Below are 72,089 nucleotides of genomic sequence, written 5' to 3' on the forward strand. Positions count from 1 at the left end.
GCCTTTACTTTGAAATTATTGCTTTATGAGTTAACTCTTATGCAAGACTCATTGATGCTTGTCTTGAAAGTACTATTCATGAAAAGTCTTTGCTATATGATTGAGTTGTTTAATCATTGTTTTTATCATTGCTTTGAATCGCTGCATTCATCTCATATACTTTGCAATAGTATGATTAAGATCATGTTGGTAGCATGTCATTTCAGAAATTATCTTTGTTATCGTTTACCTACTCGGGACGAGTAGGAACTAAGCTTGGGGATGCTGATACGTCTCCAACGTATCGATAATTTCTTATGTTCCATGCTTGTTTTATGACATTACCTACATGTTTTCTTCACACTTTATGTCATATTTATGCGTTTTCCAGAACTAACCTATTGACGAGATGCCGAAGTGCCAGTTCCTGTTTTCTGCTGTTTTTGGTTTCAGAAATCCTAGTAAGGAAATATTCTCAGAAGTGGACGAAATCAACGCCCAGAATCTTAAAATCCCACGAAGCTTCCAGAACACCCGAGAGCCGCCAGAGGGGAGCCCTGGGGGCCCCATACACCAGGCTAGCGCGGCCAGGGGGTGGGCCGCCCCCCTGTGGTGTCACCGCCTCGTCGACCTTCCGACTCCGCCTCTTCGCCTATTTAAGGGTCCCTGACCTAAATTTTCGATACGAAAAAGCCACGGTACGAGAAACTTTCCAGAGCCGCCGCCATCGCGAAGCCAAGATCTGGGGGACAGGAGTCTCTGTTCCGGCACGCCGCCGGGACGGGGAAGTGCCCCCGGAAGGCTTCTCCATCGACACCGCTACCAGCTCCACCGCCATCTTCATCACCGCTGCTGTCTCCCATGAGGAGGGAGTAGTTCTCCATCGAGGCTAAGGGCTGTACCGGTAGCTATGTGGTTAATCTCTCTCTCTATGTACTTCAATACAATGATCTCATGAGCTGCCTTACATGATTGAGATCCATATGATGATGCTTGTAATCTAGATGTCATTATGCTAGTCAAGTGAATTTTACTTATGTGATCTCCGGAGACTCCTTGTCCCACGTGTGTAAAGGTGACAGTGTGTGCACCGTGTGGGTCTCTTAGGCTATATTTCACAGAATACTTATTCACTGTTATGAATGGCATAGTGAAGTGCTTATTTATATCCCTTTATGATTGCAATGTGCTTTGTATCACTATTAATCTATGTGCTACTCTAGTGATGTTATTAAAGTACTCTATTCCTCCTGCACGGTGTAATGGTGACAGTGTGTGCATCGTGTAGTACTTGGCGTAGGTTATGATTGTAATCTCTTGTAGATTATGAAGTTAATTATTGCTATGATAGTATTGATGTGATCTATGCCTCCTTCATAGTGTGATGGTGACAGTGTGCATGCTATGTTAGTACTTGGTGTAGTTGTGTTGATCTATCATGCACTCTAAGGTTATTTAAATATGAATATCGAATATTGTGGAGCTTGTTAACTCCGGCATTGAGGGTTCGTATAATCCTACACAATTAGTGGTGTTCATCATCCAGCAAGAGAGTGTAGAGTATAGCATTTATCTATTCTGTTATGTGATCAATGTTGAGAGTGTCCACTAGTGAAAGTATAATCCCTAGGCCTTGTTTCCAAATACTGCAATCATCGCCTGTTTACTGTTCTACTGCATCTGTACTGCCTGCAATATTCCCACCATCAACCACACGCCGGTCGTAGCATCAAGCTATTTTCTGGTGCCGTTATTACTGCTCATATATATTCATACCACCTGTATTTCACTATCTCTTCGCCGAACTAGTGCACCTATACATCTGACAAGTGTATTAGGTGTGTTGGGGACACAAGAGACTTCTTGCTTTGTGGTTGCAGGGTTGCATGAGAGGGATACCTTTGACCTCTTCCTCCCTGAGTTCGATAAACCTTGGGTGATCCACTTAAGGGAAAACTTGCTGCTGTTCTACAAACCTCTGCTCTTGGAGGCCCAACACTGTCTACAGGAAAAGGTGTGTGCGTAGACATCACTCCTTCACAATCTAAACAAGCAAGCAAACCAAAAATAAACAAACATTCAATATGAACAATCATAGACATGTATGCATGCATGATATGCACCAATTACTTTCAGAAGATAAGTAGTGTGTAAGTGTTGTATTAGGTGTTCTCTGATATGTGCAATGTTATTAAAGTATTATGGACATTTAATTTGATATCTACTTTACATATACAATCCTATTAATTAGCTACCGCAAGATTTATGTTTAGTAAAAATATAAATTTGACCTCCCTGGATAGGCTACAGTAACACAAGAATAGGGCAATTGGAATTATTCGAAAATGATTTATAGAATTTGAATTATCCTCGAATTTCTAATTTGAATAGATTTTACTATAGCAAGTTTGTGCACGTATCAAAGTTGTACAACTCATATACCAAGTTGAAGTACATGATCCGAGGATTCCAGAAAGTACAAAATCATAAAATTTGGGCCTGTAGATTATTTAATACAAATTTTATAGTGTAAAAGAGTTAATTTCACTATTTGAATTATGACGCAAAATGTAACACAAAACCTATGCCGTATTACTCCAAAATTGTGTACTACAGATTGTAATCTTTCCGAAAATATAAAATTTGTAAAATTTGGCCCAGTGGTTGATTTTATATTGAATTTACAAGTTGTGCAACAAATCTGGCATTTAAATTCAAATTTAAACGTGTTTGACTGCTTTGACTGAGGAGGGGCTGACTGGGCAGGCCACGTGGCGTGACCTGATTGGTCAGTACCGGTTAGGCCGGATTAGCCTTATGGAACATTGGATCCAATCCGATGGTCTAAAACTAAAATGCAAAAAGAAAAGAATAAAAGAAAAGGAAAAAGGGGAAGAGCTCACCTTGCCGGCCGGCGGTGATGGCGCGGCGGCGGCTCAGACGGTGAGCGCGCGGCGGCTACGGCGGTATGGCGTCGATGAAGGCGACCACACGAGGCGGCGCGCCGAGGTGAGGCGGATGGTGGCGGTGGCGCTGCGAACGGCCGCTCGGTGGCCGTGGCGTGCGGCCGAGCTCGGTCGGGGGTCGGGCGGTGGAAGCGCGGCGACTACGGCGGGTTCGGGCGACGGAGAAGGAGCGGACGGGGTCGGCCGCGTCGAGGCCGACGCGCGGGCGGGGGTGGCGTGGCCGGGGAGGTCGCGGGCGGCCGGGGCGGAGGCCGAAGGGCGCGGCGGTCGGGCTAGCTCCGGTGAGCAATTGCCGCAGCCTGGCGGCGCGATCTGGGCGGCGGCTTGGGGGAAAAGGAGGCGGGGGTGGCGGCGGTATTTATGGAGGCTAGGGCACGGACGTCGAGACCTCGGACGGCGGAGATTGCTCCGCGCCGATCTCGGGCAAGCGACGGTGGTGGCAGTGTCTGGGTCGGACACGATCGGGGGTAGAAGAAGACGTTGACGAGTGGGCCCCGCTGACGGGCGGGCCCCAGCTGTCTGTGAGAGAAGGAAGAAAAAAAAAGGGGAAGGCGGTGCGGTACGGGCCACCTTTGGCAGGCCGACTGGGCCGATGCGGTCGGGCTGGCCCAACTCGGCCAGTCCGATCCGTGTCTCTCTTTTTTTTTGTTCTTTTTCATTTTCCTTTTTCTTTTACTGTTTTCTTCATAACTTTTGAATCCTAATTCCAAAATGACTCAAACCAGTTTCTAAAATTTTGTAAAATTCAGGGCTTTGACTTAGACAAAATAGTACATGATTTTTGCCAAAATGGCATGATAGGAAAATTAAGAGTTTTACACTAGGATTTTAAGGCTATAGTTGTTTCATATTGTGCTTATTATTTTATGAGATCAAACTAATGCAAAGATGCCATGAATGCATGCAAGTTTTTAATTTTTGAAAAACCTGGGATGTTACATTAACAAACTTTGTTGCAGGTGCGATTTGGAGGAGGACGATATTCATCTCTTATTTACCTGCCATTTCGCAAGACTATGATTTTTGCCAAAATGGCATGATAGGAAAATTAAGAGTTTTACACTAGGATTTTAAGGCTATAGTTGTTTCATATTGTGCTTATTATTTTATGAGATCAAACTAATGCAAAGATGCCATGAATGCATGCAAGTTTTTAATTTTTGAAAAACCTGGGATGTTACATTAACAAACTTTGTTGCAGGTGCGATTTGGAGGAGGACGATATTCATCTCTTATTTACCTGCCATTTCGCAAGACTAACTTGGTTTATCTCTTCCTGATTTATTCGATTTGACCAACTCATACAAAACAATAACTCTTTGACTCATATTATAATGAATTTTATGAATATGAATCATCCTTATGCTACCCTTCAAAACATTCTCATCTTTATGTGGTGCTTATGGAAGTCTAGAAATGATTGCCTCTTTGATAAAAAAAAAGGAGAACCATATAAAATAAATATGAATGCACAAGCTATTATGAATAATTTGGAACTTCTTGTTGCTTCTGATCCTCGCTTGCAGGTGCATCCAAAGTCTCAGTCATTGAGGTGCCAATGTCTATTTAGATGCTTCTTGGAAATGCAAAAACATCTCTGGAGGCCTAAGAGCAACAAGAATGTGTGTATTTATGCAGTACATGGAGAACGGCTAGAACTTCAATGTCATGGTACATGCTTCAGCGCCACACACAACTTATGTTCTCCAAGCCGAAGCGGATGCAATGCTCCTCGCAACAAAGCTAGCTGAATTACTTAACATAAACAGACCAACTCTACTAATGGACAACCAGATCCTTGCGAAAGCGATGACGAGTAGGAAACTAGATAACCCTCAACTACATTGGAATGCAAGGATGACTTTTGCAGAGATCCCCAACTCCATTTTCAAGACAAATTCGTAGGTGTTCCACATCAAAAGAGATTTAAATGGTGTCGCCCACAACTTTGCTCATCAGGTTCTTAGAAAATTCCTAGATGAACATATATTTAGATGTGTTTGTTCAGCTCATTCTTCGCCCTCCTGTTATGAAATCTCTATTCTAATTTTTTTATCCAGGCAGGACTATGTAATACAAGTTATACTCTGCACTTGAGTTGAGTATAAATTTGCTATGTAATACAAGTTGTACTTTGCACTTGAGTTGAGTATAAGTTTGCTATGTAATACAAGTTGTACTCTGCACTTGAGTTGAGTATAAGTTTGGCACCCTCGGTGCCTTAAAAAAACAGCTCATATAAGCCGGCATAAGTCTCCCCCTCAACCCCTTTGGTGCTCTCTCCACGGGAGTAGCCGGACAATGACCGGCGTCGAACTTAGGGTTGTGCATAGTTGTAGTAGATCTATGGTGTTTTGGTTGTTTGCTGGTGTTCGGAGTTATGTTGGGAGGTACTTCTAAATCTTTTGGCTAGGATCTAGAGCTGGCCGGTGGTTTCCTTCTTCGATGCGATGCTTCGATGGTCGGAGCCGGATGCGACAAGGAGGCGGGCTGCTGGATACTCCGTGAATAAAGGGCCCTTATCATATCATACATATAGGGCATCAAAAGGTTTGGAAATCCCCCTCTATGCTCGTTTTGATGTATGGCCAAGAACCAAACATACTAAGTCACTGATAAGCTTTGACTTAATGTTCTGCTCTCACCCAGATACGACCCTATAAATCATACTGGAGTATGTTTGTTTTAGCCCATGATTTTCAAACCAAATATGTGGCCGGCTAAATTTTTGTTTGCCATTTTAGTACTCCTTCCAATTCAAATTAGTTGACTTAATTTTCTATAGATATGGATGTATCTAGTTAACAAATAGATATATCTGTATTTGGACAAAGTAAAATTAACCAGTTTGGATAAGAGAAACTACTACGTAAGTTGGAAAAGTGAGCTTAATAATTGGTCAAAACGGCATTTGTCGAAATGTCATATTGGCATTGCAAATATTTGGAGTAGGTAAATTTTGGCAACGATCAAAACAAAGGACGATGCTACAGAGTGCCCTAGCACCGGATAGTCTTCCACGGTGCCCCCTTGTCTGAACGCAACATTACCAAAAAAGGAAAGTGGTCCCAAGAGCCGAAAGCAACAGTTACCAAAAACAGAAAATGTGACCATATTCTTCACACGCATCCATCTACTTGACATTCGCGATTTTTGCAGGAGCGTGAACCCCATCAGTACACGGACAAAAAAACCTGGCTCTATCCTCGTTTTTCTCATCTACCGTTCAGAAAAGTATTGGCTTGTAAAAAAATTGTACTAGTATAGCTACATAAAGTTACATCTCAGAAAAAATCTAGTATTCATGATTCAAAGTGAGGATGTAAAAAATAGTAGCGGGGATGTAGAAAGAAGAAGAAAATACATCCAGATCTATGAAAACCTACTATTGTTCTTGGGAAACCTTGGTCCATTCAGTATTTTAAATGTAGAAAAATAATAAAAATTACATCCAGATACATAAAATTCCACCTAAAGTTGAGAAAAAACACATGGATACTTGCATCAATCTGGATGTAAAAACTGGTAGGAAGTACATCTAGTTACAGAAACTTCACCCAGAAGTGGAGAAAATTGCTATACTTACATCCAATGTAAATATTACAGAGAAATTGAGGAAAAGAAGTAGATAAGTACAGCCGGATACAAAAATTACAGCCAGCTTATTACACCATCTGAATCCTCAAGAGAGCACACAGCAAAGAAATAGACTGTTCAGGTGCGGCAACAAGCAGCACTGGGCTGGAGCGGAGAGCAAAATAGAGCAGATGCTACATGCTGTTGCCTCGACCAGAGCAAAACAGAGCATCAAACGAATGCAGAGCACATATGCCTTGGGTCGGATACGAGCAACTGCTACTACTAATACTGGACCAACACCACAGTGACCAAACAATTGGATGTAAAATCAAAGGCGCGTCTAGCAAACACGCTGGGGAAAACCAAGCGAGATCGAATCTCTTACCAGCAAGGCGTTGCCTCGAAGCTACCAGTGCGGCCACCCAGGTCGGGCGACTCGATGGGCGAGGACGGGCCGCAAAAACTCCTCTGATGCCGGCCGTCCGCCTTGCCGGCGTCGAATCGCGGGGCGCCGCCGCCGAAGAACCCCTCTCATCACATCCACCCTCCTTGGATGCATCGATCCCCCAGTCCGTGCCGTAGAGAGTCCGCCTCCACTGTTACCACCAACCAGGACAATCTCTGAGGGCCTTCCGACTGGCACGTTCGCCGCCGACGAGGAGAATCGCAGGAGGAGATCGGGGGAGGGGATAAGCTCGATCCGGAGGAGAGAGGAAAGGGGAATGGGGAGATGACGAACCAAACGAAAAATTCGTGAATTATGGGGGAGCTTTCCGCTGTCGTTCTTTTGGACGGTAGCGCCGCTTGGTCCAGTCCGCTTGATCGTGATCGGACGCACGAGAAAGATGGGCACTGTGTAAGGCTAAATGGTGCCGTGGCATGAATTAGATTATACGCAAAACAAAGTCTAGGTTGTTCAGCCCATGCTAAACTGAGGCTGAAGGCTTCCAGCCGTCCACCGACCACGCAGCCGACGGTTCACACCACGGGCACACACCACACACCCAGCCAGTCGACCGACGACATGACCCGCCGCCGGCCCCGCCCCCGCCGCGCTGCGCCACCGGCGGCGCTGGAAGTCGACGACCTCCTCCGGAAGATTTTCCTACTCCTTCCCCCTCAGCCATCTACCTTGCCCCGCATCTCCGCCGTCTGCAAGCAGTGGCGCAGCGTCGTCACCGACCCCCGGTTCCTCCGCGGCTTCCGCGACCACCACAGGATACCTCCGGTCCTCGGCCTCGTCATGGGGTACACCGGGCACCCCTTCTTCAGGTCCAATCTCAGCTCTCCAGATCTCATCCCGCATGAGTGCTTCTTCCCTCCAGACATCCTCAATCACTACTATATGGAGTTGATGGGCTGCCGCCATGGGCGCGTCCTCTTTTTTGACCGGAGGCTGCTTAAGATCATGGTGTGGGACCCAGCCACCGGAGACCGCCGTTGTGTGGCCGTCCCACCAAGGTTCGACGACAAGGAGATTGTCGTCTTCAACGCCGCGGTGCTTTGCGCTGCCAGCGACGAAGGTCACGTCCATGGGGATTGCCACTCGAGCCCCTTTCAGGTCATCTTGATAGGCATCCACTTAGAAGAAAATCGAGCATTTCCCCCGATCTACTCATCCGAGACCAGAACATGGGGGGATGCCATCTCAACAGTAGGAATTCAATATACCAATACGTATGATATGAGTGGTATGACTAGTCCGGCTACCCTTGTTGGGAATTCTCTTTATTGGCTGTTTGATTGGTATAAGGATGGCATGCTTATATTTGATTTGGACAGACAGAGCCTAGTTTGTATTGAGATGCCGGATTTGTTGCACTATAGTTGCTCGAGCATCTTTCAGGTCATGCCGGCAGATGACAGCACTAGCATTATTCGCCTTGCTATTCTGCACTACCAAGAATTCGAAATGTGGGAGAGGAAGGTGGGTTGTGATGGTGTTGCTGGATGGGTGTTGCAGGAGACCTTTCAAATGAACACAATCCTCGGTCTAGAGCGTATGGGGGGAAGGAACAATCTGATATTGGGATATGATGAAGATGATCATGTGATTTATGTAAGCACAGACATAGGTGTCTACATGATTCAACTCGAAACAATGCAGTTCAAGAGTCTTGGTAAAGATAATTTCACGACCACCCACTATTATCCTTACAGAAGTTTCTATACTGCAGGTATTTTGCTGTCTTTACATTCTATGGAAGTAAAAAGAATCCAAGTATTTTCAGTTTTTGGTCGCTGGAGTACCTTTGTTGTGCTAATACAATGTTGCTTAACAGCTTAACTGTATTTGCCATTGTCTAATATCTTTGTTAGATTGATGAACATAGGGTTTTGTTACGTCTTAAACTATACGTGAACTACTGTCAAGTCAGAGAAACCAACCACTTTTGACTAATTTGTTTTATGATTTAGATATAACACTATTAAGAAATTTGAGAGTACTGTGAGATGCAGATTGATTAAAGATTATTGCTTTCTGTATGTATGCATGCCATGCATTATGCTACTAGTGTATTTTTTCATGTAGCTATGGTACATTCCTCTTGAGCATGAGCTACATGGCAATTGGAAATTGGGCTAGTGTGTTCTGGAAGGGGTCGTAACCAGCCAGAGGTGTCGGTGGCACCAAGAAAATTAGGACCATCTGAGTTAAAAGTATTGGAGTCCAAATTTGAAAACTACTGGTTTTCAGCCATAGGTGTCGCCGCGTCGGTGGTACCAAGAAAATCTGGACCACCCGAGGAAAAATATTGGGGTTAAAATTTGAAATGAGAGTGGCCTTTCAGAGCAGGTGCTTGGTGAGCACCCGTATCCACACCGTGTATGCTGCATCAAGATCCGTGCAAGTTCTTTTTGTTCCCCTTTCAAACAACTTCTCATTTTTGTTTCTCTCACACCACATATTGTTTGAACTCAAAAATTTGCAGATCACTAAAACATAACAATTGGAATGTGGGAAAAATATTTTGGATTTTTTATGGCATTATCTATATATGTATTTCAAGAATTTATTTTGAATTTTAAATAATTTAAAATTTAAATTTGCACAAAAAAATTCCGAACTATTTTTCCTCCATTCTATTTGTTATTTTTGAGTGAGCTGCAAAAAATCAAATCAAAATATTACACAATTTGGAAGATACAAAAAAAAGACAAAGTTGAAAAATGTGGAGGTGCGCAGAGCGCACCTGCTCCATTCAACTTTTCCCATTTGAAATCTAACTATTTCCATTATTTTTTGGTATTCTGCGTATTCATGTACTCAGTGAAAATGTACATTTCCTATAGTTTCACTAGTAGATGACAACATTGGGTTCACATCCCATGACTGGTGGCCATCACAGTGACACCCATGTATCATCTGTGTACAAAGCTCATATATCACCTACTCACTATTACTCAAGAGCTCCTGTTGTAGTCTCCTTAGTTTACCATCTCGTCTATTGTTTTTCTATTTTCCCAATCTGACCTTACTTCTCGGTGATAGTGAGTGACTTGGCAGTATGCGAGCGGAGGATCAGTGGCATCTGTGCACCGGTGGCAAAGGATGATACCTGCATGGCTGCTGCTTCAAGAGGAGTGGGAGCAGTAGGAGGTAACAACCGAGTTGCCTCGAGTGGAACCATATTGGAAGGAGGTAAGATACATGTATCTTGATTTTTGGTCTGTAACTTGTTACACATTGGAGTTTTTTTTTTTTTTTGAGTGAATACACATTAGTAGCTGGATTGAGGGTTCACGTTAGCAAATCCCTATTTAAAAATAATTTCACCTCCCCTGCTAGTCAGTGATTTGTTATTGCCTCATTCCTGTCAAAGTCTTACAGCCAAAACATTGTTTGTGAGCATGGCTTGCTGGTATTGGGGCTGATGTGACTATTGTCTGTGTATTTCATTCTTCTTGTCACACTGCAGGGAAGTTCGGCAAGTCAAAGCACATAGTTCAAGGAATGGACGCAGACCTTGTTCCGAGCCGGGTACTAACACAAACTCGAATTGACGTGTTGTTCAAGAAGGAGATGGAAACCAGATCAAAACTTGACAAGGCTTGGGCCAAATGGTTTCGTGCCAATGGTATTCCTGGAAGCAAAGCAGACTGCCCACATTTCCGCAGTGCCATGAAGCTAACACGGCAGCTAGGTAACTGCACACATGTTCCTACAGGTGATGGAATAGATGACGCAGATCTGGATGCCAACGAGGAAGAACTTCCATAACTACATGGAAAGGTTAACTACTTGCCATGGGCTGATAACTCCCGCTTTTGTAAGTCCGGCGTATTTAGTCAAGTGTTGCCTCATGAACCGTAGTTCTTCTGAACCTTGTTTGCCTATAAACTTTGATGTAGTGCTTTTGAGTTGGTGATGTGACATTTTCTAATTTCGTCAAGTTTGATGTACTGAACTATCTTATCACTAAGTACAAGCAGGTATTGTTCATACCATTTTTTATGTTGATGTTCTTGCGGACGATGAACCTCCGGTTAACCTGTTGGTGATTGCGTTGTTTTCTCTTGGTTATTCAAATCAAATCAAAGCATCACACGGAAGGAGTGGCACCAACTTCTGATTGAAAGAAAAGTAAATGCAGGTTGAAAGGGAAACACAGACATGACACTGCTACAAGCCTACAACACCAAGCTAGAAACACTGAAACGCAGCTAGCCATTGAACGACACAGTGTCGTGTCCGGAATAACTATCCACGAATTTTTTAAATGTTTAGGGATTTATAGAAATGTTAGGAAATTTGAAAATGTTCAGAAGTTTTGAAAATATTCACTATTTTTTTAAAAAACGTTTGGTTTTTAAAAGTCATTGAATTACATTATTTTTTTTAAATTATGGGAATTTAGTAAAATAATCGTGAATATTCACATATTTAAAAATTCTATTATTATGTTCATGAATTTGAAAAATTTAGCAAAAGAAAGAAGAATTTTTTCTTAAAACTAGAAACAGCAAAAAAGGAAAAGAATGTTCGGAGCTTCCCCAAACGGGTGAAAGCATATAGTTGGGCCAGCCCATTAGCGCTCACGAGGGTACCAAACTACCAATCGGCTCGATTAACCATATGCAGCCATGGACGTCCAAGTGATCAAGGGTATTCCCCTATGTACCAGGCGGCAAGAAGATTTCTAGGCATGGCAGTTTGAAAAAAATAGGATTGTTTACTATCCGTTCAGCGTACAGAAATCTGGTTCGAGTTCGTCGGACTAGAAGTGATTGGCTTGAGAACCGTGGGGCGGCCTCGAGCAATGCAAAGGAAGGGAAGGATTGGTCGAAATTATGGAAGACCGCGGTCCCGTCAAAGGTTCGGATTTTTCTGTGGAGGCTGGCGCACTGCTCGCTTCCAACCGGCGACGTTTGTCACCACCGGCGCATGGCGCCGTCGGCGGCCTGCTCGGTCTGCGGACAAGAGGACTCATGGCGTCACTCCCTGGTGGAGTGTGCTATGTCGCGACGTGTGTGGGCGCTATCAAACCCAACAATCGTGGAACATATATGCATCTCGACGGAGCCTGCTGCTCGGCAGTTGCTGTTCTTGATGATGCGGACGATGGAGCATGATGATTTTATTCGGTTGGTTGTTACCCTTTGGGCTATTTAGCACGCAAGAAGAAAGGAAATTCATGAGGACATTTTTCAAAGTCCGCGGGCGACGCATCAGTTCGTCGAAAGTTTCTTGCGTGATCTATCCTTGACGGAGAAGCCGAGAGCTACGGTTGCAGCGAAGGTGCACCATCCGGTGGCACCAAGATGGATCCCTCCTCCGCTGAACATGAGCAAGGTGAATACAGATGGCGCTGTTGCAAAGACATCAAATAGAGGAGCTGTGGCGGCCGTCTGCCGCTCCCATGCAGGTGTCTACCTCGGTGCCTCGTCCGTGGTTTTTGAGGGGATTACACACCCTGGCTGCCTTGAAGCTATGGCTTGCCGCGAGGCATTGGCGCTTACGGCGGACCTGGGCGTGAAAGGGGTCATGGTGGCATCGGACTGCATGGAAGTGATTCAAGGCCTGAAGAGCAACTAGCAGAGTGCCCGTGCGTTGCTACGGAAACATAAGACATAGAGATAGATTTGACTCATGTTATTTTTGTTTTTATTCTTTCCACTACATCTCTAGCCTGACCTTCTCACCATTTTAGCAATATTTTGAGAAATGTAACTATCTACACTTACATTATGTAAGTAAAAACGGTTTTGTTGATCCCGAATCTAAATCGATTCTAAGAAGTGAAGAATCATGTACAAGAATACTGAATGCAAAGAAGAAAAAATATATGGATTTTAAGTTTTAATAAAAAAAACCACAATATAGTGTAAGCAAATTCAGTTTGCTAAAATAAAGTAGATTAGTTTGTTAAGAATAGTCTATCACTATTCCTTGTTCATTTTCCTTCTCTAAGTGCCCATTTGAATATCCCTTATTTTTCTTTTCTACACACTATTGTGATTTTCTTAATACTCCAATCCAACAACGTTGTCACTAAACCCCACTTGAAGATATGTCACTCGATGCTGAGCTTCCATATTAATAGAACATTGTATTTCCATAGCTTAGACTTTGGATTGCTACCGGATAACATGATAGACAAATGAAAACAACAGAGGGGCCTTCATTCAGCTGCCTTTTCCAAGAAAACTAATCCTTCTTCCCCAATTGTAGTCCAAGCTAACCTTAATTACTTGCGGATTCCTCTCGTATCCCAATTCTTCCCCAGCATCTATCCAACGATACTACCTGCCAAGTATAAAATACAACAAACAAAGATATGTTTATTGCAGATGATATCATTTGTGTGCAAACATGAAGGAATATTTCACATTAACCCATGCATCAATCTTCAATTTTGAAGAAAGCCTACCATATGATATCTTGAAAACTAAAAATACACAAAGAAAAACAACATGGCAGATGAACATACAAATTCCCGACCATTCCTCCCTTTATGTGTTGTTTCTTTTCTCAAAATTTTAATGGTCTTGTACATGATGGATTGCAGTTTAAGAGCATCTCCAGTCTCGTCTCCAAAATGGCCCCCAAATTACGCCGAATCGAGCGTTTGAGAGACGTTGTTGCTTGGTGCCGCGTTTGGGGCGCGTCTCTGCCCAGTTGCGCCCCCATTTCAGAGTGTATCGGGCCTCTTGTTGCACCTTCGGATTAATTTCTGAAAAATAATCATTGAGGTGGAGTGGATTACCTAGGAGACTTTTTCCACTAAAATGAGTGAGGTTTTTATTTTATATAGAGTCAGACTAATGAAAGTGGATAATCCAAATGATAAATTACAAGTGCAAATAAGGCTTAAAAAATACGTAGGAGTTTAGGAATATACCTACATGGAATGAGAGCACATTCTACCAATCAACTATGGATGCTCTTAAGATACATTGCTACGAAGACGGGCACAGTTTGTGAGCCTGCAGTAGCCCGCATCGCGCCGCGCCCCGCGCCCGCCGCCCAGCGCTGGGCGCCTGCACGGCCGCGCTCTCCGCCCCACGCCTGCACGGCCGCGTGCCCGCCGCCCCGCGACTGCAGATGTTAGCGGGCGACGAGGAGGGGTGCCGCGCGCAGGCGGGAACGTCGCCGGCGGCGAACCCTCTGTATCCGGTGGCGGGATCTCGTTTCTTCTGCCTGCAGGAGGAAGACGATGACCCCGTTGAGGACGCTCGGGCGACGGCGGAGGAGGCGGCTTGGTCTACCCTAGGCCTTGAGCCGGAGGTTCGGCAGATCGGGCGGTCGCCGGCGTTGACCCAGGAGGAGGTGGAGGCGGATTTTTGGTCTAAGATAGGCTACCCGACCAGGGAGTCCAGAGCTTGGTCGCGTGCGACGGCGTCGAAGGTTAGTTCATCGTTTTGCAGGTCGACGGAACGGGCTAGGTCCTTGTCGCCTTCAACACGGATGAAGACCAAAGGGACGACGTCAAGGGCTGCGTCTTCTTCGTCTGTGGGTTTGAGGATTGCCCGCATGCCGCGGATCAAACCATGGCGAGGTCCGCTACCTCGCCGTCGTGTGACGCCGGCGCCCTTGTTCGGGGATTTCCTCTCTGCGGCCTCACCGCGGCGGCCGGCGGGGAAGGAGCTGCTGCGTCCTTCGTTAGGGAGAGCACCTCCGCTCTGCCGTGTGTTGCCATCGCGGCGATGTGGGGTGGCGGTGTCGGGTTCGGAGACGGCTGCGCGATCATCGGAGGAGGAGGCGTCGATCAAGCCGCGATTCACGTCGCGTTTCGAATCAGCCTCGTTGGCGCCCGCAGCTTTCCTTGCTGGGCCGCGGGCTGAGTGGGCTGGGCTTCGATGGGCTGTCAGGGAGGCGCAGCGTAGAGGATACGAGGGGCACATGCAATCACGTACCGTGATCGATGCCCCTTGTCCCTCACATCGCGCCGCCGCCAGACGTTCCCAGTCGTACGCCGCAGCTGCCCCGTCGTCATCGTCGCCTTCGTTCGCAATGCTGCCGTCGTCTTCCGCTGCTCCCACTTCGTCATCGTCATCGTCGCTCAGCTCCTCTTCGCGCCCCGCAGCCGCCGCCTCGTCATCGCCGACTTCGTGCTCATCGTCGCCGTGCTCCGTCTGGGCGTCGCCGTCCGCGTACTCTGGGCAGCGGCGATCGTTCGCCGAGGTTGTCGCTGGTTCCCCCTCGGCTGTGGAGATGGCCGGGGCTGCGAGGCCTCCGGTGCCTCCCGGGGCGACGGCGGCAATGGCTGCGCCCGCGTCTACGCCCGCGTCCTCGGCAGCTGGGGCGGTTCCCCCTGGGGCAGCGTCGGCCGTCGTTCCCAGTCCCTACATGGGACCCCCTGGCTTCCAGGGGTGGCCAGCGGGTGTGCCCATGCCGCAACCCGCCCCTGCGCCGAGACAGCCTGCCCCGTACATGGGTCCTTCTGCGGGATATCGTCCGCCTTTTCGTCCGCCGGTGCCTCAGCCGCCGGTGCAATTTACGCCGCCTCAGCAGTACCAGCACTTTCAAGGTCCGTATCAGTATTCTGTTCCTAACCAACAGAGTATGCTTCAGCCTCCCATGCAGCAGCCAGTACTCCAGCAGCCACTGCCGCAGCCTGGTCAGGTGAAAAAGAGGCGGAAGAAGAAGCCTGCTGTGGCTCAGGGGCAGCCGGCGCCTCCGGCAGGACAGCAGCCGCCACCCTTGGTGCAGACTGTACCACCCCTTGGACAGTTGGTGTCAGCTCCGATGGTGTTTTCTGATACTCCTCAGGTCCCTGTGCAGCCTATGGTTACTGCTCCTGAGGTCGTTGCACCAGTGGTGAAGCAAAAAAAGGCGGGAAAATGTTGGAAATGTGATGTTAATACTCATGCTACTAAAGCTTGTAAGGCTATTCATTATTGTCTTATTTGTGATTCAGGGGCACATCCTACTATTCGGTGTCTGATGTTTAGAGTCTGATGGCCCGCATATGTCCAGGGAACCCAGCGTGGAGATGGGAGGCGGTGCCCCATGGGGCTAATGCTTTTCTTATTGGTATTCCTACAGCTGATGACTTGTCTCGGATTGATGGTATGCAGATGAGTGTACCCAAGGTTAATGCTCAGGTTCCAGTTTCTTCTTGGGTACATCAGGCTGTTCAGCCTCTTTTCGTTATGCAGCCGGTTTGGGTGCACGTCAGTGGAGTACCGGATTCTGTTCGACATTTCTTAGGTATCTGGGCTGTGGGTTCTCTTTTTGGCACCACTCTTGATGTTGATTTGTTCTCTCTTCGGAGTCAGGGGATTATTCGTGTTCTTGTGGCTATGCGTGACCCTTCGGTTCTGGAGAAGAATAATGGTTGCCTGGAGGTGGTTGCTCTTTTACAGCTTAGTGGTTATCGTTTTCGGTTCACTCGTGAGGCGGAGGGGTTCCAGCCAGACCCTCGGTTTCGACCTTTTTTCTGGAAGGAGGGAGGGGATGATGATGGTTCACATGGTTCAGAGGAGGACAGGCCTGATGAGGCACCTGCCGAGGCGGCACCTGAGGCTGCTCGTATGGATGTTGATGGACATCCCCCGACGCAGTCTGGCACGTCGGCGGTGCAGTCTACGCAGGTGGCGTTGACTCCTTTCAACCACTCGCCGATGACGGATAGAGGGCAGCAGATTGTGGCGCGTGCCAGAGTCGAGGCGCCACACTTGGTCGCCTCACCCCCTGTAGCTCCACGGGAGCCCTCACCCTCCAGAGTTCGGATTTTTATGCAGGGTCGTACTCGTCCGGTCTCCGTTCCACCGCGGGGGCAACAGCCACCGACTCCGTCTCCTTCTTCGACTCAGATGGGTTCAGTGGTGTCGCCGACTTCGATGGTGCAGCGGGCCGCTGTGTCCTCGCTGCATGCGCAGCCGACTCCGCTCACCCACTTGGCTGCGCCGCAGCCAGCCTCGGCGCTGCTGCTGCAGCCGGTTGGTGGCTCCTCGCCGCGCGCGCCAGGGGCGGCCATGGAGAGGCTAGCCTCGCTGCCCCTCCAGGCGGTGACGCAGCCGGCCACGGCGTCGCCATTGCCGCCTGCTGGGGACCCTGCGCCACCGGTGCAGCAGGCCACCTCGACGGCGTCTTCGCCGGGATAGGCGGTCTCGGAGGGCGCCGCACAGGGGGACCGGCTGGAGGTGATGCCCGAGCTTGCTTCGCCTCTGCCACGTCCGAGTGACGCAGTGGTGGAGGAGATGCGGGTTTGTGAGCACCGGACTCCGAGGACTCCGCCCCCTATGACGGGCATGTCTTCCGAGCTTGCGGCTCCACCGGCTTCTTCGTCGCCACCGTCTGCGTCGCCATCTATCGCCTCGCCGCCGGCCAAGGCGGGAGAGATACAGGGGGCTTCTTCACCCGCTACCCCCGTATTGGCTCCTACTTCACCAGATGGTTCTCCGCCGCGCTCGCCCACTCCATCGTCAGCCTCCTTGCAGCAACCTTCACCCACGGTCCCTCCTCCAGTCGTTCAGCCGACGGTGAGGAGAAGTGGGAGGTTTGCTATATCGGAGGATGGGGCAGGGGCGACGGATGAGGATGTCATGCAGAGAGCCATGCGACGCAAGGCGGAGATGAACCTTGACACGACAGGTATTAAACAACCGCCTAAGTCTTTTGTTTCTTTTTCAGATACTCGTATTTCTTCTAATTTGAGTAGCCTAGGAGTTTCCTTGGGTACTCGCCCTGATGAGATTTCTGTTTCGGCTAATGTGTTGAGACAAACGGAGCTTGACCGTCTAACGGTTGCTCCGAATGTCTCCACTGGGCCTGAAACGACAGTTATAGACGATGATGATGATGACATCCTAGATGGTCAAATTCTCTCGGCTATAATTGGCAACATTTCAGAAGTTGATTTAGAACACGCGGAGCTTAGTTCTGATCTACAAGCAGCCGAACGCGGTTCTCGATCATCGGCTGGAAAGAAATCTCGCAGGTATGGTAAGAATTCTAAATCTAAAATAGTTTCTCGATGAATGGCATGTTCCGGAATAGCAGAGGTCTTCGTGACTTGGCTAAGCATTCCCACATTGCTGATGGTTGTAGAGATTATAATTTAGATTTTCTTGCTATTTCGGAGACGGGTAGGCGGAATTTCTCTCAAAGTTTGTCAGGAGGGATTAACTTTCAGTGGTTTTCTCGCCCGCCCCGTGGTAGGTCTGGGGGCATTTTACTCGGCGTCCGTATAGACACCATGACCGTTTTGTCTAGTTCTGATGGAGAGTATCATATTAAACTCGACATTCAGAATAAAGCAGACGGTTTCATATGGAGTCTGGTCGCTGTGTATGGTGCCGCCCAGGAAGTTTTTAAGGCTGACTTTTTACGTGAGTTGGTAAATGATACGTCTCCAACGTATTGATAATTTCTTGTGTTCCATGCCACATTATTGATGTTATCTACATGTTTTATGCACACTTTATGTCATATTCGTGCATTTTCTGGAACTACCCTATTAACAAGATGCCGAAGTGCCGATTCTTTGTTTCTGCTGTTTTTGGTTTCAGAAATCCTAGTAACGAAATATTCTCGGAATTGGACGAAATCAACGCCCAGGGTCCTATTTTGCCACGAAGCTTCCAGAAGACCGAAGAGGAGACGAAGTGGGGCCACGAGGCAGCCAAACCCTAGGGCGGCGCGGCCCCTGCCCTGGCCGCGCGGCCCTATGGTGTGGGCCCCTCGTGCCGCCTCCTGACCTGCCCTTCCGCCTACTTAAAGCCTCCGTCGCGAAACCCCCAGTACCGAGAGCCACGATACGGAAAACCTTACTGAGACGCCGCCGCCGCCAATCCCATCTCGGGGGATTCAGGAGATCGCCTCCGGCACCCTGCCGGAGAGGGGAATCATCTCCCGGAGGACTCTACGCCGCCATGGTCGCCTCCGGAGTGATGTGTGAGTAGTCTACCCCTGGACTATGGGTCCATAGCAGTAGCTAGATGGTTGTCTTCTCCCCATTGTGCTTAATTGTCGAATCTTGTGAGCTGCCTAACATGATCAAGATCATCTATCTGTAATTCTATATGTTGCGTTTGTTGGGATCCGATGAATAGAGAATACTTGTTATGTTGATTATCAAAGTTATGTCTATGTGTTGTTTATGATCTTGCATGCTCTCCGTTACTAGTAGATGCTGCGGCCAAGTAGATGCTTGTAACTCCAAGAGGGAGTATTTATGCTCGATAGTGGGTTCATGTCTCCGTGAATGCAGGGAAGTGACAAATCTCTAAGATTATGGATGTGCTTGTTGCCACTAGGGATAAAACATTGGTGCTATGTTCAAGGATGTAGTTACAGATTACATTACGCTCAATACTTAATGCAATTGTATTTTGTTAACAATTTAATACTGCAGGCGGTTCGGATGATAACCTGACGGTGGACTTTTTAGTAATAGATGCATCTTTGGATAGCGGTCTATGTACTTTGTCGTAATGCCCAATTAAATCTCACTATACTCATCATAATATATATGTGCATGGTCATGCCCTCTTTATTTGTCAATTGCCCAACTGTAATTTGTTCACCCAACATGCTGTTTATCTTATGGGAGAGACACCTCTAGTGAACTATGGACCCCGGTCCAATTCTCTATCTTGAAATACAATCTCTTGCAATCTTTGTTCTCTTGTTTTTGTGCAAACAATCATCATCCACACTATACATCTAATCCTTTGTTACAGCAAGCCGGTGAGATTGACAACCTCGCTGTTTCGTTGGGGCAAAGTATTTTGGTTGTGTTGTGCAGGTTCCACGTTGGCGCCGGAATCTCTGGTGTTGCGCCGCACTACATCCCGCCGCCATCAACCTTCAACGTGCTTCTTGGCTCCTACTGGTTCGATAAACCTTGGTTTCATACTGAGGGAAAACTTGCCGCTGTACGCATCACACCTTCCTCTTGGGGTTCCCAACGGACGCGTGCTGTACGCGTATCAAGCTCTTTTTCTGGCGCCGTTGCCGGGGAGATCAAGACACGCTGCAAGGGGAGTCTCCACTTCCCAATCTCTTTACTTTGTTTTTGTCTTGCTTAGTTTTATTTACTACTTTGTTTGCTGCACTAAATCAAAATACAAAAAAATTAGTTGCTAGTTTTACTTTATTTGCTATCTTGTTTGCTATATCAAAAACACAAAAAAATTAGTTACTTGCATTTACTTTATCTAGTTTGCTTTATTTACTACTGCTAAAATGAGTAATCCTGAAGTTGAAGTTCGTACGTTTAAGCAACGGGGGGGGGGGGGGGGAGAATGTTTAAGAGATGCTTGGTATAGAATTAGTGATGCCCATAATAGGTGCACCAAGAAACACTCCACCACTATCTTACTCAGGAATTTTTATGTTGGTATCTCTAGCTGGAATAGGTATGTTCTTGATAGTCTCGCGAAAGGTAACTTCCTAAGTACTCCTGCATTAGAAGCTAGCTGCATTATTGAGAGTCTATTTGGAATACCCCCTATTGATGAAGTTAAAACTGAAATCTCTCTTGAAGATGTTATAAAAAAATTGGAAACCTTAGAGAATTTTTTTCCAAGTATTGAAGCTAAATTGGAAATGTTACTTGATAAAACTGATGAACTTGATAAATCCTTAGGAGGAATTGATGAAAGAATTAGTGTCCTAGGAACTTGTGTTGTCCATGACGATCAAAGCAATAGGATTGACGAACTTGAAAAAGCTATGGGAACCTTGGGTTCAACATTTTCTTCTCTTAAATATAAGGAGAAAGCTTATGTGGGTAAGGAGCAAAAGTTTATGTATGTCTCTAAATTGCCTAAACCAAAGAAATATTATTATAGGCCTAAAATTGACAAAGCCCTTAGTGCCACTACGGATGGGGGAGCTCATAATAACGATGCACCACCCTCCGATAATACTTGATACACACTTTCTGCGCCTAGCTGAAAGGCGTTAAAGAAAAGCGCTTATGGGAGACAACCCATGGTTTTTACTACAGTACTTTGTTTTTATTTTGTGTCTTGGAAGTTGTTTACTACTGTAGCAACCTCTCCTTATCTTAGTTTAATGTTTTGTTGTGCCAAGTAAAGTCGTTGATAGTAAAGTTCATACTAGATTTGGATTACTGCGCAGAAACAGATTTCTTTGCTGTCACGAATCTGGGCTGTTTTCTCTGTAGGTAACTCAGAAAATTATGCCAATTTACGTGAGTAATCCTCAGATATGTACGCAACTTTCATTCAATTTGAGCATTTTCATTTGAGCAAGTCTGGTGCCTCGATAAAATTCGTCAATACGAACTGTTCTGTTTTGACAAATTCTGCCTTTTATTTCGCATTGCCTCTTTTGCTATGTTGGATGAATTTCTTTGATCCATGAATGTCCAGTAGCTTTATGCAATGTCCAGAAATGTTAAGAATGATTATGTCACCTCTGAACATATTAATTTTTATTGTCCACTAACCCTCTAATGAGTTGTTCTAAGTTTGGTGTGGAGGAAGTTTTCAAGGATCAAGAGAGGAGTATGATGCAACATGATCAAGGAGAGTGAAAGCTCTAAGCTTGGGGATGCCCCGGTGGTTCACCCCTGCATATTCTAAGAAGACTCAAGCGTCTAAGCTTGGGGATGCCCAAGGCATCCCCTTCTTCATCGACAACATTATCAGGTTCCTCCCCTGAAACTATATTTTTATTCCATCACATCTTATGTGCTTTTCTTGGAGCATCGGTTTGTTTTTGTTTTTTGTTTTGTTTGAATAAAATGGATCCTAGCATTCATTGTATGGGAGAGAGACACGCTCCGCTGTAGCATATGGACAAGTATGTCCTTAGGCTCTACTCATAGTATTCATGGCGAAGTTTCTTCTTCGTTAAATTGTCATATGGTTGGAATTGGAAAATGATACATGTAGTAATTGCTATAAATGTCTTGGGTAATGTGATACTTGGCAATTGTTGTGCTCATGTTTAAGCTCTTGCATCATATACTTTGCACCCATTAATGAAGAAATACATAGAGCATGCTAAAATTTGGTTTGCATATTTGGTCTCTCTAAGGTCTAGATAATTTCTAGTATTGAGTTTGAACAACAAGGAAGACGGTGTAGAGTCTTATAATGTTTTCAATATGTCTTTTATGTGAGTTTTGCTGCGCCGTTTATCCTTGTGTTTGTTTCAAATAGCCTTGCTAGCCTAAACCTTGTATCGAGAGGGAATACTTCTCATGCATCCAAAATCCTTGAGCCAACCACTATGCCATTTGTGTCCACCATATCTACCTACTACATGGTATTTCTCCGCCATTCCAAAGTAAATTGCTTGAGTGCTACCTTTAAAATTCCATCATTCACCTTTGCAATATATAGCTCATGGGACAAATAGCTTAAAAACTATTGTGGTATTGAATATGTACTTATGCACTTTATCTCTTATTAAGTTGCTTGTTGTGCGATAACCATGTTCACTGGGGACGCCATCAACTACTCTTTGTTGAATATCATGTGAGTTGCTATGCATGTTCGTCTTGTCTGAAGTAAGAGAGATCTACCACCTTATGGTTAAGCATGCATATTGTTAGAGAAGAACATTGGGCCGCTAACTAAAGCCATGATCCATGGTGGAAGTTTCAGTTTTGGACAATATCCTCAATCTCATATGAGAAAATTATTAATTGTTGCCACATGCTTATGCATAAAAGAGGAGTCCATTATCTATTGTCTATGTTGTCCCGGTATGGATGTCTAAGTTGAGAATAATCAATAGCGAGAAATCCAATGCGAGCTTTCTCCTTAGACCTTTGTACAGGCGGCATAGAGGTACCTCTTTGTGACACTTGGTTAAAACATGTGCATTGCGATGATCCGGTAGTCCAAGCTAATTAGGACAAGGTGCGGGCACTATTAGTATACTATGCATGAGGCTTGCAACTTGTAAGATATAATTTACATGATACATATGCTTTATTACTACCATTGACAAAATTGTTTCATGTTTTCAAAATCAAAGCTCTAGCACAAATATAGCAATCGATGCTTTTCCTCTATGGAGGACCATTCTTTTACTTTCATTGTTGAGTCAGTTCACCTATTTCTCTCCACCTCAAGAAGCAAACACTTGTGAACTGTGCATTGATTCCTACATACTTGCATATTGCACTTATTATATTACTCTATGTTGACAATATCCATGAGATATACATGTTACAAGTTGAAAGCAACCGCTGAAACTTAATCTTCCTTTGTGTTGCTTCAATGCTTTTACTATGAATTATTGCTTTATGAGTTAACTCTTATGCAAGACTTATTGATGCTTGTCTTGAAGTACTATTCATGAAAAGTCTTTGCTTTATGATTCACTTGTTTACTCATGTCATATACATTGCTTTGATCGCTGCATTCACTACATATGCTTTACAAATAGTATGATCAAGGTTATGATGGCATGTCACTCCAGAAATTATCTTTGTTATCGTTTTACCTGCTCGGGACGAGCAGAACTAAGCTTGGGGATGCTGATACGTCTCCGACGTATCGATAATTTCTAGTGTTCCATGCCACATTATTGATGTTATCTACATGTTTTATGCACACTTTATGTCATATTCGTGCATTTTCGGGAACTAACCTATTAACAAGATGCCGAAGTGCCGATTCTTGTTTTGCTGTTTTGGTTTCAGAAATCCTAGTAACGAAATATTCTCGGAATTGGACGAAATCAACGCCCAGGGTCCTATTTTGCCACGAAGCTTCCAGAAGACCGAAGAGGAGACGAAGTGGGGCCACGAGGCAGCCAAACCCTAGGGCGGCGCGGTCCCTGCCCTGGCCGCGCGGCCCTATGGTGTGGGCCCCTCGTGCCGCCTCCTGACCTGCCCTTCCGCCTACTTAAAGCCTCCGTCGCGAAACCCCCGTCACGAGAGCCACGATACGGAAAACCTTGCGAGACGCCGCCGCCGCCAATCCCATCTCGGGGGATTCAGAGATCGCCTCCGGCACCTGCCGGAGTGGGGAATCATCTCCCGGAGGACTCTACGCCGCCATGGTCGCCTCCGGAGTGATGTGTGAGTAGTCTACCCCTGGACTATGGGTCCATAGCAGTAGCTAGATGGTTGTCTTCTCCCCATTGTGCTTAATTGTCGGATCTTGTGAGCTGCCTAACATGATCAAGATCATCTATCTGTAATTCTATATTTTGCATTTGTTGGGATCCGATGAATAGAGAATACTTGTTATGTTGATTATCAAAGTTATGTCTATGTGTTGTTTATAATCTTGCATGCTCTCCGTTACTAGTAGATGCTCTGGCCAAGTAGATGATTGTAACTCCAAGAGGGAGTATTTATGCTCGATAGTGGGTTCATGTCTCCGTGAATCTGGGGAAGTGACAGAAATCTCTAAGATTATGGATGTCTTTGTTGCCACTAGGGATAAAACATTGGTGCTATGTTCAAGGATGTAGTTACTGATTACATTACGCGCAATACTTAATGCAATTGTCTGTTGTTAGCAACTTAATATCGGAGGGGTTCGGATGATAACTTTGAAGGTGGACTTTTTAGGCATAGATGCATGCTGGATAGCGGTCTATGTACTTTGTCGTAATGCCCAATTAAATCTCACTATACTCATCATAATATGTATGTGCATGGTCATGCCCTCTTTATTTGTCAATTGCCCAACTGTAATTTGTTCACCCAACATGCTGTTTATCTTATGGGAGAGACACCTCTAGTGAACTGTGGACCCCGGTCCAATTCTCTATCTTGAAATACAATCTCGTAATCTTGTTCTCTTGTTTTCTGCAAACAATCATCATCCACACTATACATCTAATCCTTTGTTACAGCAAGCCGGTGAGATTGACAACCTCGCTGTTTCGTTGGGGCAAAGTACTTTGGTTGTGTTGTGCAGGTTCCACGTTGGCGCCGGAATCTCTGGTGTTGCGCCGCACTACATCCCGCCGCCATCAACCTTCAACGTGCTTCTTGGCTCCTACTGGTTCGATAAACCTTGGTTTCATACTGAGGGAAAACTTGCCGCTGTATGCATCACACCTTCCTCTTGGGGTTCCCAACGGACGCGTGCTGTACGCGTATCAGTAAACCTTACAAAGGATAATCCTTATCCGTTTTTTATCGGAGGTGATTTTAATTTGTTGAGGTTCCCTCATGAGAAAAGTAAAGGCCGTTTTGATGGTCATTGGCCTTTCTTGTTCAACGCTGTCATCGATAGCCTGGATTTAAGAGAGGTCTTTATGACTGGTCGGCAGTTTACTTGGGCAAACAGCTTGCCGGAGCCCACATACGAGAAACTAGATCGCGTGTTGATGGATACCGAATGGGAAAGTAATACCCTATGGTGTCAGTCCGTGCACTAGAACGTATTGAAAAACTGTCTGACCACGCTCCCATCCTTCTAACCACTGGAAATTCCAGACCCGTTTGTAAACGGCCGTTCAAATTTGAACTTGGCTGGATATATCGAGAGGGATTTCATGATATGGTTAAAAGGGTTTGGGAAAGACCGGTCGGGGGAAGTACACCTATCTTGAGATGGAATAATAAAATGCGGTCTATGCGCAAACATCTCTCTGGTTGGGCTGCCCATACGGCTGGTATTCTTAAAAAAAGAAAAGACTCGCTTATCAAATGTGATTGATGAGCTTGAGGCTGTTGCGGAGATTAGACCACTGTCTACACATGAGATTGAACTTAAAAATCAATACAATGAACAGATGGCCGGTCTTCTCCGCGAAGAGGAACTCAAATGGTATCAACGATCCAAGGCTCAATTCATCTTGGAAGGAGACTCAAATACGAGGTATTTCCATGGCTTAGCCAATGGGAGACACCGGAAAAAACGTATTCACTCTCTTATTCAAGATGAAGGGTTGATTGAAGGCCATGAGCAACTCAAGTCTTACATTACTAACTATTATAAGGGTCTGTTTGGTCCTCCGGAGGAAAGTAATTTTACTCTTAACGAGGACCTAACGGATGATATACCCCAAGTTTCTTTGGAAGAAAACGACTTGCTAACCGCACCTTATACTGAGGAAGAGGTTAAGAAGGCTGTTTTCCAAATGGAATGCAGCAAAGCACCGGGTCCAGATGGTTTTCCAGCAGAGTTTTATCAAACCTTCTGGGATACTATTAAATCGGACCTTCTAGTTTTGTTCAGTGATTTACACATTGGACAACTAGAATTATTTCGTCTAAATTTTGGTGAAGTTATCTTGTTACCGAAAATTAATGAGGCAGAAAGGATCCAACAATATAGACCCATTTGCCTACTAAATGTAAGTTTCAAGATTTTCACTGAAGTGGCCACCATTAGACTTAATACGGTTGCGGATCATGTGGTTTTACCATCGCAAACAGCCTTTATGCAAGGACGGAATATCCTTGATGGAGTGGCGGTTTTGCATGAGACGGTACATGAGATGCATTCTAAGAAATTAAATGGGGTTATTTTAAAGCTTGATTTTGAGAAGGCGTATGATAAAGTTAAATGGTCTTTCCTTCAACATACACTCAGGATGAAAGGCTTTTCACCTGAGTGGCGAGCTCTAATTAATGATTTTGTGTATGGTGGTAGTGTGGCTATACGGGTCAATGATGACACCGGACACTATTTCCAAACGCGAAAAGGGTTACGCCAAGGGGATCCGTTATCTCCGATGTTGTTTAACATCGTAGCGGATATGTTGGCGATACTCATAGAGCGGGCCAAGTCTGATGGTCAAATTGAAGGGGTGATTCCACATCTAGTTGATGGTGGCTTATCTATCCTTCAATACGCCGATGACACAATTCTTTTTATGGATCATGATCTTGAAAAAGCACGAAATCTGAAATTAATTTTAGCAGCTTTTGAGCAATTATCGGGATTGAAAATTAACTTCCACAAAAGTGAATTGTTCTGCTTGGGTGATGCCCAAGACGATGAAGCTCTGTATACATAGTTATTTGGTTGCGGGCAAGGCCAATTTCCGATTCGCTATTTGGGTATTCCGATTCACTATCGGAGACTTACAACTGCGGAATGGAAATTAGTGGAAGAAAGATTACAAAAACGCCTCAGTAGTTGGAAAGGTAAACTGTTGTCCCTGGGTGGAAGATTGGTACTCATTAATTCAGTACTAACTAATATGGTACTGTATATGTTATCATTCTTCATCTTACCCAAAGGAATTCTGCACAAACTCGATTATTATCGATCCAGATTCTTTTGGCAAGGGGACAACGAGAAAAAGAAATATCGACTGGTTAAATGGAGTATAGTTTGTAGTCCCAAAGATCAAGGAGGGCTTGGAGTTCATGACCTGGAGGTCAAGAACTTAGCGCTACTGGGTAAATGGCTTTTTAAGCTACTTACTGTGGATGGGATTTGGCAAACTATACTTCGGAGAAAGTACATCGGCTCGAAGACATTATCTCAAGTGGTTTGGAAACCTGGGGATTCACACTTCTGAGCTGGTCTTATGGCGACAAAAAATATCTTTTTTCGACATGGGACTTTCTCCATTAAGAATGGTGCACAGATACGGTTCTGGGAAGATGCTTGGCTCGACAATGCACCCCTATGTGAACAGTATCCCTCTTTGTATAGAATTGCGCGTCGCCAGGGTGATACCATTGCAACTGTAATGGCTATCTCACCCCCGAATGTGACGTTCAGACGGGTTTTACTAGGACAAAGGCTCGTGGCATGGAACAACCTAATTCTGCGGCTTGGAGATATTCAATTATCGCCGGAGCCAGATGAATTTCGATGGAACCTCCACGTAGATGGTTCCTTTTCTGTAAAATCTTTCTACAATGCGATGCTGCTCTCTGATTTACCAGTTGATAATAATAAGAAAATTTGGAAGATGAAGATACCATTAAAAATTAAAATTTTTGGATGGTATCTTCGTCGTGGGGTTATTCTCACCAAAGATAATCTTGTTAAGCGGAATTGGCACGGAAGTACACGATGTGTCTTTTGTCATCATGACGAAACCATCAATCATTTATTCTTCCAGTGCCAGTTTGCGAGATCTATATGGTCAGTCATCCAAGTAGCGTCTACCTTGTATCCCCCGACTAGTGTCGCTAATGTCTTTGGCAATTGGCTGCATGGTATCAACTCAAGGTTTAAAATGCTTCTTAGGATGTGGGCGCTAGCAGTTATCTGGGCGCTCTGGCTATGTAGAAATGACAAGATGTTTAATGACAAAAATTGCTCTTTGTTGCAGGTTATCTACAGATGCACAGGTATTCTCCGTTCGTGGTTACCTCTTCAGCGGGAGGAGAACCGAGACCTGTTTACGGAGGTCTGTACACGGTTGGAGGATACGGCGAGGGATACTTTTTCCCTACATGGGTGGCAGCATAGTCTACGGATAGAAGCTCCACCTAGCTCTTAGGCGTTATATGATTCATCGTTCCGATATGTATTTCGCCTCTTTTGTTTTATGTAACTTTGGACACTTGAGACAACAAACGGCTGTGTGCATCCTGGTTATGCAGAGGCTGGATGTAATTGCTTCTTGAAGTAATAAAGCATCCTTTATCGAAAAAAAAAGATACATTGCTACAGGAACAAAATGCAATGCATATTTTCGCACAGATCTAGGATCCTGATTGTAAGTTAACATAATTATTTACTTCTAATTTGACTAAAATGGATTTGCACTGTCCATATATCTGAAGATTTGCACAAAGTGACAATCATAGATATCATTACAGGTTAACTCGTGTACTTTTAATAATCATCAATAGATAAAATATGAATATCATGAATTTAGTGCAAAGGAGATATATCATTGATATTAATATGCAGTTGACTCGTCCAAATTACTTACTATACCAGATCATGAATACATGAATTGCATGCTACACATGGACCATCACCTTCACTTCTAAATGAACAATTGCATCCTCTGTAGCCCTCAAACCAGTAACCAAATCTGTCACATCAAGATCATAGGAGTATCATGGATGATGGACAAGAGGACCTCGGTCCGCGCGAGGGGCAGTAAACTAAAGAATGTTCACTCTGCAATAAACCAATCGATATGAATTAGAAGAGTTAAGAGATATGCAAATAAGAACTATTTCAAAATTCTGGTTCTGCAATGAACAATCACATGTAGATGGCTGACATAAAATTAATCTCAGAAGAGGCTTTCTACACATTTCTCTTATCTGAGGCAACTCACAACTCCACATAGTTGATGATGTGCATGTAACAGATCAGGTCTACTACAAAAGCTCCAAACTAAGAAATGAGGATCCAAAAACTGGTTACGCTTAGATGCAGAATTACATTGTATTTTACTCCTGGGAGTGCCACTACACCGTGTCCCTATTGCCGTACCACTATACAAAGGTTCCTGAAGTTGTCATTCAGAGTAATTTCGTCCTTGGTATCAAATATGTTTGACCTATGATTTGAACATGAAGATGTCGAATCAGTAACACTTTATGCAGAGGTAAACAAGCATGTGCAAGAACCATATATGAAGGTAAGAAATTATCTCATCCCTATTAGGCATGTACACTCCGGGGCGCTTAGTTAGGCGCTTAGGAAATTAAAAATAAAGGGTGCTAAATCTGATTATTAGCTCAGCGATGCATCTCTTTACAACGGTAGGTGCTAATTGAGGCAGTAAAGAGCGATTGTTTTATGCATGGATTTTCCTGCGGCTGGTTTGAATCGTTCTGTGCGGATAAAGAAAAGGAGCGCCCAGCGAATGGTTAAGCAATGGCACAATCATTATTCGCAGGATGATAGGATTATGACCCTAGCGTATGTGCTATGCGTCTCCATTTCAGATTACTCGCATTCTTTATGTAATAGGGCTGAGATAATTTCTTGAAATAGTAATTCAGAAGACAAAGTCCTCACCGTCTCATGTAGCGAGCATTCAACATCAGTGATTACAACAAAAATACCAAATAGTGCATTGAAAGGCCAAATACGATTCAGATCTCGGCCCAACAAAAATTCTCAACTGAATTAGAACTTTTAGAATAAACCAACTTACGTAATTCTAGCTGATACAAATTATTCCTAGCACAAAGTGGCATTAAGATGCAGGTATGAAGCAACAAAAAAAAATCAATATGGTCATTTCCTTGTGGAATTACATGCTGCTGATACTACCATTGGATTGCAGCTCCATCGCTGCATCTGTTAGTGAGTATCAGACCGGCCAAGATCGGGGATGGATCTCCATAAGGAGGAGGTCGTCCACTTGGGGGTGCTCGTGCTGGAGCTTTTGCTGGAGAATGACCGAACTTTGAGGAGGCCGATCCTCGAGATGGAGGTCATCCGGATGTGAGGAGGCGCTCCGCTCAGTGGTCAGGAGTTCGGCTTCGCGGGCATCCAGGGAGACGACTGAGCGAGGGTCGCTAGGGCGGGGACACGAGAAGGGCGGCGGCTGCAGTCCTCGTGCTAGGGTTTAATGTGAGGAGGTCACGATGGAAGCTTGGGGTTGGGGATGATGGTGAGGATTGTGGTTTCTATTTCCCAATAAGTGAGGGATCCAAATGCAAAAAAGGGCGAGCGAGGATGGACGAAGCGAACGACGGACCATGTATGGTTGATTGATGACTGAACCGTTTCCTCTTTTTTAAGTAGGAGAGATAACCTGGGGCTCTTTAGTCATGTGCTTAAGGAGATCAAGACGACGGCTGGACAGCGGGAGGAATTTAGCTTCCGCCATGAGAGCCGACGGTCAAATGGCGAAGCTCATAGTCTGGCGCGCTCGGCAACGTCGCTGGCGGCGGGTCGCCATGTTTGGCTGGGGGTGATACCTCAATTCCTTTAATTTCCTGTAAACATTCTGGGTGGGAATGAATAACGAGTGTCAGGTTTCTAAAAAAAATGCCATATTAGCTTTTCCAAAATAATGAGAAAAGAAAAATTCTGTAAAATTGCGACAAAGCATCATGCACCCAACATATATGGCTAGGGCCAGGACAAGAGAAATTTTCCCTTCCTTCATGATGCATACGGTCCAGTGCACCTAAAAAACCAGCAGAGGCTCCGGTTCCGGTTTTTTCCGGTTGAACCGCCGGTCTGGTTCAGTTTTTTAAACTATGGTACCAATCGGCTTGATTAACCATGTGCAGCCATATTGGCTTTTCCAAAATAATGAGAAAAGAAAAATTCTGTAAAATTGCGACAAAGCATCATGCACCCAACATATATGGCTAGGGCCAGGACAAGAGAATTTTTCCCTTCCTTCATTATGGGAGTATAGTCGCAGATGATGTATCTTCGATAATTCTTTTTTTTTCTGGTGGGAGGGGGGTAACATGTTTAAATATTCTGGAAAAAAAATGACAAAACACATGTGTGCTACATATGCAAGGTCAAAAATTTACAGCTTCAAAGCCGACGTACACTTAGAGAACCAAAAAAGATAAATTTGGATGTGAATAGTGTGAAATTCTATTCAACCAGATTTGTCACTATTTATAGTCGAATTTGTCTTTTTTGTTTCTCCAAGTGTAGATCAAATTTTGAGTTGATTTTTTTTGAAGTTGTAAACACAACCCATAGAAATGTTATATATTATTTTCAATTTTTTTGCATTTTAAATATATTTTTTCTGTGAATTGATCCTATGATCCTACCTAATAGAGAGATCTTATACAAGTCTCTCCCCGTATTGTCATGGATACAAATACCATCAGGGGTAGGAGCCAAACTATCTTTGATGATTCCTATCTTTTGGTGATGGGACTCCCACGCAGGCTTCTTCTTAGTTCAGTAAGCTTTAGTGTTGATCAGATGGAGAAAAGAAGAAGAAAAATCTCCATTGAAAAACTAAAGCCCCAACAACAGAGAAATGACTCGTACCTTGTAATGAACCATCACCTGCATGGTCGGGTACCACGAAAGCCGTCTGCCATGCTAGATCCTTGTCCAAATCCAAAAGCCGCTTGTGCATGACTACGTGACGCCCTCTCCAAAATCACATTCAATGATTAACCGGGTAACTGCAAACCTAAAATAGCAAATATAGATCAGTCCACAAAAGGGCCACCGAGCGCATGCTCACGGCACCATTGCATCGAAAAGGGTCGTGTGCGTGAGGCTTGTACCAGCCGAGCAGGCGGTTGAAGTGCCTTCACTATATTTAATATTATATTGCAGTTGGGGATGGTGTGTCACTTTGACATCAAATATTAGAGCAATCTCAACAGTCGATTACCTATCAAATCGTCTTCAAAACGTCCATCAAACTCACGTATGAAGGAATCGGAATTTATTCCCTACCAACTAGATCTCTACTACTTAAAAAGACTAAAGTGGTTCCTTATTCTGCCATCTAATACGTTTGGTCGTCATCGTCGCTCCATCCGCGAACGGACGCATATATGGGCCAAGCCCAGCAAAGAAACACTGGACGTCGACTCACGGTATGTTCCTCGTCCCTCACCTCAATCGAACATAATCTAAACCTAGGGTTCCTCGTCCCCGCTACAGAACCGCCGCAGGCCCGTAGGTTGATCTCCCGTGGCGCCGCCTCCCTCCTCCTCAGGTTGCATCGTCATCCTGCCCGCGCGGCCTTCACCGCCGCCCCCGCCGTCTGCATCACGCCCTTCGTGCATCGCCCCCGCCTTTGAAGAGAGGAGCACCTACGGCCAAATCGTCCGTCCCCAACCACAACCTAAATCGTGTGCCGCCCTTCCGGCGAGATTCTTCCTCGTCCGGCCGTCCTCGCACCCACCCTGCCGGCCGGCCGCCACAATCGGCCAGGCTCGCGGCCTCGACCTGCACGGGATCTCATCCGAGCGTCGCCCGACATGGCTACTCCGGACAATAATCCTCACGCTCCCGTTGGCCAGGCCTACCGCCTCATGGCGGGTCCTCAGGCAATCCTATCTCACCCGCCCACCCAGCTAATGCGTTGGAGCTTGCGCATTGCTGCTTCAAAAATGTTGGTAGTTCGCTATTGACATTAGGCCAGCGCTCGAGGGGCCACTACCACCAAGGACATCTTCACGCTCGCTCCCCAAACGCTCAAAGAGCTGTTCTATGTGATGGAGCTTAATCCCACGGTGATGTGCAATCATTTTGATCATGCATTTTTAATTGAAATAGATATATCTTATTTTCCATGGTCCTTTCTCGTGACTCAGTCTGTTAGTTGTTTCATGTATATACAATCTTCAGATGCAGGGTGCTTGTTCTTGCATCATAATGTGGTTCTTGATTTGTTACGTGAATATGAAAACGACTTGAGAGTAATTCTAATTAGTATGGTACGTGTAGAATCACAGGCTGTTGCTGACATTGACATTGAAACTGAATTTGTTCTTCTGCTACTGGAGTTTGTACCTAATCAACATTGGAGGTGATGTTCTTTCTTCCCAGTTTCGTATAGAGTTTTTATTTTGCTAGCCTTCATTTTATGTAGTATGTTAACACGTACAAGTAGTTTCTGAACTATTGTTCGATATATGTTTAATTGGTTAGCTCAAAAGGTAGGGTACATGTAATAACTAATGCAACATACCTAATGGAGCTTTATGTTTTTAATATTTCCCATAACAGCATGAAAATGAAAAATATAGGAGTTTTTGTTGCAAGGATTATAGACTTTTGTATTCTACTATATTGGCTACTAAGATGATTTCCTTCAAGACGATTCATACAAAGAAAATGGAAGTTTCAAATATATTATGGTTATAAAACCAGCCTATATATTACTTCCGCACTGACGCCACACTGACGCCGGTAGAGCAGCTCATGCATATGTAATCATAGCTACAAAATTACAGCAGCGAATATGTAGCTCAGTTTTGCGAAGTGCTACTTTGTAAGGATGCATTTGGAAAGAGGCCTGATAAGATAAGATAAATTGGGAAAGTGTTTAGTGAAGAGAGAATCAGGGTCATGTCATGTGGATCTGAAGAGCTAAACTGTAATAGCAAGTGCTAGACTTTAAGCCCGCATCTGCAAATTATCTAGCATTTCACATTAGTCGTATGGCAATTAAATCTAAAAATATCATTCTTCCTGAAATATTATTGCTCACTCAAAAAATTATATTCAATAACCAGATCTAATATAGTTGTAGTTTGTTTTGACATTTGATGCAACAAATATCATATTGATTCCTTAGATCTCCACCCCAAGGTTTGGGCTCATAGATTGTTCTTTACTACTATTAATATGTGATACTGAAAATGAATACCATTGGTTGTTTGTTGTTGACGTCAAGGCCTTTAATATGAACAGAGGTACATATATCTAGGTTTCTAAAGAACCAAATACATTGTTATTGTTAATAGCCTTTGCTATATGTTTTTCATCGCAGAGTCTTGTAGCTCTATTTCAAAGAGCTATGGATGTACCCGTTCTGGTGTTGAACCTGATATTGATGTGTGATCAACGGGAAGGTGAGAAGAATAGCTGCTTTCCTTTTTGATGATGATGTATTTCTTATTTAGTTTCAAAGCTCCAATACAAGCTACTTTTTGGCATCTAAATTCTCATCTACAAACATATTTCCTGTAGATGAGGGTGCAGCTGAATCACGTGTGGCTCCGACAGAGCGCGGGAGTCGTATCCACTGGGGCGCAAGCCGAGGGAACGAACCAGAGCGGCGCGCTTGACCTGGGTCTCTTCTCCTCCACAACGACAAGGTGGACCAGATGAGCAGCCGGTCATAAGTCGCATGGTGGTGCTAGACTGGCCCTTGTGCTCCTTCTCAGCTGGGAACGGACAAAACGGTCTCCCCTGCTCTCCCACTGGTATATTGATGCTAGCAAGCGCAACGATTTGATGATATGCAACGACACATATTGCTTGATCGATGCGATCCTTTTTATGGTATGTATGTAGCACACTTGTCCCTTCTATTTGTAGATGTGAGTATTCATTTGAGTGCAAAGGAATCCTTTCTGCTGCAACCATCTCTCTGTTTGTTTAACATCAGCATCTTTGATGCGTATGTGTATATCTTGGCTAATTGATGTTTTGTCATGTCCATCTCATGCTTGAAGATATTTTTTGAGAATTAATTTGTTTTCTATAAACAACTGTAAGAGCTATTTTTTCGCTGAAATTTGTTACATAGATCATGGACGATGAAAAACTTTATGGTGGCGACTAGCGGAAAACTTGAATGGCAACACAACCGGGAAGGAGAGCGTCTGCCAAGGCTGCTTCCATATATGTAGCCAGACTTGCCGCTTCTTTAGAATTTGTTCTCTCTTCCTGATAGTTTAATTATCTGATCATAGGTGTGCAATTTGTGCTCTTTCAGAATTTCAGCTTCACGGTGTGTGGGCATGCTCAATTCTGCGGAGCACATCACTACAACCTGGAGAGTTCCAATCACGGTTTACATTTCATGCTCTTACAGTCACGCGGTTCAGTAGATGCTTCTCCAAGTAGTAAGGTATGCAAGCCGGTTACTTGTTCCATCAACGTGATATATGCAAGGAGAATGGGTGATTCTTCCGCTAAAAAAACAAGGATGGATGATTAACTGATTGTGCATCAACATGATATTAAAATGTGTAATGAAAGTTATATTAATATATGTGTAGAAACAGGGATCTCGCCAGGATAATACTGCATCTGCAGTTCAGGGATCCCAGTGGGTGTCACCGGGATAATACTGCATCTCCCTGAATTTATGGAAGTTTCCTTTTCTTTTGCTTTTAAATTATAAAGTGCACTTCATTGCGCAGGATGGAACTGAGCACGCAGTACTACCATTTAGATCTACACAAATGTGATAAGGTTTTCCGGAGTTTAATTTTCTAAGGCTATAGTTGATGCTAAACCCTTCTAGAATAAGATGGACAAAGTTCAGACCACTCATGAAAAGTATATTCATATTAACATTAAGATTTATGCAGGTCTGATATGCTTTATAACTTCGGTTTTATTTATAGCTGATGTTGTCTTCCTGAAAATAAGATGGAAGAAGTGAGCGTTCACTGCTGTTTATTTCATACTACTATCTGTTGTGTCCATGTTCTGCTATTTTTCATGATATACCTTGCAAAGGTTATTTCTGTACGAAATCAGACCCATGTTTTCTCTTCAAATTTATTTATTTCCACCGCATTTCCACTCAATTTTTTATGTTTCCGCTGCATTTAGTATGGTCAACCTACAAACTATTCACTCCTCCAGCGCATCCTCTGAGAAAAAAAGAAGTGTTTAGAATATATTTACTGGTACATGATGACAAAAGAAGTGCTAGGGTTTTATTCTTATGATTCTTTGGAGGGCTTGCCATATTCCTTGTGCTGTTGTTCATAGCAATACAAATTTGTATACTGTACATTACTTGGATAGATACCTGTAGAACCTTATGCTAAATTGCAGGAAACATGACAATCCTAAAGTGTTGCCTGATCTCTGCACCTCCAGTGCCTCCTCGGGATCTTTGGTGACCGGAGTCCACGTCTCTAGGAATAACAAGATACCAGGGGTGTGCCTCTGGTGGCGGTCCTCTCGCCAGCGTCGGGGAGGCAGGGGAGGGATTGGAACTCGTTGCAACAGCAAGGAAGGGGAGAAACTGGCGATAACGGCGGGAGGCAATGGAGGATCATATCCTCTCGTTGGCGCAGGGACGCAGGGGAGAGGGCGGCCGTCGGCACCGGCGGCAAGGAGGTAATGGAGGGGAGGAGTAGGCGGAGGGTGGTAGGGGAGAGGACGGCCGTCGGCACCGGCGGCAAGGAGGTAATGGAGGGGAAGAGAAGACAGCGACGAAGCTTGAGAGTGTGATGTATAAGGTTCGGCCAAGATCTCCACATCCACCGGCAACGTGACGCCGTGGTGGCTGACTGCAGTTTACGGGCCACAGGACGACGCTGACAAGATCGCGTTCCTCCAGGAGATCTATGATGTGCGCGCTGACTGTGCCGGGCCTTGGATGCTATGCGGGGATTTCAACCTCATCTACCGTGACGAGGATAAGAACAACTGACGAGGATAAGAACAACGGTCACGTCAACAGGCGCATGATGGGACGCTTCCGTCGAGTCCTAAACGATCTAGCCCTAAAGGAGGTTTACCTAAACGGGCGCCGTTACACTTGGTCGAATGAGCAGTCACCGCCTACGCTCGTGCACCTGGACCGAGTGTTGTGCACCACTGACTGGGAGGAAATCCATGGCGAGTGCCATCTGCGATGCCTCGCTTCTGTCGTCTCGGACCATAGTCCTTTGCTCCTTGACTGCTCCCCGCAGGCCAAGCCACGAACGATTCCACTTTGAGGACTCTTTGGATCGGGACAGATGGATTCCATGACACCGTGGTGCGAGGCACGGCACTCCGTCCATGACGCTGACCCCTTCCAGCAGCTGCTCCTAAGGCTGCAAGCCACCGCCCGCTCACTCACAAGCTGGAGCTCCAAAACCGTCGGAAACGTACGCCACAAGTTGGCGCTCTCCCGTGAGCCGCTGCTCCGCTTCGACAAGGCCCAGGAAGATCGCATCCTAACCGTAGATGAGAGCTGGCTACGCAAGCAGATCAAAACCTCCTATATGGGGCTTGCTTCCCTGGAACGGACAATCGCTCGCCAGCGCGCTCGTATTGCGGTGCTCAAAGACGGTGACGCAAACACCTCTTTTTTCCACTGACAATGCAGCTACCGGCGCCAGAAGAACAACATCCAAGGCCTGACTGTCGATGGAAACACGCTGACCGATCACAGAGACATGGCCGAAGCTGCTTTCAATCACTTTGATGCACTGCTGGGCACCAATATGGACCGCACACACACCCTGGACCTGGGAAATCTCATTGAGCCCGCCGACCTGGACACCATAGACGCGCCCTTTGCTGCTGAAGAGTTATGGGATGCGATCAAGCGACTCCCTGCCAGAAAAGCCCCAGGACCTGACGGCTTCACCGCGGAATTCCTCTGCGCCTGCTGGAACACTGTGAAGCAGGATTTTGTCAGAGTCTTTCAGCAGTTATATGAGCTTCGCGGCAGGGGGTTTTGCAAGCTAAACCAGGCCCTTCTAACCTTGTTACCTAAGCGTGCCGATGCACACTGCCTAGGCGACTATAGGCCCATAAGCCTGATCCACTTGGTGGCCAAAGTCTTTGCCAAAACCATGTCGCTGCGCCTCGGACCACGGCTCAACGACCTCGTCAGCCCGGTCAAAACGCCTTCATAACTGGCAGGAGCGTCCACGACAACTTCATCCTCGTTCGCCAATCAGCACGCCTCCTACACCAACTTGGAGCCCCGCGCATATTGCTCAAACTGGACCTGACACGGGCCTTCGACTCCTTATCCTGGCCATTCCTATTCGAGGTGTTGCGGCAGTTCGGTTTTGGCGACAGATTCCTGGACTGGGTCGCTATCCTACTCGCCTCCGCAAGCACAAGAGTACTGCTCAATGGGGAGCCCGGACCACCGATCTGGCACCGCCGTGGGTTGCGCCAAGGCGATCCCCTCTCCCCTCAGCTCTTTGTGCTCGCCGTCGACGTCCTCGGACGACTCATCAAACGAGCAATGGACATGGCGGTCTTACAGCAGCTACACCCTAGACGCACGCTCCCTTCCATATCGCTGTACGCGGATGACGTGATAATCTTCTGTCACCCATCCGCGAACGACTCCATGGCTATCAAGAAGATTCTTTCGCTGTTTGGCCATGCTTTCGGCCTGCGCATCAACTACGCCAAAAGTTCAGCCACGCTAATTCGGTGCGACCAAGAGACGGCTGCACCGGCGACGCAGCTCTTGGGCTGCCCCATAGTGCAATTCCCCTTCTCCTACCTTGGGATCCCGCTAACCATCAGACGGCCGACAGCAGCGCAACTGCAGCCAATTGTTGATAGCATGGCAAACAAACTGCCCACTTGGAAATCAAGGCTAATGCAAAAACCGGGAAGGCTTGCCCTGGTGAAATCGGTCCTTGGCGCAATCCCTATCCACCAACTGTTGGTATTGGCGCTCGTGAAGAAGACGATCAAGCTCATGGAGAAGATCGGGAGAGGCTTCCTTTGGGAGGGGCGGAGCACAACAAATGGAGGCAGTTGCCACGTCAATTGGCGGCGAGTCTGCCGGCCCATCCCCCATGGCGGACTTGGAATACAGGACCTGCACAGGACAAGCCTAGCCCTCCGCACGCGCTGGCAATGGCTCAGCCGCACCGACAACAACCGAGCCTGGTCCGGTCTGGACCTACAATTCACCACCGAAGAGACAGACTTCTTCTTCGTCTCGACAAGCATGACGATCGGCAATGGCCAGACCGCAAAATTTTGGGAGGATCGCTGGATAGGAGGCCGTGCAGTCCGCGAGATTGCACCTGACCTCTACGCCTGCATCCCCAAGCGCCGACGCAAGACTAGGACTGTGGCCGATGGCTTGGCTGGGAACCATTGGGCACAGGATATACATGGCATCATCGGCATCAACGAGCTCGGCCAATACCTACGCCTATGGCAGCTCATCGAACACACACAGCTGACCACTGGAGATGACTCCCTGATCTGGAAGTGGCACAACAGCGGCAAGTATACCGCCAAATCGGCCTATCTCACATCGTTCCAGGGCTCCACCAACTGCGCTTCATGGAAGCTCATATGGAAGAGTTGGGCACCTAACCGAGTCAAATTCTTTCATTGGCTCGCCAACATCGATCGATGCTGGACTGCCGATCGACTTGCCAGGCGAGGCCTGTAGCACCATGCCAAATGCCTGCTCTGCGACCAAGAGGCAGAGACCATTCACCACCTCTTCATCGGTTGCCCTTTTTCGCGGCAGATTTGGCATGAGATTCTATCTTGGCTGCGCATGTCCTGCAGGCCGCCGCAGGACGACGCATCCCTAAACGAGTGGTGGATCGTGGCAAGGCAACACACCCCCAAACCAATGCGCAAAGGACTTGCTACCATAACCCTGATGGTGCCCTGGATGATCTGGAAACACCGCAACAGCTGCGTTTTCGATGGACAGCAGCCCTCCATCCGCAGCCTATGTGCTACCATCAAAGACAAAGCGGCGGCCTGGGCTACAGCTGGTGCTAAGGGACTGAGAGACGTGCTTCCAACGACCTGGGATGTGCACTAATTTCCTAGCTTTAATAAACCCCTGTAACACCTCCTAGGAGGCTTGTAAACTTCTTCTATCTCTTCAATGAAATGAAACGCAAAGAGTCCTTTGCGTTTTCTCGAAAAAAATAATTCATGGTAATGCGTATACATCTCCTTTATTTTCTTCTCTGTGGTGTGGCATCGAAGTGCTTCATCAATCTATACACTTCTCGGTAGGCAACGAATACAAAAGAAGTAGGTAACGAAATACTCCCTCCGTTCCTTTTTAATTGACTCGAATTTAGTACAAACTTGTACTAAATCTGAGTCAAATAAAAAAGAACGGAGGGAGTAAATCTTAGATTTGCTTTGGTCCAACTAGCGTTAGGTATATTAGGATTTTATACATTATGCTTGCTTTTAAATTTTAAAATCTTCTAATATCTTTTCCAATAGCTGTTTTTAATTAGATTGTGTTGAAAAAAGCATCATTTTCTCAACAAATAGCATCATGCGAATTCTGTAGTTACGTAAGTATGTGGTTTATGGATGTTAAGCTTCACGAAATATATGGGAAGAAAGATAATTTTCCCAACATTTCCAAACATGTGTTTACTTACGCACTATGATACTTTATACGGAAATTATTACTGGAAAAAAACAACTTTAGCTACCATTTGTCAGATTCATATGAAATATTTCAAGATGATGTCATTTTATTCGACCTAAAATAGAGTGAAACATGAAATCAATTACATAACTCAAATTTGAACGGATGTCGCTTGTTTGTGATCGTGCGATTGCATGCACACGCTTACACCCTTAGGCCATATAACCTATTTAAGTTGCTAGGTAAATTATACTTGATTTTTTTTGAATTTTTATAGTGAGTTCTAAATTATATATGTGTTTTGAGAAAAGAAATTTGAAGATCCGTGGCAACGCACGGGCATTTGTACTAGTCAACATAAATCAAGGAAACGTCCTAAGGAAAAAAAAAAGTAAATATGCTTTGTGTATCAATGAAAATACGTCTCAGGTTGATATCCTCGCCCATGCTTAAGGAAAGCTGCCATATCTTCGAATTAGCAATTACTCCTTTTCTATATCAAAGAAAGTTTTCATAAGTAAAGGAATTAATGGCGCTAGCACAGAAATCCCTGAATTTCCTCAACAATTATCTCGGCAATCAATCTTGGAAATCTTTCTCGATAATAATCACGTCAATCAATGTTTGAGGGGCGGTTCAAGGCCCTGACACGATTTTCATTTACCACTTGCCTTGTTACCGCCGCAGTCACCCACCTAGATCATCGCCCCTACTTCAACATAGTCAACGCCGTGGGATTAGAAGGGTTCATCCTTCTTTTTGGCGGCGGCCATGACTAAAGGCCTCATGCCAGAGTATCCATAGAAGCGCTCAATGGAAAAGACGACAGACAACAAAGTTGATAGCGAATTGATGAGGTGAAAGTGGTGGAGCGGAGCCGTGTCATCGCCGGCGGCCGCGTCGGGGGCGTGGCCGATGATGGAGCAGCACCACCACAAGCTGGAGGTGTGCACGGAGTCGCCGAGGTGCCACGACACTTATGGCCTCGAGGAGCGGTCGTCCCCAGGGTGTGACGATGAGAGCTATTTGAGATTTGAGAATACCATGAACTGTTAAGCATTCTCCGTATTTACTTGACTGATGGAAGACTTGCACTGTTAACTTCTTTTATATTCTAAAAATGAGGTAAATGGTAGATGTGGGGTTGATTCCTATGTCCTTTTTCATATCAGAAGTTTTTTAAGAATACCAGCGCAGAGCACTATTTGATTGGTTTTAACCACTTGACCTAGAAACTGAGTAAGAGAGAGTTTCAGATCTCCCATTAGCTAACAGTGTCGGTGCTTTTTTTAGTTGTACATTTGTTTTTTAACTGTGAAGTAGCTGCAATCATATGTAAGGACCTACTACTGTTATTCATTATGCTTATTTGAGAGTCTTGATTCATTAAGTGCTTCCAATTCTTGATGGAATTATACTGATGTTGATTCAAATAGTACTAGAAATATGATTGCTTCAAGGTTGTTCAACAGGCAACAAATATGCTTGTGCCTTTCACTTTATTGAATATTTTCGCAGTTTGGGGAATTGCTAATATCTTTCCTCATGGCCGTGTATTGCAAAATAGTGCAACACAAACGCAGCGACCAATGCTAGAACACCATCTTCAAATATCATGATTTTATTTTTCTTTATGTCTGCATATATATGTAGCTTTCTCTGGATATACATGAGATATTACTCAATGTCAATTTCCATCTTGGATTGTTGAAAAGATGAATATGTGCCGTCAAGTTCTCAACTTTGGAGTTTGATTGCACTTTCATGCGCTATTGAAGAATCCAGGTTTTATAAGGTATGCATAAAATTCCTTCTCTTTTGCTTATCTTAACACCCCTTATAGATGGATTATTAGGGGTAACCTCAATTTATGGCATCCCGTTCTCTTTATATTTTCTAACTTGAGGGGTGTGAATTTCCTTTTGTCTTATCTGAGTTAGGTATGGCTCCGCAGTGGCTTGGAGTGCAGTTGATGTCAATTCATTAAATATGACAAAACAACTAATTGTACTCGTATGTGCAACACATAATAACGAAAAATCTCAAACGGAGGCCGAGCTACACGTAGAATTTGTGATTCAAAGTTTTAAAAAATTCGAAACATCATATATGAATATAATGGCTGCCGACAAGTATACAACCCTATATACGGTTTCTACTACCATACAAAGATAAGACCATCTTCTTATTTGCACCTTAGCATGTGAAGCCTCTGTTCGTGTATTTAATATTCACAATAGTATATTATATAGCTAAGCCTATTTGCGAGTGTGTTGGATCTTTGAGTGGGTGTTTGCGGATAATTAAGATTTAGTTGTTAGCATGTGAATTTAATTTGCTTGGTTGTTTAAAACCGTGAGTTAAGAAGAACACCCCTGCAAAAAAAAACACCTAGGCACGTTGACATCACTATTAATTTATTGTGGTGTTTTGTATTATATAGTTTACTATTCTCAAGTGTAGAATGTGAATACGTCTTTCCAAGGCATATGCCAGAGGTTAGCAAGACAGAGCTAGGGTGCATACATGGCAAATGTGATATCTTTTGGTTTTTTCCTCTCATGGATTTTCACCATCCAACCATTTCTATTCCTGGTAAGGTAGCCAACAAGTTATGTAGAAATTATTTTTATTTCCAAAAAATTGTCGGATGCACCTATAAGAAAATTTTCAACACGAACTAAGTATTACTTTTCCTGACGCATAATTCTTTTTTTAAGCAGTGATTCATAATTCTTCTGGTTAAAAGACTTGTGTTTTTAAGCTGAGAATGGATATAGATTAAATGAAGTATCTATAGTAGACCACATTAAAATTATGTGCCTATGTTCTTAAAGTCACGCAACATGTATTTTGTTCTTCAAAATGAGTGATGCAAATTAAGATTGTTATTAATTGATTTGGCCTGAGCAGATGGCCTAGAGAGAAGTGCAAACTAGGACTACAATTAAAATATTAGCTTGTTGACACATAACCAGATATTTATGGATTTCTCATAATGGCTTTGTGTTTCTCGGGATGTTGCAATCTATGATGTTTCACACTGGTTCAGAAAATGTATCATCTAAGTTTCCTATTTGTTGTTGGAGAAATCACTTCAGAAGTTAGCATTAAATAGGAGCATGTACCATACATTGCTCCACATCATGGATTGAGGCATTCTAGAGTACATATGCAAGTAGATGAATTTGTGTTATATGTTGTATTAATCTTTTTCGAGTTTTCCCTCAGTAAGAAACCAAGGTTATCGAACTAGTAGGAGATGAAGATCACGTGAAGGTTGTTGGTGAAGGAGTGTAGTGTGGCGCAACAGCAGGGATTCCGGTGCCAACGTGGAACCTGCACAACACAATCAAACTACTTTTTCCCAACTTAACAGTGAGGTTGTCAATCTCACCGGCTTGCTGAAAACAAAGGATTAAACGTATGGTGTGGAAAATGATGTTTGCTTGCAGAAAACAAAAGAGAACAATGATTGCAGTAGGTTGTATTTCAGATATAAAAGAATGGACCGGGGTCCACAGTTCACTAGTGGTGTCTCTCCAATAAGATAAATAACATGTTGGGTAAACAAATTACATTTGGGCAATTGACAAATAGAGAGGGCATAACAATGCACATACATATCATGATGACTACTATGAGATTTACTTAGGGCATTACGACAAAGAACATAGACCGCCATCCAGCATGCATTTATGTCTAAAAAGTCCACCTTCGGGTTAGCATCCGCACCCCTTCCAGTATTAAGTTGCAAGGAACAGACAATTGCATTAAGTACTGTGCGTAATGTAAACAATACAAATATCGTTAGACAAAGCATTGATGTTTTATCCCTAGTGGCAACAGCACATCCACAACCTTAGGGGTTGCTGTCACTCCACAAGATTCAATGGAGACATGAACCCACTATCTAGCATAAATATCCCCTCTTGGAGTTACAAGTATCAACTTGGCCAGAGCCTCTACTAGCAACGGAGAGCATGCAAGATCATAAACAACACATATAAGATAGATCTATAATCAACTTGACATAGTATTCCATATTCATCGGATCCCAACAAACACAACATGTAGCATTACAAATAGATGATCTTGATCATGATAGGCAGCTCACCAGATCTAAACATGATGGCACAATAGGAGAAGACAACCATCTAGCTACTGCTATGGACCCGTAGTCCAAGGATGAATTACTCACGCATCAGTCCGGAGGCGGGCATGGTGATGTAGAGCCCTCCGGTGATGATTCCCCTCTCCGGCAGGGTGCCGGAGGAGATCTTATGAACCCCCCGAGTTAGGGTTGACGGCGGCGGCGTCTCTGGAACTGTTCTGGTATTTTGGCTCTCGGTACTAGGGTTTTCGGGGACGAAGGAATAAATAGGCGAAGGGGAAGCGTCGGGGGAGCCAGGGGGCTCCCTCCCCACGTCACGGCGCGACAGTGGGGCCCCCCGCGCCACCCTATGGGGAGGGACTCCTGCTGGCCTTCCTCGACTCTTCTTCGGTCTTCTGGAACACTCCGTGGAAAATAGGGCCGTGGGCTTTTGTTTCGTCCGATTCCGAGAGTATTTGTAAAACAACTTTTCTGAAATCAAAAACAGCAGAAAACAGGAACTGGCACTGTGGCATCTTGTTAATAGGTTAGTCCCAGAAAATTCATAAAAACATTATAAAGTGTGAATAAAACATGTAGGTATTGTCATAAAACTAGCATGAAACATAAGAAATTATAGATACGTTGGAGACGTATCAAGCATCCCCAAGCTTAGTTCCTACTCGCCCTCGAGTAGGTAAACGATAAAAAGAATAATTTCTGAAGTGACATGCTACCAACATAATCTTGATCAATACTATTGTAAAGCATATGAGATGAATGAAGTGACTCAAAGCAATGGTCTATAGTTTGCTAGCAAAAAGATAATGACTAAACAACTGAATCATATAGCAATTTTTTTTCATGAATAGTACTTTCAAGACAAGCATCAAAAAGTCTTGCGTAAGAGTTAACTCATAAAGCAATAGATTCTTAATAAAAAGTTTTGAAGCAACACAAAGGACGATTTAAGTTTCAGCAATTGCCTTCAACTTTCAACATGCATATCTCATGGATAATTATCAACACAAAGTAATATAATAAGTGCAATAAGTAAGCATGTAAGAATCAATGCACACAGTTGACACAAGTGTTTGCTTCTAAGATAGAAAGAAGTAGGTAAACTGACTCAACATAAAGTAAAAGAAAGGCCCTTCGCAGAGGGAAGCAGGGATTAAATCATGTGCTAGAGCTTTTTAAGTTTTGAAACCATATAGAGAGCATAAAAATAAAGTTTTGAGAGGTGTCTGTTGTTGCCAACGAATGGTAGTGGGCACTCTAACCCCCTTGTCAAACAGACTTTCAAAGAGCGGCTCCCATGAAGGACGTTATCTCTACCAGCAAGGTAGATCATCACTCTTCTCTTTTGTTTACACATGTATTTTAGTTTTATTTATAGATGACACTCCTCCCAACCTTTTGCTTTCACAAGACATGGCTAACCGAATCCTCGGGTGCCTTCCAACATTTCACATACCATGGAGGAGTGTCTATTGCAAAATTAAGTTGCTTACTGATAAATCAGGGCAAAACATGTGAAGAGAATTATTAATGAAAGTTAATTAATTGGGGATGGGCACCCCGTTGCCAGCTCTTTTTGCAAAATTATTGGATAAGCGGATGTATATGCCACTAGTCCATTGGTGAAAGTCTGCCCAACAAGATTGAAAGATAAAACACCACATACTTCCTCATGAGCTATAAAACATTGACACAAATAAGAAGTAATAAAGTTTTGAATTGTTTAAAGGTAGCACATGAAGTATTTACTTGGAATGGTAGAAAAATACCACATAGTCGGTAGTTATGGTGGACACAAATGGCATAGGTTTCGGCTCAAGGTTTTGGATGCACGGGAAGCAATCCCTCTCAGTACAAGGCTTTGACTAGCAAGGTTGTCTGAAGCAAACACAAGTATAAACCGGAACAGCAAAACTTACATAAGAACATATTGCAAGCATTATAAGACTCTACACTGTCTTCCTTGTTGCTCAAACACTTTTACTAGAAAATATCTAGACCTTAGAGAGACCAATCATGCAAACCAAATTTCAACAAGCTCTACGGTAGTTCTCCACTAATAGGTTTAAACTACATGATGTAAGAGCTTAAACATGATCTACTTGAGAGCTCAAAACAATTGCCAAGTATCAAATTATTCAAGACAATATACCAACTACCACATGAAGCATTTTCTGTTTCCAGCCAAATAGCAATAAGTGCTGCGGTTTTCAGCTTTCGCCATGAACATGAAAAATAAAATGAAGAACACAAGTGTTCAAATGAAAAAGAGGAGTGTGTCCCTCTCCCACACAAGCATGTTAGGATCCGATTTATTAAGAAAACTAAGATAACAAACGAAAATAAAAGCACACGAACGCTCCAAGTAAAGCACATAAGATGTGACAGAATTAAAATATAGTTTCACTAGAGGTGACCTGATAAGTTGTTGATGAAGAAGGGGATGCCTTGAGCATCCCCAAGCTTAGACGCTTGAGTCTTCTTGAAATATGCAGGGATGAACCACGGGGGCATCCCCAAGCTTAGACTTTTCACTCTTCTTGATCATATTATATCATCCTCCTCTCTTGATCTTTGAAAACTTCCTTCACACCAAACTCAAAGCAATTTCATTAGAGGGTTAGTGCATAATAAAAAATTCACATGTTCAGCAAGAACACAATCATTCCCAACACTTCTGGACATTACCCAAGGCTACTGAAATTTAATGGAGCAATTAAATCCACTCAAACACAGTAAAAGAGGCAATTTAAAATAAAAGGCAGAATCTGTCAAAAACAGAACAGTCCGTAAAGACGAATTTTTTCGAGGCACTTAACATGCTCAGATGGAAAAGCTCCAGTTGAATGAAAGTTGCGTACATATCTGAGGATTACTCATGAATTTTTTCAGAATTTTTAGATTTTCTACAGAGAGAAAAGCTCAAATTCGTGACAGCTAAAAATCTATTTCTGCGCAGAAATCCAAATCTAGTATCAACTTCCTATCAAAGACTTTACTTGTCACAACAATGCAATAAAATAAAGATACAAAGGTATTGCTACAGTAGTAACAAGCACCTTGACTCAAATATAAAACAAAAATTGCACAAATGAAATAATGGGTTGTCTCCCGTAAGCGCTTTTCTTTAACGCCTTTCAGCTAGGCGCAGAAAGTGAAAATCAAGTAACATCAAGATAAGAAGCATCAACATCATAATTTGTTCTAATAATAGAATCAAAAGGCATCTTAATTCTCTTTCTAGGGAAGTGTTCCATACCTTTCTTAAGAGGGAATTGATATTTAATATTTCCTTCTTTCATATCAATAATAGCACCAACGGTTCGAAGAAAGGGTCTTCCCAAAACAATAGGACAAGATGCATTGCATTCAATATCCAAAACAACAAAATCAACGGGGACAAGGTTATTGTTAACCATAATGTGAACATTGTTAATTATCCCCAAAGGTTTCTTTATAGAATCATCAGCAATATTAACATCCAGATAACAACATTCCAAAGGTGGCAAGTCAAGCATATCATAAAGTTTCTTAGGCATAACAGAAATACTTGCACCAAGATCACATAAAGCATTACAATAAAAATCATTGACCTTCATTTTAATGATGGGCTCCCAACCATCTTCCAACTTCCTAGGGATAGAAGCTTCAATTTTTAATTCCTCTTCCCTAGCTTTAATGAGACAATTGTAATATGTTTTGTAAAGGCCAAATTTATAGCACTAGCATTAGGACTTCTAGCTAGTTTTTGCAAGAACTTAATAACTTCAGAAATATGGCAATTATCAAAATCAAAACCATTATGATCTAAAGCAATGGGACCATTGTCCCCAACAATTTGAAAAATTTCAGCACTTTTATCACAAACAGTTTCAGCAGTTTTAGGAGTTTAGGCAATTTTGCACGCTTTGTAGTAGAAGTAGAAACATTGCCAACACCAATTATTTTACCATTGATAGTAGGAGGTTTAGCAACATGTGAAGCATCAACATTACTAGTGGTGGTAATAGTCCAAACTCTAGCTATATTATTCTCTCTAGCAAGTTTTTCTTCTCTTTCCCACCTAGCATGCAATTCAGCCATTATTCTAATATTGTCATTAATTCGAACTTGGATAGCATTTGTTGTAGCAAATGACTTAGTATCTTTAACTTCATTAGGCATAACTTTCAGTTTCAAAAGATCAACATCAAGAGCAAGACTATCAACCTTAGAAGCAAGAATATCAATTTTACCAAACTTTTCCTCAACGGATTTGTTAAAAGCAGTTTGTGTACTAATAAATTTTTAAGCATGACTTCAACATCAGAGGGTACACTCCTACTATTGTTGTAAGAATTACCATAACCATTACCACTATTAGAAGGATATGGCCTATAGTTGTTGTTACCAAAATTATTCCTATAAGCATTGTTGTTGAAATTATTATTTTTAATGAAGTTCACATCAACATGCTCTTATTGAGCAACCAATGAAGCTAAAGGAACATTATTAGGATCAACATGAGATTTACCGTTAACAAGCATAGACATAATAACATCAATCTTATCACTCAAGGAAGAGGTTTCTTCAACAGAATTTACCTTCTTACCTTGAGGAGTCCTTTCAGTGTGCCATTTAGAGTAGTTGATCATCATATCATCAAGAAGCTTTGTTGCAGCACCCAAAGTGATGGACATAAAAGTACCTCCAGCAGCTGAATCCAATAGGTTCCTTGAGGAAAAATTTAATCCTGCATAAAAGGTTTGGATGATCATCCAAGTAGTTAGTCCATGGGTAGGAAATAGGGCAATTCTTTACCAAAGATTTCATTCTCTCCCATGCTTGGGCAACATGTTCATTATCCAATTGCTTAAAATTCATAATGCTACTTCTCAAAGATATAATTTTAGCAGGAGGATAATATTTTCCAATGAAAGCATCTTTACATTTAGTCCATGAACTAATACTATTTTTAGGAAAAGATAGCAACCAATCTTTAGCTCTTCCTCTCAAGGAGAAAGGAAACAATTTCAGTTTTATAATATCCCCATCTATATCCTTATACTTTTGCATTTCACAAAGTTCAACAAAATTATTAAGATGGGCAGCAGCATCATCAGTACTAACACCAGAAAATTGCTCTCTTATAACAAGATTTAGTAAAGCAGGTTTAATTTCATAAAATTTTGCTGTAGAAGCAGGTGGAGCAATAGGAGTGCATATGAAATCATTATTATTTGTGCTAGTGAAGTCACACAACTTAGTGTTCTTAGGAGTACTCATTTTAGCAATAATAAAAATAAATAAAGCAAAACCGAATTAAATAAAGTAAAACAAGTAACTAATTTTTTTGTGTTTTTGATATAAAGAAAGCAAACAAGACAGAAAATAAAATAAAGCAAGACAATAAACAAAGTAAAGAGATTGGGTGTGAGAGACTCCCCTTGCAGCGTGTCTTGATCTCCCCGGCAACGGCGCCAGAAAAGTAGCTGCTTGTGACGGTAAAGCACACGTCCGTTGGGAACCCCAAGAGGAAGGTATGATGAGTACAACAACGAGTTTTCCCTCAGTAAGAAACCAAGGTTATCGAACCAGTAGGAGATGAAGATCACGTGAAGGTTGTTGGTGAAGGAGTGTAGTGCGGCGCAACTACTTTGCCCCAACTTAACAGTGAGGTTGCCAATCTCACCGGCTTGCTGAAAACAAAGGATTAAACGTATGGTGTGGAAAATGATGTTTGCTTGCAGAAAACAAAAGAGAACAATGATTGCAGTAGGTTATATTTCAGATGTAAAAGAATGGACCGGGGTCGACAGTTCACTAGTGGTGTGATGTCTACGCACGCTTCTATTCTTGTAGACAGTGTTGGGCCTCCAAGAGCAGAGGTTTGTAGAACAGCAGCAAGTTTCCCTTAAGTGAATCACCCAAGGTTTATCAAACTCAAGGAGGTAGTGGTCAAAGATATCCCTCTCAAGCAACCCTGCAATTACGATACAAGAAGTCTCTTGTGTCCCCAACACACCTAATACACTTGTCAGATGTATAGGTGCACTAGTTCGGCGAAGAGATAGTGAAATACAAGTAATATGGATGATTGTAAGTAGTAATTGCAATCTAAAATATATATGGCAGCAAGTAAACATGTAGTAGAACAGTAAATAAACGGTAATTCGATATTTGGAAGCAAGGCCTAGGGATCATACTTTCACTAGTGGACACTCTCAACAATGATCACATAAATAAATAACTTCTCTTCACTTGTGCTACTTTCTCACACTCTCTTGTTGGATAACAAACACCATTCATTGTGTAGGGCTATAAAAGCACACCTCAAGCCGGAGTAAACAAGCTCCACAACATCCGGAGTTCATATTTAAGTAACCTCTAGAGTGCATAATAGACCGTTGCAATTTAGAATGAGTACTAACATAGCATACACACTGTCAACAATAGCTATGAAATGGGGAATAGATCGCATCAATACTAACATAGTAATAGTTAACTTCATAATCTACAAGAGATTACAATCATAACCTACGCCAAGTACTACATGATGCACACACTATCAACATTACATCATGTAGGAGGAATAGACTACTTTAATAACATCACTAGATTAGCACATAAATTAATAATGATACAAAGCTCATGATCACATAAAGATCACATGGGAGAGAGATGAACCACATAGCTACCGGTAGAGCCCTCAGCCTCGGGGGAGAACTACTACCTCCTCATCATGGGAGATAGCAATGGCGATGAAGATGGCGGTGGTGTCGATGGAGATGACTCCGGGGGAAATTCCCCGTACCGGCGGCGTGCCGGAACAGAGACTTATGTCCCCCGAAATGGAGTTTTGCGATGGTGGCGGCGTCCCTTGAGTCTTTCTGGAGTTTCATCGATTGTTATCGGGTTTTTAGGTCGCGAGGGATTTTATAGGCGAAGAGGCGGCGCAAGGGGGTGCCTGGGGGGCCCACCCCATAGGGTGGCGCCCCCCTCTAGGCCGCGCCAGCCTATGGTGTGGAGGCGCTGGGCCTCCTCTCCGGCTCCCCTTCGGTGTTCTGGTCCGTCTCGGTGAAATAAGATATTTGGCTTTTGTTTCGTCGAATTCCGAGAATATTGCCCGAATAGCCTTTATGGAACCAAAAACAGCAGAAAACAGGAACTGACACTTCGGCATCTTGTTAATAGGTTAGTTCCGGAAAATGCTTAAAAACGATATAAAGTGTAAGCAAAACATGTAGGTATTGTCATAAAACTAGCATGGAACATCAGAAATTATAGATACGTTGGAGACGTATCAAGCATCCCCAAGCTTAGTTCCTACTCGCCCTCGAGTAGGTAAACGATAACAAGGATAATTTCTTAAGTGACATGCTACTATCATAATCTTGATCAATACTATTGTAAAGCATATGAGATGAATGAAGTGATTCGAAGCAATGGTAAAGACAATGACTAAACAACTGAATCATATAGCAAAGACTTTTCATGAATAGTATTTTCAAGACAAGCATCAATAAGACTTGCATAGGAGTTAACTCATAAAGCAATAAATTCTTAATAGAAGGTTTTGAAGCGATACAAAGGAAGATATAAGTTTCAGCAGTTGCTTTCAACTTCAACATGCATATCTCATGGATAATTGTCAACACAAAGTAATATGATGAATACAAATAAGCAAGTATGTAAGAATCAATGCACACAGTTGACACAAGTGTTTGCTTCTAAGATAGAAAGAAGTAGGTAAACTGACTCAACATAAAGTAAAAGAAAGGCCCTTCTCAAAGGGAAGCATGGATTACTATTTTTGTGCTAGAGCTTTTATTTTGAAATCATAGAAACAATTTTGTCAACGGTAGTAATAATTCATATGTGTTATGCATAAGACATCCTATAAGTTGCAAGCCTCATGCATCGAATACCAATAGTGCTCGCACCTTGTCCTAATTAGCTTGGATTTCCATGGATTATCATTGCATTACATATGTTTCAACCAAGTGTCACAAAGGGGTACTGCTGTCTACGGGTGCTTCTATTCTTGTAGACAGTGTTGGGCCTCCAAGAGCAGAGGTTTGTAGAACAGCAGCAAGTTTCCCTTAAGTGGATCACCCAAGGTTTATCGAACTCAGGGAGGAAGAGGTCAAAGATATCCCTCTCATGCAACCCTGCAACCACAAAGCAAGAAGTCTCTTGTGTCCCCAACACACCTAATAGGTGCACTAGTTCGGCGAAGAAATAGTGAAATACAGGTGGTATGAATAAGTATGAGTAGTAGCAACGGCACCAGAAAAGTTCTTTGCTGCCCAGGACTGGCGTGTGGTTGATGGTGGTAATATTGCAGGCAGTACAAATGCAGTAGAACAGTAAACAAGCAGCGATAGCAGTATTTAGGAACAAGGCCTAGGGATCATACTTTCACTAGTGGACACTCTCAACATTGATCACATAACAGAATAAAAAAATAGATGCTAGACTCTACACTCTCTTGTTGGATGATGAACACCACTAACTGTGTAGGATTACACGAACCCTCAATGCCGGAGTTAACAAGCTCCACAATATTCGATGTTCATATTTAAATAACCTTAGAGTGCATGACAGATCAACATAGCCAAACCAAGTACTAACATAGCATGCACACTGTCACCTTCACGCTACGAAAGGAGGCATAGATCACATCAATACCATCATAGCAATAGTTAACTTCATAATCTACAAGAGATCACAATCATAGCCTACGCCAAGTACTACACGATGCACACACTGTCACCATTACACCGTGCAGGAGGAATAAACTACTTTAATAACATCACTAGAGTAGCACACAGATATATTGTGATACAAAACACATTGCAATCATAAAGAGATATAAATAAGCACTTCACTATGCCATTCATAACAGTGAATAAGTATTCTATGAAATATAGCCTAAGAGACCCACACGGTGCACACACTGTCACCTTTACACACGTGGGACAAGGAGTCTCCGGAGATCACATAAGTAAAATTCACTTGACTAGCATAATGAAATCTAGATTACAAGCATCATCATATGAATCTCAAGCATGTAAGGCAGCTCATGAGATTATTGTATTGAAGTACATAGGAGAGAGATTAACCACATAGCTACCGGTACAGCCCTTAGCCTCGATGGAGAACTACTCCCTCCTCATGGGAGACAGCAGCGGTGATGAAGATGGTGGTGGTGTCGATGGAGGAGCCTTCCGGGGGCACTTCCCCGTCCCGGCGGCGTGCCGGAACAGAGACTCCTGTCCCCCAGATCTTGGCTTCGCGATGGCGGCGGCTCTGGATGGTTTCTCGTACCGTGGCTTTTTTTTCTCGAAGATTTAGGTCAGGGACCTTTTTATAGGCGAAGAGGCGGAGTCGGAGGGTCGACGAGGCGGTGACACACTAGGGGGGCGCGGCCAAGGCCTGGGCCGCGCCACCCTGGCATCTGGTGGGCCAGTGGCCCCCCTCTGGCCTCTCTCGGGTGTTCTGGAAGCTTCGCGTGATCCTAAGATGCTGGGCGTTGATTTCGTCCGATTCCGAGAATATTTCCTTACTAGGATTTCTGAAACCAAAAACAGCAGAAAACAGCAACTGGCCCTTCGGCATCTCGTCAATAGGTTAGTTTCGGAAAACACATAAATATGACATAAAGTATGCATAAAACATGTAGATATCATCAATAATGTGGCATGGAACATAAGAAATTATCGATATGTCGGAGACGTATCAGGTACCTCTATGCCGCCTGTACAAAGGTCCAAGGAGATAGATCGCATTTGATTTCTCGTTTTTGATAGATCTCAACTTGAGGACATCCGTACCAGGACAACATAGAAAACAGATAATGGACTCCTCTTTAATGCATAAGCATTCAACAACAGATAATATTCTCATAAGAGATTGAGGATTAATGTCCAAACTAAAACTTCCACCATGATACATGGCTTCGGTTAGCGGCCCAATGTTCTTCTCTAACAATATGCATACTCAAAACATTTAATCATGATAAATCACCCTTACTTCAGACAAGACGAACATGCATAGCAACTCACATGATATTCAACAAAAGTGTGATAGTTGATGGCATCCCCAGAAACATGGTTACTGCTCAACAAGCAACTTATAAGAAATAAGATACATAAGCTACATATTCTTTACCACAATAGTTTTTAAGGCTATTTTCCCATGAGCTATGTATTGCAAAGACAAGGAATGAAATTTTAAAGGTAGCACTCAAGCAATTTACTTTGGAATGGCAGAGAAATACCACATAGTAGGTAGGTATGGTGGACACAAATGGCATAGGTTTTGGCTCAAGGTTTTGGATGCACGAGAAGAATTCCCTCTCAGTACAAGGCTTTGGCTAGCAAAGTTGTTTGAAGCAAACACAAGTATGAACCGGTACAACAAGACTTACATAAGAACATATTGCAAGCATTATAAGACTCTACACTGTGTTCCTTGTTGTTCAAACACTTCACCAGAAAATATCTAGACTTTTAGAGAGACCAATCATGCAAACCAAATTTCAACAAGCTCTACAGTAATTCTCCACTAATAGGTGCAAATTACATGATGCAAGAGCTTAAACATGATATATTTGAGCAAAACAATTGCCAAGTATCAAATTATTCAAGACCATATACCAATTACCACATGAAGCATTTTCTGTTTCTAACCAAATAACAATGAACGAAGCAGTTTTCAACCTTCGCCATGAACATTAAAAGTAAAGCTGGGAACACCAGTGTTCATATGAACGAGCGGAGCGTGTCTCTCTCCCAAACAAAGAATGCTAGGATCCGATTTTATTCAAACACAAACAAAAATAAAAAACATACAGACGCTCCAAGTAAAGCACATAAGATGTGACGGAATAAAAATATAGTTTCACTAGAGGTGACCTGATAAGTTGCCGATGAAGAAGGGGATGTCTTGGGCATCCCCAAGCTTAGATGCTTGAGTCTTCTTGAAATATGCAGGGATGAACCACGGGGGCATCCCCAAGCTTAGACTTTTCACTCTTCTTGATCATATTGTATCATCCTCCTCTCTTGACCCTTGAAAACTTCCTCCACACCAAACTCAAAACAAACTCATTAGAGGGTTAGTGCATAATCAAAAATTCACATGTTCAGAGGTAACACAATCATTCTTAACACTTCTGGACATTGCCCAAAGCTACTGAAAGTTAATGGAACAAATAAATCCATTCAACATAGCAAAAGAGGCAATGCGAAATAAAAGGCAGAATCTGTCAAAACAGAACAGTCCGTAAAGACGAATTTTTTCGAGGCACTTAACATGCTCAGATGAAGAAGCTCAAATGGAATGAAAGTTGTGTACATATCTGTGGATTACTCATGATTTTTCGCAGATTTTTCTGAGTTACCTACAAAGATACCTACTCAAATCGTGACAGCAAGAAATCTGTTTCTGCGCAGTAATCCAAATCTAGTATCAACCTTACTATCAAAGACTTTACTTGGCACAACAATGCAATAAAATAAAGATAAGGAGAGGTTTCTACAGTAGTAACAACTTCCAAGACATAGTAGCAAAAAATAAAAACATGGGTTATCTTCCAAGAAGTGCTTTCTTTATAGCCATTTAAGATGGGCTCAGTAATTTTAATGATGCTCACATAAGGATGAGCATTGAAGCAAAGAGAGCATCAAAAAGCAAGTATGAAACAAATTTAAGCCTAAGCCGCTTCCTATGCATAAGAATCTTGTACACAAATAAATTCATGAGGAGCAAAGTGACAAGCATAGGAAGATAAAACACGAGTAACTTCAAGATCCTCAACATAAAGAGGGGAAACTTAATATTATTAAGATGCATATAACCATGTTTCCCTCTCTTATAATAACTTTCAGTAGCATCATTGATGAAATCCACAATATACCCATCACTTAAAACATTCTTATCATGGTTCATATGCATAAAAGTATCATTAATTTTGGCATAAGAAAAACTCTTCTCATTAATAGTAATTGGAACAGGATCCTTATCAAGAATTTGAATATGGTAAAAAAGTTGCATACTAAGGGAATGGTTTTTGGCAATCCCATCATAACTATTACAAGTTTCATAAGGATAATTATAACCTGTGTCATAGCATTCTTTATAATAATTGTCAAACATTGGAGGCATAATGTCATCATAAGAAATAGAATAGTTATCTTCCACAGTATGTTCATCTGTAACCATACCATCATTGTTACTAGAAGGAGATGTATCAAACATATAATCATCAGTAGCAAAAGGATTTTCAAACACCTCATCCCTGTAACACCCCAAATTTCAATAAAAAGAAAGTTAGAGAATTCCAGAAAGCAAAATTTCAAACCAACAAAAACTTTTTAATTTGCATATAGTACCATGCATAGGACTTGTGCATTTGTTTGATATGCCATGATGATTGCTATTACTTGTATTTGATATGCCCTAAAACCCTAATGTGATCATATTAAGATCACCAACCAAATAAATCAAAGAGGAAGAAAATCCATAAAATGAAAAAACCCTAAAAACCCTCACATATGCCTTATGGCATTTTTATAAATTTTGACCCTAGACCTAATTGGTCTTCACCAGTAGTTGAATAATGTTATTAAACACTTATCACAACTTTTGGAATCAAAGAATCACAATTCAAATGAAATTCAAACACAAATCCAACTCACATATGATAATGGTCAAAATTGACAATTATAGTCTGATCACCACTTTGAGCCCTTGCCATTCAATTTTTCCAAACCAACTCTTGCTAACTCTTTGCACCATTTCAAAGTCAACATCAAGGTGAACAACTTTGGTGAAGATCATCATGCCAAATTCATCTTTGATCATGAGCAAGGCTCATCCAAAGTCCCAACTTTTTAACATATGGAACAATCTACACTTAGCCAATTTTGCAAATTTTTGAATTCTAAAAATTCCACCACCACCTCAAATCACCTCTGGTCAATTACAACTAATATCAACACTCACTTTTCAAACACATTCACCATTTGAATTATTTCAAATTTGGACAATTTGGCAAATTCCAAATTCGGGCACTATTTGCAACTATTGCAAATAGTGATCTACCTCACCTAATCTAACCCAAAGCTATACTACATTGTCCCCTGGTCCCCTTAAACCATCAAGGCAACATAGCAAACCTAGGGAGAGGAGGAGCAAGCTAGGGCATGGCCATGCCGGCCATGTCCCCGAGCTCGTCGACCTCCCCCTCTCATCCTTCCTTCCCCAACCTAGCCACCATGCCGTAGCTCGCCACCTCACTCTACTGGACCACCTAGCACCGGCCATTGTCGAGGAGGAGCACTGCATCGGCCAGACCAGCGCGCGCCCATGGCGGCCAGCATGCCGCTCGCGTCGCGCGTGGAGCGCTATAGACGCTCACTGGCCGCGCGTCGCGCCACCACCTCGAGCACGCCCTGGAACCGCTCTCGACAGGTTGAGCTTGCACTCGACACCTGGAAGCCGCCAGACACGGCCAAGACCACGACCCGTGCCCGCCGCCGCTGGAGACGAAGAGGAAACCCCGCCGCGGGCGCGACAGACACGGAAGCCACGCGACATAACCAGGCCCTCCCCGACCACGCTGTCGCCACCATTAGCTTCGCCTGGACGAGGAGAACCCGACAGCATCGTCGCCTAGCTCGATAGACCACCGGAGCAGCCGCGCCATGGTCGACCTTGCCACTACCCCGCAGCACCCTTGCTCGCCTATAAAAGGAGACCTCTCCTCGTCGATCTGAGCACACCATCACTTTCCCCTCTTCTCACTCAACCGCCAGAACCACTCCACCATCGACATTAGCCACTGATGCCGCCCAATTTCTACCTCACTGCCGCCAGACGCCGCGGAAGCTCGCCGTCGATTGGAGCCGTTCCAGGAGCCGCCGCTGGTACAAGGAGCTTCGCCGTCGACTACACCTTCCCCGAGCATACTGCCATCCCTCGCTGGAGCCCTGGTTAGCCCGCCGACCCCCTACTGCCGCTGCCACATCGTCGGGTTCTCGTCGGAGACGACGATGAACCACGGCCGTAGATCCGTGATCTAATCCAACGCCCCAGCTTCGCCCATACCGTTTCGGGTTTAAACGCCCACTGACGGGTGGCCCCCGCTGTCAGGCAGCCCGCGCGGCACTGGACCGTGGCTGGGCTGGCCTTGGGCCATTTAAATTGAATCCGGCCCGTTTAGTTTTCCCGCCGGCCTTTTATTTCAAATCCAGTTTAATAAATTGCAAATGAATTTCAATACTGCCTCCACTTTGAAATTCAATAGATTTAAATTGGCTAAACCAAAATTGATGAACTTTATATTGTTGGAAAGCTAGAGAAATTATCTAGCCAATGCCACTGGCCTCATGGCCAGATTCTTTGTAGAATAAATGTGATAAAAATAACAAGACAGGGACTTTTCCCTATTCAAATAATTCTTAAAAATCAACCAAAATAGATATTAAGTTAATTCCAACTCTAATAGCTCACATTTGACTTACACTAATTATTTATGCAATAAAATGGTGTGGTCACTTTGTATGATCATGCCATAGTTTAATGAATGGATATTATGGCTAGTTTAACTAGTTGATATTGTCCAAAACTATTAAAGTAAATTATGTGGAGTCTTACACTTCACTTAAACCTGTCTCACATGAATTCATGGGATGTTTGGACCCCTGGTCCCAAACTCTCTTATATGAATTACTTGAGATTTAAATCAAATGTAGTGTTATTCAAATAGTATGAGGTGATCTACCTCATTTAAATCATTTTCACAAATGATGATGATGAACATTTGACTTAGGTCAATATGAGTTCATACATAATTGTTTGAGAAATTAAATCTTAAGAAGATTTCAATGAGAGGAAATTCTTTCTCAAGAACCCTATGGAAACTATCATTTACATATAAAATACAAAGAAGTGAATTCTATTTAAACCCCACAACCCATGCACCCTAGTTAATTTAATTGTGTGCATAGAGTAGTTTGTGTGTTATATGTGATGTATGGAATAGCCATTGAATTAGTGAGTAATTATACTCGTATTCAAATTTAGACGGTAGCACCGGAGAGTACGCCGAAGAAGAAGGTTGTTACCCAGAGGAGGAGGAGGAACAGTTTGAGAACTACCAAGGCAAGCTATTATTCTCGCAAAGTGCAAAGCCCCTTGGGGCAAGGCACCATGATTCTTATCTTATCTTACATGAGCCTATCCCAAGTTGTTACATTACAAGTTTTTACTTGTTTTCTAAATGAGTTCCTTTTATAGTTAACTTTGGTCAAAGTACAAGTTGGATACTAGAATAGTGAGTTAGTCTCTTCCAAGCAAAGCAAGGTAGCACCCCCTCATGAATTAGAGCTAGTGCTAATGAATTAAAACTTGACTACTCTAGATGGGAACAATGTGAATTTGAAATGATTTTTGAAACCTTGGAATGATGAGGCATTCCATTGAATGATTTATGAAGGTGAATGTGAACAAGATAAGATGGTGATTTTTGATAAAACAATGGTGTTGGTTTGAATGCGATACCTTTCCAATTATTAAGTACCCCCACAATACCTGATTATGGGTAGGGCTTAACTGGAAGTTTATGCGTCTTAGTATGGGTTCCCTCTAAACAAGCGTCATCGGGGTTATGCCGAAAGCTGCCTCTACCACAAAATAAATGATATGATATGATGCGAAATGAGGTGAATGTCCGGCCCAAGCCCTGTGCAGTTCCCAGGTTGACAATTGGTCTTCACTGGGAGGCCAAGCTCATGGGGAGAGGTGCTCATACTAGGATTCGTAAGTGAAAGGTTATGGTTGATGATCCGCGTACTGTGTTACGATGATTCGGGGAAATCCCGACGGATGAAATCAAATGTTGTGGCACAAGTGTGCAACCTCTGCAGAGTGTAAACCTATTCGAATAGCCGCGTCCACGGTTACGGACGGTTGGAAAGGCCATACAGTTTCCAATGTCATATCTTTGAAAATGATGTTGAATGATGATGGTAAAATGACTTGTGGTGAATTGATTTGAAATCACCACTTGAATGGTGGGAATGACACTAATGTTCCCACTTGAGTTAGTTAGTTCTTGGATAAGCTTTTTCTCAAAACTTTGTGAACTAAAACTAGCTTTATGCAAATAAACTAGAGCTTAGCAAACCATACTAGAATGTCTAGCACTTACATTAGTAGTAGTTTGCGAGTACTCATCGTACTCACGGCTTTGTCCCTGGCTATTCAAATGGCCAGAGTATGAAGATGACCAAGGAGATGACCAGCAGGACGCCTACGACAACTAAGCGCCTTCCGACGTCAAGCGTTGGCCTGTGGACTAGAGAGTCCTTGTATCTTCCGCTTCCGCTATGTTGAACTATGAACTTGTGTTTGTTCGTTGATCAATAGATCAACTATTCGTGTAATATGGATCATGTGATTCCAATTTGTAAGACTTATGGTTTGTAAGGAATGATGACTGTGATACTTAACTATTATGCCTCGCAACAACAATATTCCTGGGATTGCGATGTATGACATAATAGGCATTCAGACTTAAAAATCCGGGTGTTGACAAGTTGGTATCAGAGCCATTGTTTGACCATAGAAGACCTTAGTTAGAATGGGCGTTCTGAAAAATTTAACTTTGAAATCAAATGACAGAAATTATTTGTGAAAATTTACTACACTCTTGTCTTTGAGACTTTGCCAAAATTTGATGAATCATGATCTATCTTATTTGAATCAACTTAAAACTTTGCCACACTTTGCACTCTCTAACTTACTCATCCAATTCTCTTTCAGATGGCACTGAATGAACCCATCAACACCAAGTTTTACCAGCTTGGGAACGGAGGAAGCTTGATCTTCGAGCACGACCTCAACGCCCTCTCTGACTTCCTTGGGCGCCCACACCCCGAGTTTCACGGGGTTCAGTTGGACGACACGCCTGGAGGAGAGTTGCAGTGGGTGATCACTGCCGACTTGAGGGGCAAGATGGAGCCTCCCACTTCGGAGAGGATCCTCTTCTCCTTCCGCGAGAGCAACTGGCTCGACGGACTCGCACGTGGCCTTCAGGAGGCACTTGCGCGCCTCTGTGGACAGAACGTGGTGAGCATCCTTGCCTCTCGCTACGCCCACCTTGTGAGGCGTGATGCCGCGGGAGTGCCCATGGAGCTGCAGCCGCACCCGGAGTTGAGGCACCATGCTGAGCACCTGGACTTCATGCTCTACCAGACTCAGAGGGACCTCGACGCCTCTCGCGCTTACGCGAACCAGACCCATGCTCACATCACCGAGCAGGGTGAGGCGATCAAGCTACTCAACAACGACCGCAAGAGCCTTCGCCAACAGCGTGCCAAGAAGGACGCTATGATTCGTCGCCTTCGCGCCCGGATCGCGTCACTTGAGGCCACTGTCAAGGCCCAGGAGGATCAGATTCGTCAGCTGGAGGATGACGATGGAGGCATCGACATTCAGGGAGGAGACGCCTTCCTGAGCGACGACAACGACTTCGAGGAGGACGAGAACACCGAGGAGGAGGACTACGAGTTCCTGGAGGCAGGACCCGACGACTACGTCCCGATCGATGTCGATGATGAGGAGTAGTTGCACTAGTTCACTTATAGTAGGTGTGAGTTGTATCCTGTCCTTTGTATCGTAGCATGAGAATGGTTCTTAAAACCATTGGAGTATGTGTGTAGTTTGTACTATGTGTTGCATGAATGAATGAATGTTATGTTTGTCATGAAAAGATTACAAGTTTTCAAATGTTTTTCAAACTTAACCAAAATGAACCCTAGAATGTTCCCTCTTATCTCATGATCTTCTATATCTTCAGATGGCCCCTCCCAATCGCACCAACGACGCGATGCTGCAACTGCTGCAAACCATGCTTGCAGACCGGGAAACCGAAAGAGCCGAACGCCAAGCCAACCTCATCGCCTTGCAGAACATCGCCAACCAAGGCCATGGAAATCATGACCACCCCGGATCCAAACTCAAGAACTTCCAAAACACCAACCCTCCGGTGTTTAGCAAGACCGAGGAGCCCCTCGACGCCGACGATTGGCTCCAGACTATGGAGAACAATCTGGAGGTAGCCGGAGTGGAAGCCAACGAGAAGGTCCTGTTCGCCACTCACTATCTCGCTGGACCAGCCCGCGCTTGGTGGACAAGCACCCGTGCCATGAACGGAGGTCAATTCATGACTTGGGAGGATTTCAAACTCAAGTTCAGCAAGTACCATGTACCCCCGGGTCTTATCAAGAAGATGAGGGATGAATTCCGTGAGCTGAAACAAGGTCGCATGACGGTGGTTGAATACTGCGACAAGTTTCTTACTTTGTCGAGGTATGCCCCTGATGAGACCGACACCGTTGAGAAGAGGAAGGAGAGATTCCTGAACGGACTGCATGATGAGATGCAGACTGTCCTCGTCAACATCCCCTTCGCCGACCTCGAAGCCCTTGTTGACTCCGCCATCCAGATGGAGGGCAAGTTAAACCAAGCCAATGAGAACCGCAAGCGCCGCATGGCGAATCAGAGTGGATCAAGCCACCCCCAAAAGTTTCGCCCTAGCTCAAGCGGAGGTTTCACCCCGAGAAACAACAAACCCCAGATGCAGAACTCTCGCCACGGTTATCAGAACCGGAGTGGAGGAAACTCCAAGCCAGGAGGCTACAGCAACAACTACAACAACAACAACTACAACTGCGCTCCACCCCGAGCCCCTAACAACAACAACACCAACACCCACACCGCTCCCAGAACCGGAAGCAATGCCGTCCCCGTTGCGAACAAGCAGGACAAGACCACTATCACTTGTTATGAGTGTGGTGTAGTGGGGCACTACTCCAACGAGTGTCCCAAGCGTCTTGCCAAGCTCGCCGGCAACACCGCTGCACCTGCTCAGCAACAACACCGTGTCTCCACCGGCAAGAAGTTCGCCCCCAACAACCCCAACAACCGCAACGGCCGCCTCTACCACATGAACGCCGAAGAAGCCCAGGAAGCACCAGATGTTGTACTGGGTATGTTTTCTGTCAACCACATCCCTGCCAGAGTGTTGTTTGATTCCGGAGCATCTCATTCCTTTGTCACCGAAGACTTTGCATCAACAAGTAAAATTCAACCTCTCAGTTTGAAACATGTTATGATAGTTCAAATCCCCGGATCAACCACCAAAGCCAGAAAATTTTGCAAAAATGTACCAATCAAAATCCATGATGTAGATTTCTTTGCAAATCTAATCATACTTGGAACCAAGGGTTTGGAAGTTGTCCTAGGAATGGACTGGATGTCCAAACACAATGGATTGATAGACTGCGCCAAGAAAGCCATAACCATGACTAGCAGCACCGGTATCGTAGTTGAGCACGTCTCTGAAAAACTACCCAGAAAATTTACCTGCAACCAAAGTGTATCCAAGCCAACTCTGGATCAAATCAGGGTTGTTTGTCGCTACCCTGATGTGTTTCCGGATGATCTACCCGGTATGCCCCCGGATCGGGATATCGAATTTATCATCGAGTTAATCCCAGGAACGGGACCCATAGCCCAGAGAGCCTACAGCATGAACGCAGCGGAGCTGGTGGAACTGAAGAAGCAAATAGATGACATGTTAGCCAAAGGTTTGATTAGACCGAGTGCATCCCCCTGGAGATCCCCCGTCTTGTTTGTTGACAAGAAGGATGGTGCAAATCGTTTATGCACGGACTATCGTAAGCTTAACGATGTCACCATCAAAAACAAATACCCCCCTACCCAAGATAGAAGACTTGTTTGACCAACTCACCAGATCCAGAGTTTTCTCCAAGATTGATCTTAGAACTGGATACCACCAACTGAAGATCCGAGCCACCGACATTCCAAAAACTGCCTTTACCACCAGATATGGGTTGTATGAGTACAACGTCATGTCGTTTGGACTGACCAATGCCCCCGCTTATTTCATGAATCTCATGAATAAGATCTTCATGAACTTTTTGGACAAGTTTGTCGTTGTATTCATCGACGACATCCTCGTCTACTCCAAGTCCGAAGAGGAACATGAACAACATTTGGAGATTGTCCTAGAAACCCTTAGACAGAACAAGTTGTATGCCAAGTTTAGCAAGTGTGAGTTTTGGCTGGAAGAAGTTGGATTCCTCGGACACATCTTGTCTGCAGGAGGAATTGCCATAGATCCCGCCAAAATAAAAACTGTTCTGGAATGGCAAGCCCCAACCACACAAACCGAGGTCCGCGCTTTTCTTGGATTAGCCGGATATTACCGCAGATTGGTAGAAGGTTTTTCGAGCATCACTCGGCCAATGACCCAACTGCTGAAAAAGGACAGAAAGTTTGAGTGGACCGACAAATGCGAAGAGAGCTTTCAACAGCTCAAGAGTAGACTGACAACAGCCCCAATCCTGATCATGCCAGATATCGCAAAACCCTTTGACGTATATTGCGACGCCTCCAAGACTGGACTTGGATGCGTGCTTATGCAAGAAGGAAAGGTTGTATCCTACCTTTCAAGGCAACTCAAGCAACATGAACAGAACTACCCAACCCACGACCTCGAGCTTGCAGCCGTGGTCTTAGCCTTGAAAGTTTGGCGTCATTACCTCATGGGTAATCGATGCGAGATCTACTCCGACCACAAAAGCCTCAAATACATATTCACCCAGAAGGAGCTAAACATGAGACAACGCCGATGGATCGAATTAATCAAGGATTACGACATGGAGATTCACTACCACCCCGGCAAGGCCAATGTGGTAGCGGATGCTTTGAGTCGACTGCTGTGCCAGTTGAACTCCATGATCGCAACCGAACAGCCCAGCTTGCATCAAGAGTTTGAATAGTTCAGACTTGAACTTGTTAGTGAAGGATTTCTAGCCAGCATAGAGTTGCAACCCACCTTGGTTAGTCAGATCAAGGAAGCCCAGAAAGACAACGCTAGCATTGACGGAATCAAGAAACAGATAGCCGCAGGAAAAGCCCCCGTATTCACCGTAGACGAAGCCGGAGTTCTTTGGTACAAAGAACGTCTCTGCGTACCATCAGACTCTGACTTGAAACAAGTCATTCTGCAAGAAGCCCATGACACCCTTTATTCAATCCACCCCGGAGGTACCAAGATGTACCAAGACCTAAAAGAACAATTTTGGTGGCACGGAATGAAGAGAGAGATCGGTAGCTATATCGCTAAGTGTGACATCTGTCAGAGAGTCAAGGCAGAACATCAACGACCCGCCGGACTGTTACAACCCCTCCAGATTCCAGAATGGAAATGGGACTCCGTAGGAATGGACTTTATCACCGGACTGCCCAAATCCAGCAAAGGCAATGATTCCATATGGGTAGTTGTCGATAGATTGACCAAAGTCGCCCATTTCATCGCCGTCAAAACCACCTATCAAGGTCCAAAGTTAGCTGAACTTTACATCTCCAGAATAGTCGCTCTGCACGGAACCCCCAAATCGATAGTGTCAGATAGAGGATCATAGTTCACCTCAAGGTTCTGGCAGAAAGTGCATGAAGGACTAGGCACTCGCCTAAATTTCAGCACCGCCTATCACCCTCAGACCGACGGACAGACTGAGAGAGTAAACCAGATACTGGAAGACATGCTTAGAGCATGCGTACTGGAATACGGATCCAAGTGGGAAGACTGCCTACCTTACGCAGAATTCTCTTACAACAATAGTTATCAAGCCAGCCTACAGATGGCCCCCTTTGAAGCCTTGTACGGAAGGAAGTGCCGTACCCCCCTGAACTGGTCAGAAGTCGGAGAGAGCCAAGTTTTTGGCCCAGACGTTCTTCGTGAAGCCGAAGAGAAAGTCCACAAGATCCGCGAGTACCTCAAAACAGCGCAATCGAGACAGAAGAGCTACGCCGACAAGAGACGTTGGGAGATGACCTTTGAGATCGGAGATTTTGTCTATCTCAAAGTATCCCCCTTGAAAGGAATGCAAAGGTTCCAACTGAAAGGAAAGCTTGCACCCCGCTATGTCGGACCTTTCAAAGTCCTCAGCCACCGAGGTGAAGTTTCTTATCAACTGGAGTTGCCTGAAGAAATGTCGGCTGTGCACGACGTGTTTCACATCTCACTTCTCCGGAAATGCCTTGAAGTCCCGGAGAAGACCGAAGTGTTCAAGAACATCGATCACCGATCGGTGGATATCAACAAGGATCTAACTTACCGCGAAGTGCCGATTCGCATCCTGGAAGAAGCTTACCGAACCACCCGCACCCGAAGCATCAAGTTTCTGAAAATCCAATGGAGCAATCATACCGAGGATGAAGCCACATGGGAACGCGAAGACTTCATGAAGAAGGAGTACCCAGATCTCTTTAGTACCTAACTTTCTTTTCGATCTCGGGACGAGATCTTTTGTAAGGGGGAAGGGTTTGTAACACCCCAAATTTCAATAAAAAGAAAGTTAGAGAATTCCAGAAAGCAAAATTTCAAACCAACAAAAACTTTTTAATTTGCATATAGTACCATGCATAGGACTTGTGCATTTGTTTGATATGCCATGATGATTGCTATTACTTGTATTTGATATGCCCTAAAACCCTAATGTGATCATATTAAGATCACCAACCAAATAAATCAAAGAGGAAGAAAATCCATAAAATGAAAAAACCCTAAAAACCCTCACATATGCCTTATGGCATTTTTATAAATTTTGACCCTAGACCTAATTGGTCTTCACCATTAGTTGAATAATGTTATTAAACACTTATTACAACTTTTGGAATCAAAGAATCACAATTCAAATGAAATTCAAACACAAATCCAACTCACATATGATAATGGTCAAAATTGACAATTATAGTCTGATCACCACTTTGAGCCCTTGCCATTCAATTTTTCCAAACCAACTCTTGCTAACTCTTTGCACCATTTCAAAGTCAACATCAAGGTGAACAACTTTGGTGAAGATCATCATGCCAAATTCATCTTTGATCATGAGCAAGGCTCATCCAAAGTCCCAACTTTTTAACATATGGAACAATCTACACTTAGCCAATTTTGCAAATTTTTGAATTCTAAAAATTCCACCACCACCTCAAATCACCTCTGGTCAATTACAACTAATATCAACACTCACTTTTCAAACACATTCACCATTTGAATTATTTCAAATTTGGACAATTTGGCAAATTCCAAATTCGGGCACTATTTGCAACTATTGCAAATAGTGATCTACCTCACCTAATCTAACCCAAAGCTATACTACATTGTCCCCTGGTCCCCTTAAACCATCAAGGCAACATAGCAAACCTAGGGAGAGGAGGAGCAAGCTAGGGCATGGCCATGCCGGCCATGTCCCCGAGCTCGTCGACCTCCCCCTCTCATCCTTCCTTCCCCAACCTGGCCACCATGCCGTAGCTCGCCACCTCACTCTACTGGACCACCTAGCACCGGCCATTGTCGAGGAGGAGCACTGCATCGGCCAGACCAGCGCGCGCCCATGGCGGCCAGCATGCCGCTCGCGTCGCGCGTGGAGCGCCACAGACGCTCACTAGCCGCGCGTCGCGCCACCACCTCGAGCACGCCCTGGACCCGCTCTCGACAGGTTGAGCTTGCACTCGACACCTGGAAGCCGCCAGACACGGCCAAGACCACGACCCGTGCCCGCCGCCGCCGGAGACGAAGAGGAAACCCCGCCGCGGGCGCGACAGACACGGAAGCCACGCGACATAACCAGGCCCTCCCCGACCACGCTGTCGCCACCATTAGCTTCGCCTGGACGAGGAGAACCCGACAGCATCGTCGCCTAGCTCGATAGACCACCGGAGCAGCCGCGCCATGGTCGACCTTGCCACTGCCCCGCAGCACCCTTGCTCGCCTATAAAAGGAGACCTCTCCTCGTCGATCTGAGCACACCATCACTTTCCCCTCTTCTCACTCGACCGCCAGAACCACTCCACCATCGACATTAGCCACTGACGCTGCCAATTTCTACCTCACTGCCGCCAGACGCCGCGGAAGCTCGCCGTTGATTGGAGCCGTTCCAGGAGCCGCCGCTGGTACAAGGAGCTTCGCCGTCGACTACACCTTCCCCGAGCATACTGCCATCCCTCGCTGGAGCCCTGGTTAGCCCGCCGACCCGCTCCTGCCGCCGCCGCATCGTCGGGTTCTCGTCGGAGACGACGATGAACCACGGCCGTAGATCCGCGATCTAATCCAACGCCCCAGCTTCGCCCATACCGTTTCGGGTTTAAACGCCCACTGACGGGTGGCCCCCGCTGTCAGGCAGCCCGCGCGGCACTGGACCGTGGCTGGGCTGGCCTTGGGCCGTTTAAATTGAATCCGGCCCGTTTAGTTTTCCCGCCGGCCTTTTATTTCAAATCCAGTTTAATAAATTGCAAATGAATTTCAATACTGCCTCCACTTTGAAATTCAATAGATTTAAATTGGCTAAATCAAAATTGATGAACTTTATATTGTTGGAAAGCTAGAGAAATTATCTAGCCAATGCCACTGGCCTCATGGCCAGATTCTTTGTAGAATAAATGTGATAAAAATAACAAGACAGGGACTTTTTCCTATTCAAATAATTCTTAAAAATCAACCAAAATAGATATTAAGTTAATTCCAACTCTAATAGCTCACATTTGACTTACACTAATTATTTATGCAATAAAATGGTGTGGTCACTTTGTATGATCATGCCATAGTTTAATGAATGGATATTATGGCTAGTTTAACTAGTTGATATTGTCCAAAACTATTAAAGTAAATTATGTGGAGTCTTACACTTCACTTAAACCTGTCTCACATGAATTCATGGGATGTTTGGACCCCTGGTCCCAAACTCTCTTATATGAATTACTTGAGATTTAAATCAAATGTAGTGTTATTCAAATAGTATGAGGTGATCTACCTCATTTAAATCATTTTCACAAATGATGATGATGAACATTTGACTTAGGTCAATATGAGTTCATACATAATTGTTTGAGAAATTAAATCTTAAGAAGATTTCAATGAGAGGAAATTCTTTCTCAAGAACCCTATGGAAACTATCATTTACATATAAAATACAAAGAAGTGAATTCTATTTAAACCCCACAACCCATGCACCCTAGTTAATTTAATTGTGTGCATAGAGTAGTTTGTGTGTTATATGTGATGTATGGAATAGCCATTGAATTAGTGAGTAATTATACTCGTATTCAAATTTAGACGGTAGCACCGGAGAGTACGCCGAAGAAGAAGGTTGCTACCCAGAGGAGGAGGAGGAACCGTTTGAGAACTACCAAGGCAAGCTATTATTCTCGCAAAGTGCAAAGCCCCTTGGGGCAAGGCACCATGATTCTTATCTTATCTTACATGAGCCTATCCCAAGTTGTTACATTACAAGTTTTTACTTGTTTTCTAAATGAGTTCCTTTTATAGTTAACTTTGGTCAAAGTACAAGTTGGATACTAGAGTAGTGAGTTAGTCTCTTCCAAGCAAAGCAAGGTAGCACCCCCTCATGAATTAGAGCTAGTGCTAATGAATTAAAACTTGACTACTCTAGATGGGAACAATGTGAATTTGAAATGATTTTTGAAACCTTGGAATGATGAGGCATTCCATTGAATGATTTATGAAGGTGAATGTGAACAAGAGAAGATGGTGATTTTTGATAAAACAATGGTGTTGGTTTGAATGCGATACCTTTCCAATTATTAAGTACCCCCACAATACCTGATTATGGGTAGGGCTTAACTGGAAGTTTATGCGTCTTAGTATGGGTTCCCTCTAAACAAGCGTCATCGGGGTTATGCCGAAAGCTGCCTCTACCACAAAATAAATGATATGATATGATGCGAAATGAGGTGAATGTCCGGCCCAAGCCCTGCGCAGTTCCCAGGTTGACAGTTGGTCTTCACTGGGAGGCCAAGCTCATGGGGAGAGGTGCTCATACTAGGATTCGTAAGTGAAAGGTTATGGTTGATGATCCGCGTACTGTGTTACGATGATTCGGGGAAATCCCGACGGATGAAATCAAATGTTGTGGCACAAGTGTGCAACCTCTGCAGAGTGTAAACCTATTCGAATAGCCGCGTCCACGGTTACGGACGGTTGGAAAGGCCATACAGTTTCCAATGTCATATCTTTGAAAATGATGTTGAATGATGATGGTAAAATGACTTGTGGTGAATTGATTTGAAATCACCACTTGAATGGTGGGAATGACACTAATGTTCCCACTTGAGTTAGTTAGTTCTTGGATAAGCTTTTTCTCAAAACTTTGTGAACTAAAACTAGCTTGATGCAAATAAACTAGAGCTTAGCAAACCATACTAGAATGTCTAGCACTTACATTAGTAGTAGTTTGCGAGTACTCATCGTACTCACGGCTTTGTCCCTGGCTATTCAAATGGCCAGAGTATGAAGATGACCAAGGAGATGACCAGCAGGACGCCTACGACAACTAAGCGCCTTCCGACGTCAAGCGTTGGCCTATGGACTAGAGAGTCCTTGTATCTTATGCTTCCGCTATGTTGAACTATGAACTTGTGTTTGTTCGTTGATCAATAGATCAACTATTCGTGTAATATGGATCATGTGATTCCAATTTGTAAGACTTATGGTTTGTAAGGAATGATGACTGTGATACTTAACTATTATGCCTCGCAACAACAATATTCCTGGGATTGCGATGTATGACATAATAGGCATTCGGACTTAAAAATCCGGGTGTTGACAATCCCCAAGCTTAGAGCTTTCTATATCATTATGGGAGGAAACATGGATAGTACTAATACTATGGCAATTATTAACATCATAATTTTCAGAATTAGTTTCCCAGAGATTTTCAATATCAAAAGTAGTGTGCTCTTCTAAATCATGATCACTAATATAGGTAAAGGGCATAGGAAGATCATTGTACTCAGATTCATTATCATAATAATCATTAGGAGCAACATACTTATGGTTACCTATCATTATCTCATACACGCGGGGATATGCCGTTACCTTTTTCTTTTTATTCCCCCTCTTCTTCTTCTTTGTTCCCTTCTTCTTCTTCTTCTTCTTCTTCTTCTTCTTCTTCTTCTTCTTCTTCTTCTTCTTCTTCTTCTTCTTCTTCTTCTTCTTCTTCTTCTTCTTCTTCTTCTTCTTCTTTTCCTTCTCCTCGTTCCTTTCTTTAGGAGGAAGAGGCTTGAAGGGAGGCTTCTCCACATAACCTGATTTATTTCCAGAAACAATAGAAGAAACTTGGGAGGGTTCCTCCTTTTCATTAATAAGTTCAAAACACACAGCGGTCCTATCATATTTTGGCAAAGTGTCATCTTCTAAAATATTTTGTACGTAAGTATTTGTATGGAAATTATTAATGCAATAAGAAAGACACTCATGGAGGACACTATTAATATCAAGATCACTCATATGTAACAAAGAAATTTTTCTTTGTAACTCTTC

The 72,089-nt window shown here is 43.9% G+C and overlaps 2 protein-coding genes and 1 long non-coding RNA gene across 5 annotated transcripts; all 3 read left to right on the top strand.

Moving 5' to 3' along the window:
• The first annotated feature begins 7,445 nt into the window (after positions 1–7,445).
• LOC127332773 (uncharacterized) lies at positions 7,446–10,986 on the top strand. Its single transcript, XM_051359116.2, has 3 exons — positions 7,446–8,701; positions 10,018–10,167; positions 10,445–10,986. Exons 1-3 carry the CDS (start codon positions 7,549–7,551, stop codon positions 10,744–10,746), a joined length of 1,605 nt encoding a protein of 534 aa, XP_051215076.1. The 5' UTR covers positions 7,446–7,548; the 3' UTR covers positions 10,747–10,986.
• Positions 10,987–32,343: 21,357 nt separating this feature from the next.
• On the top strand, positions 32,344–35,640 carry LOC127332774 (uncharacterized). 3 transcript variants are annotated; one of them, XR_011751627.1, is made up of 6 exons: positions 32,344–32,983; positions 33,198–34,327; positions 34,446–34,760; positions 35,008–35,106; positions 35,197–35,331; positions 35,483–35,640. It is a non-coding gene; the product is annotated as an uncharacterized lncRNA (long non-coding RNA). The 3 variants fall into 3 exon arrangements; XR_011751628.1 differs by having other exon boundaries at positions 33,206–34,327; XR_011751626.1 differs by having other exon boundaries at positions 32,357–34,327.
• A 2,775-nt stretch (positions 35,641–38,415) lies between these two features.
• LOC139835496 (uncharacterized) lies at positions 38,416–39,981 on the top strand. The gene is made up of 2 exons (XM_071825353.1): positions 38,416–39,425; positions 39,717–39,981. The coding sequence occupies exons 1-2, from the start codon at positions 38,416–38,418 to the stop codon at positions 39,979–39,981; spliced, it is 1,275 nt and encodes a 424-aa protein (XP_071681454.1).
• The last annotated feature ends 32,108 nt before the right edge of the window (positions 39,982–72,089 follow it).

This window comes from Lolium perenne, chromosome 2, assembly GCF_019359855.2.
Source record: "Lolium perenne isolate Kyuss_39 chromosome 2, Kyuss_2.0, whole genome shotgun sequence".
In the NCBI taxonomy this organism is placed as follows: domain Eukaryota; kingdom Viridiplantae; phylum Streptophyta; class Magnoliopsida; order Poales; family Poaceae; genus Lolium; species Lolium perenne.

Coding starts and splice junctions, on each gene's coding strand:
- LOC127332773 (XM_051359116.2), top strand. CDS start 7,549: ATGACCCGCCGCCGGCCCCGCCCCCGCCGCGCTGCGCCACCGGCGGCG. Junction 8,702..10,017: donor CAGAAGTTTCTATACTGCAG/GTATTTTGCTGT, acceptor TCTCGGTGATAG/TGAGTGACTTGGCAGTATGC. Junction 10,168..10,444: donor TGGAACCATATTGGAAGGAG/GTAAGATACATG, acceptor GTCACACTGCAG/GGAAGTTCGGCAAGTCAAAG.
- LOC139835496 (XM_071825353.1), top strand. CDS start 38,416: ATGGACATGGCGGTCTTACAGCAGCTACACCCTAGACGCACGCTCCCT. Junction 39,426..39,716: donor AAGTGGCACAACAGCGGCAA/GTATACCGCCAA, acceptor CATGTCCTGCAG/GCCGCCGCAGGACGACGCAT.